We start from the raw sequence: 72,089 nt of genomic DNA, 5'->3' as shown, positions 1-72,089 counted from the left end.
GATGTTTATTTTTCCGGCAGTAATAAGTCAAACTGTTTTTAGCTCATCGTTTCGAAGTTTATATGACCAAAATTGTCAACTGATCCCTTAAAGAGTTATTGCCCTTTAAGGACAATTTAACAGATATATTTTAATCATGTTCACAGACAGAAAGCCCTAGTCGTATTAAGCACAACCTTTTTGAAACTTTGATCTTCGGTGCTGTTCAACTAAGTACTTGTTTTGACTTTCGAACTTTTATATCTAGGCGTCACTGGTAAGTCTTGTGTGGACGAGGCGCGCTTTTGGCGTATTGAATTTTAAACCTGCTGTCTTTTGTTAGCTATTATTCATGTGTTTCTTTGTCTAATAGGTTCTCCTATTTATTTGTATTGTAGTCCTGTAATGTTATGTTGTCATTTTAATGTTATATTTAATGCCATTAAAGCGAGAGGTTTGGCATGCCACAAAACCAGGTTCAACACACCATTTTTTTCTTTTTTAAAAAATGTCCTGTACCAATTCGGGAATATGGCCATTGTTATATTATAGTTCGTTTCTGTGTGTGTTACATTTAAACGTTTTGTCGTTTGATTTCTCTTATATTTGAGTCTAAATTCACAATTCTATAAGACATGTCACGGTACTTTTCTATCCCAAATTTTGATGTTATATTTATTATTCTAACCTGCAAATCTGACAAGGCGTAAAAGTGTTCAGGTAAAGTTCTATCAGCCCTTAAATTTTCAGATGAATCTTATAACCCATTGTTGGGTTGCTGTCACCAAATTGGTAATTTTAAGGAAATTTTGGTTATTATCTTGAATAGTATTAATGATAACGATAAGCTGTAAACAGCAAATATGTTCAGCAAAGTAAGATCTACAAATAAGTTCATATGACCTTAATTTTTAATTGACCCCTTAGAAGAGTTATTGCTCTTTAGGGACAATTTTACACAATTTGTTTATCATGTTTTCTAACTTTACAAAATCTTCTCCTCTTAAACTTCTGAACCAATTCCAACCAAATGTAAGCTGAATGATCCTTAGGGTATCTAGAATAAAGTTACTATTTGAACCAAACATAGAAAAGAGCATATCTTTCATGATAATCAATGAGACAGTTATTTGCAACACATTAATCAATGTTGATGTTAGAATTTTCATGTCAACTGCAGTTAATCACCTTTTAAAAACCTAACAAACTTCAAAATATCACACCAAACAACCTTTTCCATTGCTTTTGAAGAAAGTATGACAAAAACATGCATTTTCAAACACTTATTTATTCATATTAAAAAAAAAAAAAAAAAACTATGATGAAATTGGACACTTAAACTCTTAAACGAAAGGTAAATGCCAAAAAGTCAAGGTGAACAATTCAAGCTCGTGGGAGCCTTTTGTTGAATATTGTTGTTTAAGTATATGTATGTACAAGATCTATAAAATAGATACTATAAATCAGAATAGAATTAGTTTTAGGAACATTTAATCTTGAAATATTACTAAGCTTTGAAACTCCGTTTCGAGATATTTGATGTTTACAAAATGGATAGAAAAGCTTTCTTGGACTTTTACGTTATATTTAGCATTTCATTATTTGGGGATTCAAATCGAAAGAAAACAAATCTAGAATCTTCTCTAACTTTGTCAAATGACTTTTATTTTTGAAGTGTTCCTTGATAAAAAAAAAAGTGGGTGATATGGTGGCAAAATATTGTATCATAGGAAAACTTCATAAACCTGACCGAAGTACATCCTTAGGTAGCTATATAGTCTTAAAATCTAGCTTGCATCGAAATGCTACGTTCTCTTGTTGTGGTCTGAATTATTTTCTCTAATTCAGATCATGATGTGATGCATTTCAGCATGTTCAGTGATAATATATATTAAAGATGATGATTTCAATCAAAAAATAAACAGCCGATATGTCATTGTTGAACAATTATCGAATATGTCAATCAAATGATAACGATAAAAAATATCATTTCAGAGTGTTTTCTACAAATGTATTATAAAGCACATCGATAAGTGTTGCACGGTCCCTGAATGATGTAAAGCAGTGGGTATATCTTATACAGCCGTCAGTAACATTATATTCAAACACATGCCAGGGGCGGATCCAGCAATTTTAAAAAGGGGGTTTCCAACCAATGATAACTTGGTGGTTCCAGACATATGTCCTTATTTAAATACATTGATCGTTCGAAAAGGATGTTCCAACCCCTGCAACACGTCACTGAATCCGGATCCGTGTTATGAAAAGGGAACACCTGGCAAATCAACTAAGTATGCATTTATTTGGGGAGGGTCCAGAACGGACCGGATTCCCCCCGCCCTAAGTCCGCCTCTGGTACTGGAGTTCTACCACTGAATCAAACATAATTATTGTTTATTATCAAATTGGAAATTAATACTCGTACGCTTACCTTTCATTATCTGTTATGTCAACACATATTCCTATAAATAGATCAAAGCAAACAAACAAATAAGCTACAGATATTATACAATACAATGATATATTTTGAAAGGAGGTCGTGTGTAGTATTTATCTTTTGATAGTAACTTCCCGATACATCTGTACCGATGTTTTTAGAAATTATGTCGATCTTGTACACGGATGATATTTTTTAAATAAGATAAGATACAATTTCATGTATTTAAATGTCCTACTTATCATGCTAGTTTGAGGTCAGTCAAAAACAAAAAAATAACATCAATCAATAGCGTGTCAATTAAAAATACAGATTTAGACCTGGAAAAAAACCAGGGCGGATATAGAAGACATTGAATCAGTAGGGAAATTCTACAGAGAAATAAAAGAAGAAAAGCGATAAAAGAATAAGGAATAAGAATATTACGTGAGCAGGAGAGAGAGAGAGAGAGAGAGAGAGAGAGAGAGAGAGAGAGAGAGAGAGAGAGAGAGAAAGGAGAGCTTTTGATTACAAAGTTACCTTTTCCTCGGAGTTCAGTATTTTGGATTGTTTTACTTTTCTCATTGAAGTCATAACTTATCTTCTAATTAGATTTCAAGATAATCAATCCAACATGTATTATAAAGATGCACTGCACAAGAGACTACAGGAGGGTGATGAAAACATGCAACTTTTTGTCACCGTCGGACCTTTAACAAAGAATAAAACCTACACCTTACAGTGAGCTATTAAAAGCTCCAGCATTCAAAAATCTGAAATTCACATATTCAAATAAATGGCCTACACATTTGTAACTACACTAACAGGAAATTGTTTTTGGAGCCACCAAATATTTATAATGCACGGTCTTTAAACAAAAGTGTAATATGATCCTTTTTAAGTAAATGTTCATGGGTTGATATCCACCAATATGTTAAATAATTATAAAAGAGATCCGCGTTTCATAAAGTAGTTTCTTGGGTCAATACTTTTACATTCCTAGTTGATTACAAAGTAAAGCCTTCAATTTCTAAAAGGGGGTAGAATGTATTAAGAAATATATTACTCTGAAAGGAGACGAACCCAGAAATTACATTAACGGTACTATTTACCTGCACCAAATGCATTAATAAATATATATTCAGTGGTTATCGAGGCCTAAATGTTTGAAAATCTAACGCTCATCAAAGTAATTTGATATGACATATGAAATTACTTGTTAGGTTATGTTCCTTATTTCCTCTGTTTATGGTGTTTGTATTTTAAATCTCTTTTTTTTGTTTTTAGATAGCAAAACATAAACAACATAATCGTTCGAATTCATAACCAGTGCCTTTGACAAACAATGTAAATGAAATGGAATTTGAAATTTACAACGACATGTTTTACTTTGTACAAAAAAACGATACTTTTTTGGTAGATATACAAATCATATAACAAGCCTAGATGATATGGTGGTATATCAAACCCTGTTTCGCTACGGTAGTTTTCGGTTCAGGTGGATGTTAGGCTTCGTCACCACCAACCTTACCTAGAATGTGGTACAAGTGAACTGTAATCCTTCACATACACTTACATCGGAAATATGCGTACTGTGAAATAAAAAAAAACAAAATTGAGAAAACAAAATCCCGTCCATTAACAGTATGTACCTGTATAGGTCAAAGAACATATTTATTATTGCGGGCATTTCTTTTGAACGAATAAAAAAAGCAAGACTAAAGATTCCAACGACGTATTTTCAAAATAATATTTACAATCGAGTGTACCACTCTTGGGAAAAAACTAAAACATTAATTGAAAATTCATTAGCTCTAACTTAATATTTAGGCAGTAAAATATCATAGGGTTTTGAATGAATTCAGTTTGACAGCATCACGCAAACTATTTTTTTCCTTTTTCAACTGAATCAATTCACTCCTATACCTTAATTTCAGGACCTACATGTTTTACAGTTCTACAGTGTAATTTCATTCCCAATTCTTTCAATTTGATGGATAAACCTGAAAAAAATAATGCAACTTTTGTTCACGGTTATGTTATATTAGCATAGAAAATACTAAATGTGTAGGCTATGAAAATCACCAAGTATCGATTGTATGTCCTGAACGGATACCCTATATCCTTTGTTGTTCTATAATGGTAGCATTTATATTTATGATATCAATAAATTTCCTTATTATACTTAAGCTTATTCGTTCAAATGTAGTATATCACGTTGTAATGAATGTTATAATTTGCTGACAATATTCGATACTACTTAAAGTTCGGAAATCACTGTTTAAAGAGAGAAACCCAATTTTGATTTGTTTGCAACAGTAAAAAATTAGTGAATCATATATTTATATTTCAATATCTTTTTCAACAATTAGTGAAACTTGTGCAGTAAGCTCACTTATTTAAATATGATGAAGATTTTATCAGCTGCGTACTTAGTTCCGTTTCCTCCAACAAAACCAGAATGACTATATTTATGTTCTTTTATCAATAAAGATGTTAATATACTTGAAGCACATTCTATTGAAACATATGACAAGGTTACAAAGAATCAATAAATAAACAACAAAACTAAATTGTTTATTGAATAGAAAACCACATCAGTCAGATATACCATGGTTTCATTTCATGACATTCGTCTACAAACATACGGTAAAAAAAACAATAGTACTAGTAGTGGTTCTTGATAAGAACGAGATTATATTTCTAATTTACGTTATTTTGCAATGAGATAATAGTAACTGAGTAATTAGTTAATCTTAAAATAAAAGGACATAAAAATTACAACTCAAAAACAAAAACGAGGAACCCCCAATACAATGATATGTGGAAGACAATTTATGTTTGGGATTATGTCCCTTTATTCACCTTGATAATATTATTTGTGTTTTAGCCTCCTTTTTGGTTTTTGAATATGAAATTAATATATAGTCGATAAGTTTAAGTTAAGGTGCACTTCCTTCTTTTTCCAAAATCAATGAATACATTGTAAATATTATGGAAATTGAAATGTACAATGACATATTTTACTTTGTATCCATAAGCGATACAGTACGGTAGATATTTAAACCAAGTAGTCAATATGTATTTTGCCAAGTCTATCTTATAATAGAAACAAGGTGATTATATATCAACACTCTAATTCACCATCGGTAGTTACCGGTGCAAGTGGATGTAAGGCATCGTCGCCATCAACCTTACATCACATGTACAAAGGGTGAACTGTACTCCTTCACATACGCTTATATAGGAAATATCCGATTAATGAAATGACAACAGTTTTTTTCTCCCTTAATTACGATTACCCTCCATGTTTATATGTATTCATGCTATGCATGTTAATATTATATAAGATTAACACATTTAGAATAAATTAAAACTGAAATTTAAGGGTGCTTTGTGCCGATCCGATTAGACACGTTCTCTTCAAGTAAAATTGACTATTTGTTCTAATGTGTTTTTAAACCATTGTCCACGGTAAAGGGGGAGTAAGCGCACTCACAAATCGTCGCATTCCAAAGTTATTTTCAAAATTTTGTTTGAACTTCAAAGTTTATTACGCAAGTATATGACTAAGAGTACATTTGTTTCTAACACAAACTTTGCAAACAGTTCAGCGAGCACACGCTTATTTCATTTGTTTCTAACATACGTTTGCAAAGTTTACCTAAACTTTGACAAACTATCCACTCGCTAAAAATGCGTCTACAGTTTGTCGGCCATCGTTTGTTAGTACAAACGCTACATTTGTTTCTAACTTAAGACAGATTAAACGATGTATTTGTTTCAATTTTTGTAATAAGTCTCTTTACATTAACATGTGCATGCATTAGGGAAAGTTCAAGCCGGGTCAGTAAAGATTTATTAAACGAGTTATTTGTTTCTACTTTAGTAGCGTTTAACAAACGATAGCAAACGCCACACAACGTTTACAAAATTTTGGTTAGAAAGAAAGATTAGAATAAAACGATTTAGAATGATAACCAATTTGAATACTATCAGCACAAGACCAATCAAGCTAAATTTAAGCATTTATATGTTACTGTACGGCATTTGACAATGATTAAAAACCCTTTTAATATAGAGAGAATTTCTTTCTAACCCAATTTTTGAAAACTTGGTGTGCGCCATTTGTGATATACTGACTGACTTTAAAAACGCAACACTCATTTTGCAGATTTTTTTTACCAAATCATGTTTGATCCTTATACAACTACTATTCATGCTTATCATACTTCTTTCTCTTTCGAAAAAATCAACATCTGACTTACCTATGGTTATTAAACCTACCGAATTATTGTGATCGCAAGAATTTCAGAAAGCGAAATTTAGAACCAATAAAAGATTTTTTCATTTTTTTTTTCTTTGTGAAACAGTTCTTTCAATCCTTCACACTTTAATCATATAAAAAAAATGTTGCATCTCCATATTGCTAAGACTGAGGAATAAAAAAACTGAATTAACCCATTACTGCAAACAGAAAAATGTGAACGTGCTGCAACCAGACAATTTGCCATCGGTTACTCGTCTTACTGTCCTGTCGACAATGATACCGGTAGAGGTGATTTGTTGAAGACCATCAATGACCAGATCAACATTTAGTGACAATGCAACGTCAATAGAATTTGATTACGCAACGTCATTTGCGAGACAGACCTACGACCGCAACGTCAACTGCTTATCAAATTACCGAATGCCATTTTGCACAGATTTATGCCAAAAATGTTTCCCATTAACTGAACTGCCAAAGAATCGACCGCAGAAAAACATTTAAAGACTTAAAGTCTCAACCGCATAATTGCCAAAACCCATTGTAATGGGTGGAACAACTGTAAAATCAGAAGGTAAAAACCAGAACCCAAAACGTGCCGAACAGAATTGGTTGACCTTTCTGATAATCAGTTTGTTACAGGCAGTCATTGCTTTTGACGGTTACAGGCTCATTGGTGAGTGGTTTCAGTTTACACAAACTTTGACAAACTATGCACTCGCCAAAGATGCGTCTACAGTTTGTCGTTCATCGTTTGTTGGAACAAACGCTACATTTGTTTCTTACTTCAACCTGATTTAAGGATGTATTTTTTTCTACGTTTGTAAAAAGTCTGTTTACCAACAACATGTGCATGCATTATTGAAAGTTCAAACAGGGTCAGTTAAGACTAATTAAACGATGCATTTGTTTCAACTTTTGTAGCGTTTAGAAAACAACAACCCACAAAGTTTACAAAATTTTGTTTAGAAAGAAATGTAAGTGCATATTTTGTCAAAGTTTATGTTTATGTGCGCGCTTAGTCGTTTGCATCGTTTTTGTTCGACAGAAATCCACTAAAAATTCTAAAAAAAAATTTTTTTAAAATAGCGATGAAGTCCATAATTTGTTACTTTTCAAAATGCAATAAAATGCTGTTGAATGGTAAAAATACATTCCGTTCCTTATTTGATTGTGGTTTGAACTTGTGGTCACCACTTTTCTGAAAATCCAACAAATACTTTGACGATCAGAAAACTTAATTGATGGACAACACCTACAGTTTTACCTTGAATATTTCTGTAACTACAACGCTTTAATACCTGGTCAGAACCGTCGATAGTCAGCTTTATCGATTATTTTTCGTTGTAAATCACCAATTCAAAATTAAACGGAGCTATTCATGATTAAGGATAGACATTCGGTATCCTTTTTAAATTAAATTTCTGCCTAGTTTACCGATGTAAATACAAATCAAGCAAAACTTGAAGGGAATCTTATGAACTCAATATAGATTTTGTCCGGGTATCAACAGAGTAAGCGTCTACGTTGTACTGCTTTAAATGCATCAACTAGTATGAGCTCAAAAATAGTGCTACCTTTTATGTATTTAGTTTTTTTTATAAAAAAAAATGTGACTTATTTAGTTTGTAGAAACATAATTATTGACGGGAAGTATCCATAAAATACTTGGATTCGCAGTTATTATGGTGGAATATATTTTGAACAGCAGTATCCAGCCAATAAATCAGTATCATACTTTTTATGTTCGCATTTTAAATTCGACTCCAACCAAACTTTAAGACGGATACTGCAACCCATAGTCACCTTCCGGGTTAAAACTGCTGGAAGTTTAAAGTGAAAAATAACCTAGTAATTTGTTTGTTTTTTTTTTTTCTTACGACTAAAATCAACATTTAATCTGTTCTATTGTATACATCACGAACTAAATGGAAATGTCTTAATGTCTCGATTTGAAACAACCAGCATGGACGTGATCATGAATCTAATATTTTGTCAAGATCATTCCTTTAAAACGAATCTTAGGATATGATATAGAATTGTATGATCACTAATGAATGCATAGCATAATACAATATTTTGTAGTCTTTTTTGGACCAACTTTTGGATTAATTAATGTATCTGCATGTATTTTAATCAACAAAGCATTACATAAATACATAAATATATGTTTAATGGTTTTACAGCATTCTCCCATTATGTTTGTGTATTTGAATCTTGACTGATACAACAACTTATATGGGTATGCTTCTTCCATATTAAATCATATAAACACTGTTTGCATACAAATAAGACGACAAGTTATTATCAAAATATGTGTTAATTGTTAATATAATGTTCAATATTGTTTTTTTACAATTGCCAAAATCTAGACAAATAAATTTAAGTATAATAAATGATCATTCAGGCAAAAGGGCTCTTTTAAGTTTCATAATTTCAAAAATATAGTCATCATCATTAGTAAAATCAGCGTATGTTATATGTCTAAGTTTATCAGGAATATCACACGCCTCCAGATAAAGTGGAATGATGCAGTCTTTTCTTGATTCCATTGACTCAATTAATGCTTGATTGGTTTCAAACTGACACCAATAGCTGCTAACAAAATTATTGGTTATAACCAATAAGATCTTTGAACTTTTCCTGAAAGAGTTTTCAATATTTTCGAAAATGAATTTACCAGGTTCAAAATCTCGATCTGCTATACATCCTAAAAGAAAAAAATATATATGTAGTTTAATCTTATAGTGGGAGAATCAGAGTAATTATGAATATAGTCCAACATGCAATAAACAATTACATTTTCATAAGTATGACTTGTAAGCGCTTGTTATAGCTATGGTCTATTTTAGAACCTAGAATTTGTATTAAACCATGTTTTATTCTTTGTCTCAAATTTTAACCCACCATTTTCAGAAAACGACTATAGGAAGTACACCACTAATCCATGGTCCCAATGCTTTCTATGCTAAATTCCTCCGTTTCAAGCAGGCACACCTCTTTTGTTTTAAGTTCAAATAAAGTGGCAATCATTGCATTGCAAAGCAACACTTTATGGTGTCTTGTACTGAAAAAATCAACATACCTTTAATTGCATATAAGAAAGAACTGGTTCCCGGAACTTCGGATGTACCCAAACAGGTACTTCAGATCTGACAAACAGACAAAATGTACCCTCTTTTTAAAATTTGGTGCAGTTTTTTTAATTTTCAAAATTAAAGTCCAAAAGTGTTCTAAAATGATCACCAGTCCTTCAGCGTTCATTTGATACCAAAAATACCAAAATATTCTACATATTTTGAAAGTTACACTCATGCGTAGGAACTATTTTGTGTTAAATATGTACTACTTTCTGGTATGTGCTTTCTGGCCGGGCCCGAATTAGTGGTGTTACATCTATACCATTTCAGAAATATAGCAGTTGTTTTCACTTATTAGTTTGATTCAGAACGTTTGGTTTTGTCAGTTTTCATGTACATTTTACTTCCTTCTTTTTGAATTTGCCTTAGAGTTCGGTATTTTTTCAAATTCATTTTTGATTTTCTATAAAAGAGGAACGAAAGATACCAAAGGGACAGTCAAACTCTTAAATCTAAAACAAACTGACAACGCCATGGCTAAAAATGAAAAAGACAAACAGAAAAACAATAGTACACACGACACAACATAGAAAACTAAAGAATAAACAACACGAACCCCACCAAATATAAAAGAGTCGACTGTGGATCCTTAGCTCATTGGTCATTATTTCTAACAGACCTTTCATACATTATCCGCTCATAAACTATTAAGGACTTAAGGTTTTAAATCCCTCTAGTACATTTTACCTTATGTAGGTTTTGGTCCTATTCCCTGTATGGCCGTTTTAAGCAAACATATACTTACGTATTCAAGTCTTTTGTTTAAATTATTGGATTATAAAGCGTTTCTGATGCAGGTCAATTTCAAATAACAATGGAAATGCATCCCGTTTATAAAGTGTTTTGTTATCAACAATTAATCCACATGCTCAAATGAAAGGATTATGACCCGATATCTATTGAACTAATTTCTTTCTACACATTTTATGTTAACTGTATCTCTTTTAAACATGTCTTACCCCGAAGAACCACATCGTCATCTGTGAATGAAGATTCTAAATCAGCTACAAGACGACTCAAGACCCAGTCAGCATCTTTATGACTATGAGATACGAAAAAATCGTAGACAAATCCTTCAGTTGAATTATTGTTTTCTGGTCCAATAGGTACTAAATTCGATTGAGACCTTTCTTTCAACTGTGGCCCAATGTCATCCATGAGTTTCACTTCTGGTACTGCTCTAATGTATGCATGGAAAATTTGTGAATTCCCTACGTCATTCGTCAACAGTGGAGTACATGTTTGGATGCACTCTGTGACCAACTTTACCCTGGGGCCGTCTAATATGTATGGTACCCTGAAAATGTCAGCAATTACTCTCATAAAAGCCCTTTTCTCTCGTTTGAAAATAAATGTATAAACATCTTTGATCTTTCCATATTTTTCTTTCCCTTTTATCATTGTAAACACGAACTCTTTCAAGAGATAAACTATATTGGGTTTTTCATCCACCTCGTTTATATATCTTTTTATCATATATTGACATGCAAGTTTTAGCTCCATATTCGATTTTGTATTAGATAAAGACACAGCACGCTTCATCCAGTCAACGGCAGACTTTATCTCATCTAAGTCAAATAATATAATTCCCATATGATATGCGAGAAAGTAGTCAGTTGGGCCGCCTTGTTGGAGTCTAAAGTTTAGGTAATCTAAAGCATCGAGTAAGTAGCTTTTTTCGTTTTCTTTAACATATTTGAATCCGTACTTCCAAATGTCTGGAAATTTTCCTAAGAACTGACAAATTTCGACAAGTTGACATATTGCTTTGTGCGTTCCTTTGGAAATGAAGCACTGATAACCATCTTCGACTGCAAGTTTCAAATAAGATTTTGCTCTTGGTTTATTGTTTCCATAATAAAACAGTCCAATGTCTTTTCTGACCAACATTCTAGTAGTATAACCAAACCAGTTAAGAGAACTCTCTCTAATGGAATGTGATAATAAATTTTCAGCCTGGTTAAGAAAATCTATCTTATCTTTTCGGCCACGACATTGTTCTGATAAATTCCATAATGCCCTTCCATAACGATTTAGAATAAGCGTGTCACTTTGTATCAGTGCATGTGCTCTCTCAAACGGCACAATTGGGTTATTAATAAAAACATGAAATAGTTTATCGCTGGTGAAAGTATAAGTTTCCTTATATGTTTGAATATAGTGTTTACGTCGAATGAGAATATGTCCAATTAGGGCTAATGACCTTGCTTGATATACAACAAGACTTTGGTCAGTTGTACATTTATTTGTAATTATTTTCCAAAATATATCAATTGCCTTTAAAGTGACATCTTTCATTTCTTCCGATCTACCTTTCCCATCTTCGTGACTTAAACTTTCAATGGAATCATACTTTCTATTGAGTGCTACGCCTATGTAAAAAGACCAAATCATATTCTCATTTATCAAATCAAATAGGCTTTTTGCTTCCTCAAATTTCTCTAGAGCTGTTATTTTTCTAGTGAGCATTTCATTTTGGCCTTTACATTCGATTGACAACTGCAAATTGCTCAGTGCCTGTTTATTGTGATAAACACACCGTTGTAGATAATCTTTCCTTCGGCCTGTTCCCTTTTTATGCTCAGACAATAACATTCTATAGCTTTCGGAAAGTCTGTTTCTGGAAATTTGTTCAATGTTTGCAGATTCTTCATACAGGATTGCATATCCTTGTTCCATTACACATATTGATTTTGTTCGAACATCATTTATAGTTTGACCTTGCAAAACCTTTTCGAGTCTTGTCTTATACTGATCGGCTTCTGAAGTTCGGTGTTGAGTACGACTAAGATATTCTAAATCAGCTAATGCATTCAAGTTTCTAGGATCGCGACTCAGTATATTTTCAAGGCATTTTCTTGATTCGATCTTTCCACGAGATGACTTGCTTTTCAAGATGGCGATCATATTTTCCAGAACATTATGAACAATTATGTTTTCGTCGGTTATACGTTTCATTAATCCTTCTACGGCATCAGCAGTTAACTTTATATCATTTTCAAATAAAATATTCAAGTTCAGTTTCCACAGACCTGGTAGAACGACAACACGGTCCGACATCTTCACTTTGTCATGTTGTAAAATATTAAGTATTTAATAATCAGTGTTTTCTGTGTAAAAAAATCAGTAACTGTGACAGTGAATGAAATATGAATATGTAGATATACTAGGCGTCCGGTTGGTCGAAACAATGCTTGTCCCGGCGTAGAATATTGTTAAAATTACAGGGGTTTTTGCATGATTTCTAATGCAACAGTTATCTATAAAAGACAAAATAACAATGATCGCACGTATTATTTTACCTGCTTCTGTTATATATCATCAAAACAATATAATGCATACAATTAGGTTACAGATAACTCATATTTGAAGGTTTTTCTTGTCATTCAATAGACCACTTTCGAGTTCATCCGTCACCGGAAAAAAAACTCGTCAATTAGGCGCGCCTTTGTGACGTCTTTACCAGATAGAAGAGGTCGCCTGAATCCCTGCACTATTAACGACCATCAAGCGTCTTAGCGATCGTCATTGTGCAGGATAAACTAAAAATATTTTTTTGTTTTGTAAGTACTTATACCCTAATAAAAACAGTGCTGATTGTCAATTATGAGAATTTAGTTTGCCGAATAAATCGTGCAGTATAGTATTATAATTTTCCATCCACTCGCTCTACATTGGAACGGAAGTGACGATGCACCTAATCGCACGAATGATGTTCACTAAAACCAGAGTGTATGACGGAAATGCATCGAACTCGAAAGTTGTCTATACACCGAGGGTTAGCATCAAACGAATGACCAGTCGTTGGGAGGTCTGTCTATGAGTAGTTTTGGCATGTCAAGGTTGTAATATACAACAAGACAATACTTAAAAGTTTAAATATGCATTTTTTTGTTAATATTTACATAACATGATCATGCATGTTTCATTATAGTACGTTAGTTTGATTGGATAACAGCAAGCTTGGGTCATTCTGAAATCAACCTTCATTTCCAAAATGACACGAGCTTCCGCAATAAAGTCCACGGGTAAATAAAATAGAAACTTGATAGAAATCGTGTTTTTATGACCCTATCTAAAAAAAAATGTGATTATAAATATTGAATTGCTTTTTAGTAGTTTGAAAATAAATTACCCGACTTGCAATGTATTGAAAATAAATAACTCAGCAGGTCTAATCGAAAGTATGAGATGGCACCAGATTCTACATAAATTCATCTTTTCCCCAAAAAGAAATCGGGAAACACTTCCTAATTTTTTTAATAATTAAAGTATAGAAATTATTTAAATATACTTGAACTGTCTGAAAATTGGTTTCATTTAACTTGAGGTATATTGTCTCAGGAAACCTCACCTCACTTTTATTTTTAACAGGGCCATAACTACATTGAGGCAAATGCCTAATGTAGGAAAAGACCAAACGCTTGTCTCCATATCAATTTGTGTTCACAGCGAGTGCCGGCAAATGTAGGAAAAGAGCAAACGCTCGAAACTAGAAACTTTTAAAGTTAAAATTATTAAAACAAAACTTGCTTTTTCAAATTAAGAAAAAGTCTTGGAAACACCTATTAAAAGAGCATGATTTTGCATCATTTGTTCAATAGCTTCTTGGGCCTTCAGTGGCTCTTAAACCCTTCAAAATATTTTTGCCTCGCTCCGCTCGTCGAAATATGTTTGCCAATACCTTTAAAGAAGCTAGTTACAACCAAACTTTAATAGTAAATAGGTATGCAATACATGTACATGCAGTTTGGAATATAAAAGATAAATTTCTGCAGAGGATGATGATTAATTCTGATTAAATGGTACACAATGACTTGACTATACATGTATTATTTATAATAAACAAATCATTTAAAAAAAGTTATGTTTTCGAATATCATAAATATAGTTTGAAAATGAATAATCAGATCCTTGCTTTAATGAAAATGATAAATCTTGCTTCAATAGTGCAGAAAATGTAAAATCTGTCCTCTTAGTTTACAAAAATAAATAACCGATCAAAAGCAAATTATTTTAAAAAAGGAATACATTTTGCATGCAAACTGCAATGGTTGGATATAGATTTTAATGATTTGTGTTATCACTACAGCTTTCAAGTTCAATTCAAATCGTCAAGCTATGTCATGTATGTGCGAGTCAAATTATTGTTGATTACATAAAATAAAATGCATAATGATGACGTAGGATTAGAGTGAAAAGGGGAGATTTCTTAAAGTGGCAATTGACCAAAAGACTAGTGTAGTAGTTTAGAAGTAAGTTAATGTCCTCTGTGGTAGCCATTTTATAATTTCAATAATAAAAAAAAATCCACAAAAATGTGCTCGGGGGGAAATTTTATCCCCTCAGTCTTGTAAGTGTTTGGAGCGGGTACGTTTTCTCGACTCCCATTCCCCTGTATGTATATTCCCCTCCACAAGTGCAACAAAATATGTCCCCCCGCCCCTCATTTTGAAAGTGAGACAGTTTCCCCCTACCCCGACTATTACACCCCTCCGCTAATGCGAAAATGCATTTTTTACTCACGAGCGTTTTCGCATGGGCTGTCAACAAATTACTGATTGTTCCTATGCAACTTTTTTTCACCGATATTTTTATTAGCAAAGTGAATACTAAATTTGTATGCTTTTAAAATCACCATGTACTGCTTTTTGTTATGGATAATACCCCATATTCTTTGTGGTTTATTAATGTAGCGTTAATATTGATTATATCAATACATTTCCTTATTATTCTTATTCGTTCAAATGTATCATACCACGTTGTTATGCATGGTGCAATTTGCTGACACTATTCGACACTATTTAAAATTCGGAAATCACTGTATAAAGAGAGATAACCAATTTTCACTTGTCTGCAACAGTAAAAACTCCGTTGAACTCATATATTTATATTTTGATAACCTTTTCAGCAATTAGTGAAAATTATGAAGTGACCTCAATCATTTCAAAAATGATAAAGATTTGTAAGATGCGTACTTAGTTCCGTTTCCTCCAACAAAAACCAAATAACTAGATTTAATGTTTTTATCAAGCAATGAATTGAAACTGTAGACATATTTTCAGCATATTCTATTAGAAAATATGAGCTGGTTACAAAGAATCAATAAATAAACAACAAAACTAAAAAAAAAATTTATTAAAAAAAAAAAAAAAATACCATGTTTTTTTTTCGTGCGATTCGCCAACAAACATTCGGAGAAAAAAACAAACTTCACTTTACAAAAGTAGTAGTAATGTTTTTTGATAAAAACGAGATTATATTTTACATAATTCTACAATGAATTCGAAATGATTCAATGTACTAAGGAATTAATAAATCTTACAAATAAAAACTACAACTAGTAAAAACGAAAACGAAAAAAAAAAAAAAACCAATACAATGACATATGAAAAACAATATATATTTTGATTATGTCCCTTTATTGACCATGAGAATATTTTTTGTGTTTTGAGCTTCCTTTTTTGTTTAAGAATAGGAAATGAATAAATAGTCGATAAGTTTAGGTTAATATACATTGCCTTCCTTTTCTAAAATCAAAGAATACATAGTAAATATTATGGAATTTGAAATGTACAATGACATATTTTACTTTGTATCCATATACGATACGTTTTGGTTGATATTTAAACCAAATAGTCATTACATATTGTGTCCACAAAGACAAAACTATTATCTTACGATAAAAACAAACATGATTATATATCAAAACACTATTTCACTATCGGTAGTTTCCGGTGCAAGTGGGTGTAAGGCCTCGTCACCATCAACCTTACCTTGTATGTACTATGGGTGAACTATAATCCTTCACATACGCTAACATCGGAAATATCCGCATAGTGAAATGAAAATATTTTTCATAACAGTGATGAGTATATGTATAAATGCAGTGAATGCTTATTTTGTATAATATTTAGAAAAAAAAACTGATAAAAAACTTGTTTCTAAACTGTTTTTGTTTTGTCTTCCTGTCGGTCCAATGACTCAAGTTCCTTACAAATGTACTGGTGTACATGTTATGCGAATGTTGTGCTATAAAACCACTGTCCCAGGTAAGGGGAGGTAGAGCGATCATAAAAATGTTAAACTCGTCCCATTTCAAAGTCATGTGAGAGCCTGTTATTGAGAGGTTGTTGGTTGGTAGCTGTCTGTCTTATTTGTTTTTCGTTTATAGATTTAGAATATATTATTCTTAATTTGTTCAAAGTTTGACAGGCCAAGCTTTCCTATAGCTTACTACATGGAAAGGATTTCAATCATTTTAAACTCCGTACAGTGACATATAACTGCTTATCCACGTCCTTTGATCTTTGGTGGATAGTTGTCATATTGGTCATCACACTACTTCGCATTATTGTAACCTCAAACCAGATGCTCCGCAGGGCGCAGCTTTATACGACCGCAGAGGTTGAACCCTGAACGGTTGGGACAAGTATGGACACAACATACAAGCTGGATTCAGCTCTAAATTTGGATTGTGATTAAATAGTTGACACAGCATAGGTTCCTGACACAGAATGAATGTGGTCCAATGAACTTAAAATTTATTTTGCCTTTGAGCAATTCACTATGCTGTTGAATATTAATCCTCTCAAAAAAATGTTCGAAGAAATTTTCTTTTTATTTATGAAATCTGAAATGAGTCAAATTGACCACCCCCCCCCCCCAATTTTTTTTCACATCCCCCTTTCTCTTATTCCAAAACTGATCTCAATTCAAATTTCTAATGGAGTTTGCAACAATAACTATTCATTTAAATACATCATAAAATATCAAAATGTAAAAAAGTGCTTGTTATCACTGAATCAGTGAATGGTAAAGATTGTTTTAATTTATCAGTTGGTAGTAAAAGTGAATTTACATTGTATATTGATTCAATTGAGACAATTAATAATTGTATAAAACAATGATTTAAGTTGATTCAACTACTATTCTGGACAAAGAAAGATAACTCCAATTTTTGGAAATTTCCTGCTTATTGCGCAATATTGTGCAATTAGATATTTCTTGCTATTGCGCAATACTGTGCAATTGAATATACTTGCTATTGCACAATACTGTGCAATTGAAGATTTTTTGCTATTGTGCAATACTGTGCAATTGAAAATTTCTTGCTATTACACAATACTGTGCAATTAAAGATTTCTTGCTATTACTGAATACTGTGCAATTAAAATTTCTTGCTATTGCACAATACTTGATATAATAATTTTGGATCCTGATTAGGACCAACTTTAGAACTGGGCTCATAAACAAAAATCTAAGTACATGTTTAGATTCAGCATATCAAAGAACCCCAAGAATTCATTTTTTGTTAAAATCAAACTTAGTTTAATTTTGGACCCTTTGGACTTTAATTTAGACCAATTTGAAAACAGGACCAAAACTAGAGAATCTACATACACAGTTAGATTTCGCATATAACAGAACCCCAATTAATCAATTTTTGATGAAATCAAACAAAGTTTAATTGGACCCCGATTTGAACCAACTTGAAAACTTGGCCAATAATCAAAAATATAAGTACATTTTGAGATTCAGCATATCAAAGAACCCCAAGGATTCAATTTTTGTTAAAATCAAACTAAGTTTAATTTTGGACCCTTTGGACCTTAATGTAAACCAATTTGAAAACGGGACCAAAATTTAGGAATCTTCATACACAGTTAGATTCAGCATATCAAAGAACCCAAATGATTCAATTTTTGATGAAATCAAACAAAGTTTAATTTGGACCCTTTGGGCCCCTTATTCTTAAACTGTTGGGCCCAAAACTCCCAAAATCAATCCCAACCTTCCTTTAATGGTCATAAACCTTATGTTTAAATTTTATAGATTTCTATTTAATTATACTAAAGTTATGGTGCGAAAACCAAGAAAAATGCTTATTTGGGCCCCTTTTTGGCCCCTTATTCCTAAACTGTTGGGACTTCAACTCCCAAAATCAATCCCAACCTTCCTTTTGTGGTCATAAACCTTGTGTTTAAATTTTATTGGTTTCTATTAACTTATACTAAAGTTATGGTGCGAAAACCAAGAATAATGCTGATTTTGGCCCTTTTTTGGCCCCTAATTCCTAAACTGTTGGAACCAAAACTCCCAAAATCAATCTCAACCTTCCTTTTGTGGTCATAAACCTTGTGTCAAAATATTATAGATTTCTATTTACTAAAACTAAAGTTATAGTGCGAAAACCAAGAAAATGCTTATTTGTGCCCATTTTGGTCCCTAATTCCTAAAATTTTGGGACCAAAACTTCCAAAATCAATCCCAACCTTCCTTTTGTGGTCATTAACCTTGTGTTAAAATTTCATAGATTTCTATTCACTTTTACTAAAGATAGAGTGCGAAAACTAAAAGTATTCGGACGACGACGTCAACGTCGAATTTTGCTGAGGAATGAGCTACACGAACCCCACCAAATACTACGATTGTTCTCATGTGCTCTTGAAGAGTGAGCAGATCCTGCTCCATATGTGACACCCGTCATGTTGCTCATGTAAGAATACAACCGGTGATGAGTCTAATTCGGTAGGTCGCATTCGGGGAAAAGGGGGCGGGATTGTAGTTATGACAATTGTCTTTATGTTTCTTTCTAAATATTTCTGTAACTATTTCTTTATTTCTTGATTTGGAACATTACATGACATGAATACAGCTTATGATTTGCAAACACATTGGTATACTTCTTTTATTGCGTAAACAATGTGTGCACACAAATTAGCTGACAAATTATTTATAAACATAATTATGTTCAACATTTGCTTTTTACAATTGCTTAGATCTGAGAAAAACAATTAATTAAAGTATAACCTAATGATCATTCAGGCAGAAGGGCTCTTTTCAGTTTCATAATTTCAAAAATATAGTCATCATCATTAGTAAAATCAGCGTATGTTATATGTTTTAGTTTATCAGGAATATCACACTCCTCCAGATAAAGTGGAATGATGCAATCTTTTCTAGATTCCATTGACTCAAGTAATGCTTGATTCGTTTCAAACTGACACCAATAGCTGCTAACAAAATTATTGGTTATAACCAATAAGATCTTTGAACTTTTCCTAAAAGAGTTTTCAATATTTTCGAAAATGAATTTACCAGGTTCAAAATCTCGATCTGCTATACATCCTAAAAGAAAAAAATATATATGTATTTTCATCTTATAGTGGGAGAATCAGAGTAATTATGAATATAGTCCAACATGCAATAAACAATTACATTTTCATAAGTGTGACTTGTAAGCGCTTGTTATAGCTATCGTATATTATAGAACCTAGAATTTGTATTAAACCATGTTTTATTCTTTGTCTCAAATTTTAACCCATCCTTTTCAGAAAACGCCTGTACCATGTCAGAAATATGGCAGTTGTTTCAACCTGTTAGTTTGATTCATAACGTTTGGTTTTGTTGGTTTTCATGTACATTTTACTTCCTTCTTTTTGAATTTGCCTTGGAGTTCGGTATTTTTTTTAATTCTTTTTTTATTTTCTATAAAAGAGTCGACTGTGGACCCTTAGCTCATTGGTCATTATTTCTAACAGACCTTTCATACATTATCTGCTCATAAACTATTAAGGACTTAAGGTTTTAAATCCCTCTAGTTCATTTTATCTTATGTGGGTTTTGGTCCTATTCCCTGTATGGCCGTTTTCAGCAAACATATACTTACGTATTCAAGTCTTTTGTTTAAATTATTGGATTATAAAGCGCTTCTGCTGCAGATCAATTTCAAATAACAATGGGAATGCATCCCGTTTATAAAGTGTTTTGTTAACAACAATTAATCAACATGCTCAAGTGAAAGGATTATGACCCCATATCTATTGAACTAATTTCTTTCTACACATTTTATGTTAACTGTACCTCTTTTGAACATGTCTTACCCCGAAGAACCACATCGTCATCTGTGAATGCAGATTCTAAATCAGCTACAAGACGACTCAAGACCCAGTCAGCATCTTTATGACTATGAGATACGAAAAAATCGTAGACAAATCCTTCTGTTGAATTATTGTTTTCTGGTCCAATAGGTACTGAATTCGATTGAGTCCTTTCTTTCAACTGTGGCTCAATGTCATCCATGAGTTTCAATTCTGGTACTGCTCTAATGTATGCATGGAATATTTGTGAATTCCTTACGTCATTCGTCAACAGAGTTTGGATGCACTCTGTGACCAACTTTACCCTGGGGCCGTCTAATATGTATGGTACCCTGAAAATGTCAGCAATTACTCTCATAAAAGCCTTTTTCTCTCGTTTGAAAAGAAATGTATAAACATCTTCGATCTTTCCATATTTTTCTTTCCCTTTCATCATTGTAAACACGAACTCTTTCAAGAGATAAACTACATTGGGTTTTTCATCCACCTCGTTTATATATCTTTTTATCATATACTGACATGCAAGCTGTAGCGCCATATTCGATTGTGTATTAGATAAAGACACAGCACGCTTCATCCAGTCAACGGCAGACCTTATCTCATCTAAGTCAAATAATATAATTCCCATATGATATGCGAGAAAGTAGTCAGTTGGGCCGCCTTGTTGGAGACCAAAGTTTAGGTAATCTAAAGCATCGAGTAAGTAGCTTTTTTCGTTTTCTTTAACATATTTGAATCCGTACTTCCTAATGTCTGGAAATTTTCCTAAGAACTGACAAATTTCGACAAGTTGACATATTGCTTTGGGGGATCCTTTAGAAATGAAGCACTGATAACCATCTTCGACTGCAAGTTTAAAATAAGATTTTGCTCTTGGTTTATCGTTTCCATCATAATAAAACTTTCCAATGTCTTTTCTGACTAACATTCTAGTAGTATAACCAAACCAGTTAAGAGAACTCTCTCTAATGGAATTTGATAATAAACGTTCAGCCTGATAAAGAAAATCTATCTTATCGTTTCCGATTCGATGTTCTGATAAATTCCATAATGCCCTTCCATAACGATTTAGAATTAGCGTGTCATTTTGTATCATTTTATGTGCTCTCTCAAACGGCTCAATTGGGTTATTGATAAAAACTTGAAAAAGTTTATCGCTGGTGAAAGTATATTTTTCCTCAGATGTTTGAACATAATGTTTACGACGAATGAGAATATGTCCAATTAGGGCTAATGACCTTGCTTGATATACAACAAGACTTTGGTCAGTTGTACATTTATTTGTAATTATTTTCCAAAATATATCAATTGCCTTTAAAGTGACATCTTTTATTTCTTCCGATCTATCTTTCCCATCTTCGCGACTTAAACTTTCAATGGAGTCGTATTTTCTATTGAGTGCTACGCCTTTGTAAAACGACCAAATGATATTCTCATTAATCAAATCAAATATATTTTTTGCTTCCTCAAATTTCTCTAGGGCTGTAATTTTTCTAGCGAGCATTTCATTTTGGCCTTTACATTCGATTGCCAACTGCAAATTGCTCAGTGCCTGTTTATTGTGATAAACACACCGTTGTAGATAATCTTTCCTTCGGCCTGTTCCCTTTTTATGCTCAGACAATAACATTCTATAGCTTTCGGAAAGTCTGTTTTTGGAAATGTGTTCAATGTTTGCAGATTCTTCATACAGGATTGCATATCCTTGTTCCATTACACATATTGATTTTGTTCGAACATCATTAATAGTGTGACCTTGCAAAACTTTTTCCAGTCTTGTCTTATACTGATCGGCTTCTGAAGTACGGTGTTGAGTACGACTAAGATATTCTATATCAGCTAATGCATTCAAGTTTCTAGGATCGCGACTCAGTATATTTTCAAGGCATTTTCTTGATTCGATCTTTCCACGAGATGACTTGCTTTTCAAGATGGCGATCATATTTTCCAGAACATTATGAACTATTATGTTTTCGTATGTTATACGTTTCTGTAATCCTTCTACGGCATCAGCAGTTAACTTTATATCATTTTCAAATGTAATATTCAGGTTCAGTTTCCACAGACCTGGTAGAACGGCAACATGGTCCGACATCTTCACTTTGTCATGTTGTAAAATATTAAGTATTTAATAATCTGTGTTTTATCTGCAAAAAATATCAGTAACTGTGACAGTGAATGAAATATGAATATGTAGATATACTATGCTTCCGGTTATCAAAACAATGCTTGTCCCGGCATAGACTATTGTTTAAATTACAGGGTTTTTTTGCGTGATTTCTAATGCAACAGTTATCTATAAAAGACAAAATAACAATGATGGCACGTATTATTTTACCTGCTTCTGTTATAAATCATCAAAACAATATAATGCATACAATTACGTTACAGAAAACTCATATTTGAAGGGGTTTCTTGTCATACAATACGGTCGGCACTACAATACACCGAGGGATAGCATCAAACAAATTACCAGTCGTAGGAAGGTCTGTCTATGAGTAATTTTGGCATGTCAAGGCTGTAATATACAACACGACAATACTTAAAGTTTAAATATGCATTTTTTATTAATATTTACATAACATGATCATGCATGTTTCATTATAATACGTTATTTTGATTGGATAACAGCAAGCTTGTGCCATTCTGAAATCAACCTTCATTTCCAAAATGACACGATCTTCCGCAATAAAGTCCACGGGTAAATAAAATAGAAACTTGATAGAAATCGTGTTTTTATGATCCTATCTAAAAAAAATGTGATAAAAAATATTGAATGGCTTTTTAGTAATTTGATAGGGTTGTAAAAGAGTTGACCGTGTGTACCATAATTAATATACAATTTATAGGAAGGTATTTTTTTACTCTTGTTTCGTTACCTTTTTAACGCGGAAATCAGATTTAAAAAACAGACAATGAGTGTGATTCCTTTTGTATTACACGACCATGACGACTGACTATATAAATCGACAAAAAAAGGGGTGGTTGGGTTTTGGCAATTTCTGAGTAAACTGAGTGGAAGGATGCGCCTCTGGTATGGGTCACTATACTTCGAGCTTATCATTACAATATGATAGGGGACAGCAATTTTGATTATATATAAAACGGTTGTTGATTATATTTTACTATTCGAAACTTCTAAATAAACTGATAAGAAGATTTCTTAAAGATCGTAAATGTCATTCTTTGCAAAACAGTGTTTACTAAGGGAGCTACCATTTGATTTTTATGGGGGTTGGGGGGGGGGGCTATCTTTTTTTAGCTGTAATCTGTGTCCTGCCTTTTTAGTTTTCACTCTTTTTTTCAAATTTCTTCCTAGCCACCCCCCCCCTTAAAAATCAAATGGTAGCTCCCTGATTGCTATATCATTTGAAGAGTTGTCTAATTTGGAATCATACCTCATCGTCTTATTTTTATCATAAATAAGTATATATGCAGAGGACATATTATTACAACAAAAGAAAAAGGCGTGTACCTTAATGTATCAGCTTATTTCTTCCAAAAAGATTCAAGTGCCCTCTTATTCCTCCCCTTGGAGAGGGTACATAGAAGAATAAACATATTCCGTACGTATCGTATGTATGAATTGTTTACATGGAACTGTTATTCTGTAAATTAATAGTTTAAAATGTGCATGTACTCTTACCTTTACGCTTACAATTTTCATATCCACATTTAAACTATGATTACTACAAATGCGTAATGCATGTAGATAAATCAATAAAGAGATCGATTACAATGTTATCACGGTTATGTATGATCAATGTAATACACATAAAATGTAGGTCAAAGCAATTTTCTGAAAACGTTTTAAAAAAACACCACAACTGTCATGTTTACGTGGATATTTTATCCCCCCAGTTTTATTATGATACAAAGAATGATTATTTCTTATAATATTGTCGAGTTTTCATTATGTTTCATTATGTTTGTTTGTCAATGTATTTGCCACAACCAAAATTGGTTTTTGTATGTTTTGCAAATAAAGATATTATTATTAATACATACAACCACTGCCGTATATAGTTTTTCTACACGAGTGGTCAGGTTCATTTTTATATTTGACTTGTAATATTTTTTAATTAAAAAGGAATACATTTTGCATGTAGACTGCAATGGTTGGATATAGATTTGAATGATTTGCGTTAACACTACAGCTTTCAAGATCAATTCAAATCGTCAAGCTATGTCATGTATGTGCGAGTCAAATTATTGTATTAGATAACATAAAATAAAATGCATAATGATGACGTAGGATTAGAGTGAAAAGGGGGAGATTTCTTAAAGTGGCAATAATGAATTGACAAAAAGACTAGTGTAGTAGTTTAGAAGTAAGTTAGTGTCCTCTGTGGTAGCCATTTAATAATTTCAATAATAAAAAAAATCCACAAAAATGTGCTCGGGGAAAATCTTATCCTCTCAGTCTTGTAAGTGTTTGGAAGTTCGAACGGGTACGTTTTCTCGACTCCTATTCCCCTCCAAAAGTGCAACAAAATATGTTTGCCCCCCGCTCCTCATTTTGAAAGTGAGACAGTTTCCCCCTCCCTCGTCTATTACACCCCTCCGCTTAAAAAAATAAAAAAACATGCGTACGTACAAATAAATAAAATAAACAGAAAAAATATGTATAACAAATTTTAGACATTTATTTAAAATTAAGGACGTAGGTAAATCAAACAAGAAAGAGAAATTCGACAAACATGAAAAATAAACACAACATGTACAAAGTCAATAAAATGCTTTCGGGTCGATCCGGCCCCACGTCGATCCGGCCCAAGTCGATCCGTCCCACGTCGATCCGGCCCATATGTAAAGTCGATCCGGCCCCAATAAAAAATATATTTATAAGGAATAGAAATAAAGATATATATTAATTGTAATTCATAAATGTTTATGATTTTTATTATAATGTAAAAGGTGTACGTTAAAAAAAATTAAAAAAGGCCTTTGAAAATTTTTTTTTTTAGATGAGTATAAAACAACTAGCTTGATTATGTTTTTATTACAAGTCTTCAAGATTATTGTATAATTATATTAAAACGTATATAACAAATAGTTACATACACATATTGGGCGTACCTTTTTTATATCCACAACTTCCTTCAGACACTTGTCATAACTTAAATTTTACTTAATGAATCTTTTTCAGATTCCTAATCATTTAATTCAATTCTGAACCTCTTATTTTGATTTTTCGAAAATTCAGCAGTTTTCTATTTCCATTTTTTCCACTACCTAATCGGGTGGTACCCATTTACTATACGCAACTTTCAAAAACTTACCATATATTAATAAAACTTCCTCATATTCTTTATTAAATGATGCCCCTGTGCACCTATAATTTAGTTTTTTTTGTGGTTTGTTTTTTCCAAAACATGGACTATAGAAGTGGCGGGGTATTATTTCGTTAATTCTTTCCTCAATACCTAAAGTTTTTAAACAAAGCTTTCTCAATCTATTTTTTGTAACTTTAAAAGAGACAAGCTTGATGTATGTTATCACCAATTGGTCAACGGCAGACAGTGTAAATAGTCTTTAAAAATGTAATAGCTAAACAGATAACTGCAACGACACACTATTACAAAGTCAACAAGCGAATCATGTATTGCTTTTTAGGCATGTGATTTTAAATAAGACTGACGGAACAAAAATATAATTATTTTCCCGTCTACAAAAATCATCAGAAATATATTTGTATTGTCTGATGAAAGAAATTACACGTTATAGTTCCATGGACAGTTCATAATATCACATAGACACGTATATACCTTCAAATTGCCGTTGTTTTTTTTTTCTTCAAAATCACGACTGGTCGTACAGACAAAAAATCTGAAATCGCTTCTAGAATACAGTCAGTTCTAGACTGATCGTACAGTAATTTATTTTGGGATCCTCAAGAAAAACATATTTTTTATTTGAAATACGAACATTCTACTTAAATACGGTAAGAATATTGAAACAGTGTATATTTAACTGTTACAGTAAACTGGTGCAAATATTTGCAATAAAAGATTATTTGCTTTGTACTACGAGAGCAAAATTGTCTATCGATTTCACTTTTTTCTATGAAGTTGGTGTGATGCACACTTATATTTTATATTCTAATGCACGTTTTTGTTACAGTTACTCATATTTATGATGATATACATTCATTGAAGATGTGCAAAGCACTTTATAGACATAGGAGTAAACAAATGATGAGAAAAAGCACCGAAACAAAACCGTTTTGTTAGCCAGTTGGAAATCCTCGCTTCGAAAATCGAGACTTCCGGATAGCGTACAGAATAGTATCTACACTGTGTATAGTGAATATAGTTTATTCATATTTTATTATGGGGCCGGATCGACGTGGGCCGGATCGACTTGGGCCGGATCGACTTTGGGCCGGATTGACTTGGGGCTGGATCGGTTTGGGGCCGGAACGACCGGATACCAATAAAATAAAGCTTTTTCTCCTTTTTATGAGTCTTGAGATAAATGGGAGGCTTGAGAACTCAAATACAGTTTTACCCCGCCGCATTTTTGTGCCTGTTTAAAATCAGGAGCCGCTGGCCTTTGGTAGTCCAGTATGTTTTTTTTTTTCTATTCTAATTCATTTATACGTTTTGGAGTCTAGTTTGACATCCATTTTTACTGTACATATGTACTAGTGCACAATTGTCCATAGTGGTTAGCTGAAGTCCGCTGCTGGCTGCGTGTTTTTCTCGCTGTGTTGAAGACCCATTGGTGCCCTTGGGCTGTTTTCGGCTCTTTTGTCGGGTTGTTGTTTCATTGACATGTTCCCCATTTGCATTCTCTGTTTTATAGAATAGAACTTGCATTGCCATGGGCCCACAAGAGACAACATCAACAAAAATAAAAAAACAAAACAAATGAAAATGTACAAATGAACAGTTTAAAAATTATACGAGGGAAAGAATAACATGAATAACTTGACTGATAGAATGTTAACGAAAAAAGAAAATTGAATTTCATAAAGGTACATTTATTATCAAATAATTTAATTTTGGATATAACGCGTCTTCTGAGTGGCTGACGTTATTTTGTTATGAACCGATAGACATAATTTAGTCATGTGACCGTGACATCATCAACGTTTTTTCATGGTTTTCTACGGTTTAAAATGGAATTTAGAATTAAATTATAAGAAATGACTGTAATATTTTTTCTTTCTATTCGAAATAACATAAAAAAATGTGGTGCACACTTAAATAACCCGCTACGCGCGTTATTCAGTGTGCACCAAATTTTTTATGTTATTTCTTCATAGACAGAAAAAATATTACAGTCATTCCTTAATTAATTACCCTACATATGACGTACAAAAGGAAAAAAAAAATCCATTTGTTACATTTTGTATTTGGATAATTTGAATCAAACGTTTCAGTTCATTAAACAGATAAGGGGGTGCTTCCGTTCATTAAACAGACGAAAAAGGGGGGGAGGGGGCAATCGCACAAATGTGTCTGATGTAGAAAATGTGATTTTTATACTCAATCCATCAACACCATTACAAGTAACTACATAGGGGTCCGACGTTTGTGTATTAAACAGTCATTAGAACTGAGGACAGTTCAGGTTCCTCTTCACTATTTACTATAATAATATTAAATGATAGTGTATATGATTTTATGTCAATTTCAGTATTCTATGAACGGCCATTTTTATATAATTAAAAAAATTGAACTAGCTAAGGGTAAGCTTATCATGTAAATATGTGTTTGACCACCTGAATGTATACTGACTGACTTATCTTTGAGAAGGCACGGCATATAATTTTAAATTATACAAAAACGTCACAATTATAGAGAAAAATGAAACATTTTCAGATTGCAGGAAGATTGTTATTCAGGCACGTATGGCACCTCAACTAGATTAAACGATTACTGCCATGAAATTATTTAATTTAAAACATTTTCAAGAATTATGCTTTTTTAATAAAATCAAGAATCAGTATGTAACATTTAGCTACAAAGGAATGTCATGCATATCTTTATCGTCAATACAGGATTTTTGGGATTCCACAAGGTCAACTGCATCGTCTTCTGACGCTGACGCTGATAATTGATCATCGTTTATTTCATAATCTTGATTTCCTGAGGCTTTCACGATTGTTTTGTCCATCTTGAGATCATGAAATCGCGTAGAATTGTCTTTATTAGAGATTTGTTCATGATCAATTTCTGACTTTTTAAGCAGAATATTGTTCGACTCTGTAACCGTGTGTTCAATGTTAGTAGTTTTCTCGGTGGCTTCATTGGTAGTAGTCTGATCTAACTTAGCTTGTTGAACAGACACGTCGTTGTCGTTAAAAATTTGTTTAGAATCAACTTGTTTAGCAGACACTTCATCGTTAACAGTTTGTTTAGAATTAAACTGTTGACCAGATACTTCATCGTTAACAGGTTGTTTAGAATTAACTTGTTGACCAGATACTTCATCTTTAACAGCTACTTTACCATTAACTTGTTGACCAGACGTAGCATCTTTAACGGTTTGTTTAGAATCAACTTGTTGACCAGACGTAGCATCTTTAACGGTTTGTTTAGAATCAACTTGTTGACCAGACGTAGCATCTTTAACGGTTTGTTTAGAATCAACTTGTTGACTAGACATATCATCGTTAACAGGTTGTTTAGAATTACCTTCTTGACCAGACATATCAGTGTTAACAGTTATTGTGGCATTAACTTGTTGGCCAGACGTATCATCGTTAACAGGTTGTTTAGAATTAACTTGTTTACCAGATACATCATCGTTAACAGGTGTTTCAGTATTTACGTTTTCGCAAGACACTAAGTCTTCATCGCTTACACTTATTTTAACATTATCTTGTTCATCACAGATGTCATCGTTAACAGTTTTTTTAGCATCAACTTGTTGACAAGACACTTCGTCGTCAACAGTGTGCTGCTTAGAAGTAGATTCTTGGTCTTTCTTTTCATCGGAAATAGGTTTTTCATCTTTGATTACTTCCGCGGTCAATAGTTTGCCGCAAGATTTATCGGCAATTAATTCTTGTCCGACTGTTCTATCGTTTACGTTTATGTCAACATTTTCACTTGCGTTAACAGTTTTTCCACAATGTTCCTCTTGGTTATTAGTTATGGAGTCGTAAACAACACGTTCAATATGAATCCCCGCTGATTGGGTTTTTGGTTGGATGTTGCATGTAAAAGAGGTCTCGTTTTCATCATCCTCCATGCTTGAGGTTACGTACCCGTCATTATGGTTGCCTAACTCAACATCGACTATCGCAGAATTTCTTGGTGTATCAGGTAGTTTTCCAGTCATTACCTATAGTAAATAAAATGGAAATTCATCATTTAATCTAGATATTCTGAATAAAGATGTGTGTTAAACATTTGCAAAAGTGTTGCAAGTTTTATTTGTATAAAATAAAAATGTATTCCGTGTCCAATTCTACTAATGAGTTTTGGGTACTAGTATTGAAATATAGTCATAACTGGATGTCTCCCATCCGGCATTAATGAATGACATGCAATCACATGCCTTTTGTGACGGTTTCCGTTATATCTAGACTTGCTAATTTCCAAAGCTTCGTTGAAGAAGCTAAATAGAAAACTTGTCAGCTGTTGACTATAGGATATTTATAGCTTCAACTAGTTGTTACTGCAGAAATTCCCATATTGTTGACACCCCCTCCCCCGTTGTGGTTGGATTTCGTGGTGCTCATTTTAAAATTTTATTTTGTGTCAGTCATTTTTATGATTAAGTTTAATTTCTACATTGTAGATGCAGTTGTCTTTCTTTCGCTATGCATGTACATTTATATGGTGTGTACAAATTGTAATGTTGTACAGATGATAATTGTCCAGAGTTTTGTAAAAGTTTTGAGCATTGTCTGAACTATTTATCATAATAGAATAAAACAAGCACACTGTTTTGGTTATAGTTATCTCTATAACATTCTAATGACTACATGCTAAAACTTCACTAAAAATAAGTTTTGTGAACATAGAATCTGGTATGATCTGAAATTGGTGAAAAAAATGAAAAAAAAATCTAACCACCCTGGTGACGTCCATTACATTTTTTTTCTGACAAAGAAAACAGTGTTTAATGTTAGATGAAAATATAATTAAACATTTCTTGATTTTGTATTGTATTTCTTAAACTACTTTTTAATTTCATTATAACATTTCAAAATTAACGGCGTAATTTGTACTGATAATATAACTGTTATATTTGCCACTGGACATACCTAAATGTATCCGTAAACACACCAATCTGGTCAATGATAGAAGATAATCTTCAAGTTGTTTTACCAGGTTTATATTGATTGATTAGTTAATGTAGAAATGATGTCCAGTGGCAAATATTTCATGCATATTTTAGTCTACCAGGTGATTGAAAGAGTGAGTAAAACGTATGATAATTAATTTTTAGTTAGTTCAAAACCTGTTCATTTAATTGTTGCAATATAAAAACTATTGCACAACATGGATATCATGTATCAACAATCATCGGTACATATACGTGTCGTTCATCAATCTGATTATTTTAACTTAATTTTAAAGGAAATGTATAATCAAAAAAGTTATACCCCGCCACATTCTATATTTACATATCCCAAATTAGGAGCCTGTAATTCAGTGGTCGTCGTTAAAGAGCGTCTGGCGTACAAAATTATAATCATGGTACTTTTGATAACTATTTGCTATATATTTTCTCCGTTTATTATTTTGTACACAAATCCGGCCGTTAGTTTCTCGTTTGAATAGTAATACATTTGTCATTTTGGGGCATTTAATAGCTTGCTTCACAGTATGGCGTTTTGGGTCATCGATGAAGGCCATACGGTGATTTTGAGTTTCAAGTGTCTTTGTCATTTTTTTCCTGGTGGAGGGTTGTCTTAGTTGAAACCATATCACACATTTTTATTTTTCTACGAATTCTTTATTTAACAACAATCATAACGGTAGCCAAACGTAAAGTCAGATTGATTTGGCAAATTGAGGAGGCATTTGTTTTGCCATGCAAGGTAAACTTGAGAATGGAAATGGGGAATGTGCCAAAGAGACAACAACCCGACCATAGAAAAAAACAACAGCAGAAGGTCACCAACAGGTCTTCAATGTAGCGAGAAATTCCCGCACCCGGAGGCGTCCTTCAGCTGGCCCCTAAACAAATATATACTAGTTCAGTGATAATAAACGCCATACTAATTTCCAAATTGTACACAAGAAACTAAAATTAAAATAATACAAGACTAACAAAGGCCAGAGGCTCCTGACTTGGGACATATATATACATCAAACCACTTACTATGGACTTGAATATAAGCATCAACGTAGAAAAGCACCATCATGATATATGTTAAAGAAGCCACTGGACGATTGAATTATGCTATACAGAAATGGAAAGTTTACAATCATGCGAAAAGAAAATTGTTTTAATCCTTGCAATCAATAACTCTTTTAAATAAGGTTCATGCATTGTGATTTGGTGTCGTACGAACATTGAATTTGTTTTTCACGAGAGCTAAGTTCTTTGACCTTCCACGCACTAACCAGTCATCTTCTGATTTCATTGTTTCATTTAAAATTTGTATTTACAAAATTTAATGTAACTAACAAAAGCATTCAGCAACACATAACGTTTAAAACTTAGATTAAATGTAGCTGCTAGTTTGAACCCATTTACATGATGAATAGTTAATTTGAAAAAGCGAATTCTATCTTCACAAAATATACCATGTTCACACTTGAGAGACTCGGTGTCCGTCTTACATAATCAGATTTTGGAAATCTTTATATGAAATAATTTCTTTTCATTTTCTTAATCAGATATCATATACTATCAATAACATAATCTTACCGGATTATCTCTAAAACTAACTTCCTGGAAATTCTTTTTCTTCCGAAACCTTTTTAAAGTAAAACATTATATTGAACACAAACAAGTTTACAAAGTAACTATTCGGTAGTACTGTATATTGGAGATACAATAGATAAGCATTGGTTTGTTAAAAAGATACAATGAACACAATGGTTGAAAGTGCATTGTAATTGCACATTCTCTGAGGTTTTCTATCTCAGTCTTACGTTGCCCTATATAGATTCCGACAAACTGATTTTTTTATTTCCATGCAGTCGCTTAAGAACACGTTCCAGTGGCGGATCTAGAAATTTTCACAAGTGGGGGCTTTGTACATATCAATGTCTTATATCTTGATATCAAATACACATGCTACAAATGTATTGCCCTGAATATGAATGTAATATTTGTCACTTGAGACTGAGAAAACGCCGATTAATCGCTCAATCAAACAGCCCACTGGCTGCCTAAGAGGGGGCCCGATCTCGTCACGCTTCAGTGATTTCCTATATAAGCAACCAAATTTTTTTCTCAAAAAGGAGGGGGGGGGGCTCGGGCCCCCTGCCCCCCTGCCCCCCTAAATCTCCCTCTGCGTTCCGTCTTTATACTATTGATTATTTTTTTTTCAATTTTGAGTATCATATTTAAAAAAGACAAATACCTGTTCCATTTCTTTTCTGTAGCATGTTAGCAAGATGTTTATGCAGCATTTGTTAACTATTTTTCATATTAGGTTTGTACAATTTTAATTCACTCAATCATCCTCTTTTTATATTAACTTCTGAATGGATAAATCTTTAGTTCTAACGTTAACAAGATTTATTTAAACTAGTCAGGGATCTGATTTTAAGGAGATCGTATAAAATTTCATCTTATTTTCAATTTGAAGTAATGTCACAAAATATAATCCAATGCGATTACGTAATAAAAATCAGTTAATATGGGGATAATATGGGGATAACTGTTTAAAATAGATAGGACTATACCATAAGAATTATAAACAATTCCTGACTACTACATTGTTTGATTGAGCGATTAATCGGCGTTTTCTCAGTCTCAAGTGACAAATATTACATTCATATTCAGGGCGATACATTTGTAGCATGTGTATTTGATATCAAGATATAAGGCATTGATATGTACAAAGCTTATATTCTTCTTTTGATTTATAATGTGCTAGCTCTCGACGAAATAATCCACAGAAAATACAAATCATATGTTCTTCATTCAATACGTTATTCCCATTGGAGAAAAAATACAATATTTTCAAACTTTGGGTTTACACAGCCGAAGATGCATCACACTCAACAGAAAGGGAAGAAAAACAAATCATTGGTTCTACTCTCAATACTTTATTCCTATAGCAGAAAATACAATATTTTAAATTTCGAAGATAGAACGCATCACCCTCAAACTAATAGAGTTGGGGTTTCAGATACTGATGTAAAACTACATCGCCAGGTAACGTCATGTTGGTTTATGATAAGTATTTTTACTTCGGATTTCTTGCCCTTTTCAGTTCGAGTTATCTGAAAAGATATTGTTGTTTTGTTCTGTCAAGATCATTTCTGTTTTAGTTTTCCTTGTTTTGATTCGCCGTAAGTGGTTATCAACAGCGACTCTCTTCTTGTCGATTGTGATTTTTTTTATATAAAATCAAAACATATACAAAATTTAATTAAATGTGCTTTTGAAAAAAAAAAAAATACGCTTCTTAAAAAAACGTTGCTAATGCTCGGATCATACAAAACAATAAATACGTGTACTCACCTATAGAATTTAATGTATTTTCTGGACAGATACACTATGATGACGACAACAACAATAACAACAAATGGAATCACAACAGCAAGGGTGATAGTTGTTGCTTTGTCCACCATCTTTGATACTTATTTTTATCTGAGTTACAAAAAAAAAAAACCATATTTCAATTTATATATTAAGAAAATCACAGGCACTTATCTCAGAATTTTTTTTCCAATATTATATCTGAATATAACACAAGGTACTTACTTATATAACTCGCATTTTTGAAAAATGTCACCCGGTCTCGAACTTCTGTTATTTCGATAGCACGGTTGTCAACCCCACTTAAACTTAGTAAGACCCCTTTTTGGCCTCAAAATATAGCAGTTTTACATAATTGTTAAAATGTAAACTTTTAGTTATTTACTGGAAAGTAAAGGCTTCTGCTGCATAAATATGGGCTGTTTTTGACAATACAATGCACATATATCGGGTTCTAGTATCACTGAGTTATGCTAAATTACTGAAATCTACACAATTTAATTTAGCATTTTAGTTTAATTTTAGACGGTCAAATGAAAGTGGCCGCATTTGTGTTCATTCGTAATATTGAAAAGTAAGTTGTATTTGATGATAATACATAACATATATAAAGGTTGAGGATGAAAACGGATGCGGCCACTTTCATTTTTGACGAAAATCATCTGAAAAGTGACATTTTTTGGCATATTTGATAGATTTTCCATATTTAAGCTTGAATTGGCGCGTTTTTAATGACTAAATCAGTTAAAATCTTTCACATTAACTAATTGAATCAACTGAAATAGACACTTAAGTGTTTAAAAAGTGTCCAAAATGTTTCGTTAGATGAACTGTAAATTTGAGGCAATAATCGGCCCTAACCGATGTAGGTCCTACTCCTTTCGTATACCAAAACCGATTGGAAACATATGACTCGCAGTAAATGATTAGCTTGTTTTAGACTGACAGTTCTCATGTGTTTCAAATATCTGTATTGGATATAGACAATGCACAGCGTAGTTTTGTTCGGCATTCATTATTCTTGATTTTGTTTTATGAAATACAACACAGCGACCGATATAACAGTTTAACTAGACTAAGTCATGATATTTATATCAGCGGAAGATTCACTTAAGAATTGAATGCTTCTTTTTGTAAATTTATTGGGGTGTAAAAGCGTTGACCGAAGTACATTTTGTATGAAGCGCTTCCGCGCTTCATTCTAAAAATGTACGCACGGTCAACGCTTTTACAACCCTATAAAGTTACAAAAAGAAGCATTCAATACTTATAATTACATTTTTTAGTTAAGATCATGAAAACACGAATTTTATATATTTTATTATTTACATTAATTCACCTGTGCACTTTATTGTTGGAGCACGTGTTATCATGAGTGAAAAGTTGTATTGAGCAATGCAACTGCTTACGGAATAACACCCGATGTGCAGTTAGCCAATCAGAATAAAATATTATAATGAAACATACATCTAATGTAATTATTTTGATATAAAAAATATATATATATATATGGCATGATTACCAATGAGACTACTATCAACTAAAGTTCAAATACGTGGATGTAAGCATTTACAGACAGCAACACGTCCTTCAACAATGAGGGAAAAACAAACTGAATAGTCGGTTATAAAAGCCCCGAGTCTTGAGCCGATTAAAACCGATAATATTGAATAAGAAAAATATATAGGACAGTTCCATAATATTGTTTTTTCGAAAAGTTTTTATTTTCTTTTTTTTAAAGGTTAAGTAAAATAAATTCCATATTAAAGGTACACTTTTCAATATATACGCAGCATTCTAACATATCATATACGCCTTACCTTCTTTTGAAATCTTTCGAGTATTTTATGTAATTGCATATCTTAGAGTTCGGAACTGTCTATGTCATTTTCATAACGAGGTTGTTCCAAAACAATGCCAATCACCGAAAACAGGATAAGAGCTAAAAAAAAATGTACGAATAAAATAATCACAATGAGCGTATTCTGACCTGATAAAAACACGAGTATTTTATTAAGATGTCAAAAGATAGATAAAGATTTTTATTTCATCGTCAATTTCCTGGTCACAAAATTTAACAAAATTTTAAGATAGTGATACTAGTAAATTAATCCATATCTGAAAAATGTGTTAAAATCTATTTTGATTATTATCTTTAAAACGGAATTTACACTCTTATATTAAAAAGCCTATAGGGAAATATGGATGTTTGTAAAGGTATATGAGATAGAAACACATGTCCCCTCCCGATTCACTGTTAAACAGAGTTTACTTTTATATACATGAACGAAAAGCCGAAATAAAATCTCATCTATACGTACTGAATTTCCTTATTCCTTAAGAATGTGAATTCAGAAAAGCGATTCGGACGCATCAAATATATTGGTTTTATATATTTTTTTATTTTAGGATTAGGATTTTATATATGAATTTTCGAGTCAAAATGAAAAACATTCAGTTATTAACAGATAATGCATATTTTAAGGTTTTTCTTCTCGTTTAACACACCAAGTGTTGTCAGGACTTTTCAGATGAAAGACCGACTGTAGGGAGAGAAAATAACTCCAGATAGGTATATAACACAGTTTAAGGTCAGTTTCAGTTTCAGTCGAAGAGTAGATATTCCATGTTTTGCTATATATTTCCTTTATTGAAAATATATGGTCACCATAAAATTTAAATATATACATATGGTGAATGTTATATTGACTGCTGCACATCAGAAAACCAGAAAGCAACCAATCAATCAAATAACGAAGTCCAAACCTTTAAATAGATATAGGAAGATGTGGTATGCGTGCCAATGAGACAACTCTCCATCCAAGTCTCAATTTATAAAAGTAAACCATTATAGGTCAATGTACGGTCTTCAACGCGGAGTAGGGCTCACACCGACCAGCAAGCTATAAAGGACCCCAAATAAAGGGCCTTTATCTCTTTTACCAATAATGTTATTTGCCTGTACATTATACCTTTTGAGAAAACTTCAAGAATAAAGTATAAATAATAATAATTTTGGTAATGAAAAAAGACAAATCTTTACCTTAATCGCTCGTTTTGACCATTTGAAAGATGAAATTGCAATATTTTGTTATTATTAACATCAGAGAAAAGGATGTATTAACGTCGATTTATAATAAACCCACGCGTATGTAAAAATAAGATAGGATTATGAATCTTATATCTTTATCCAGATTTAAACGGATTATTTACATATAGATGGAATAGGAGTAAAGATTATAATAATTTATTATTTTTGTTAGATTGTTAAATATATGGTGACCAATTGTTTCAGATCCTGATGTTGGTGAGCAAAACAATGGCAAAACCAGTGTACAGTGGGTTTAGACTGTCAAATGGTGTTGCTATCTTAAGCGATTGAACTATTTTAAATCGTATGTCATATAAAAATGATACGGCGAATACCTGCATTAATATTATTTGTGTTTCGTAAAGATATTTCTGCAATCAAGAAATTAGGTCAACACGGTTTCAGTGTCAAGTTTAAAGACAAATTAAACAATGTGTGACTGTCACATTACATTTATCCCCCCTTTTTCTTCTGAAGTACATTAAAGTCCAACCACTTGTCAATATGTTAATAGAAATCTAAAGAATACTCACCAATGATATATTTGTTTACATTTAACTTTGTATGAATCCGCTTTATCGCATAGAGGAAGTATAGAAGATTTGATATACTTGACCTGTTTCTACAAAGAATTTTAAGGTGAAAATTTTAAACAAGAATCATATTTCTTACTTGTTTATTAATAGCATAGAAACCTTTCACAATTTATTCATTTCCTTGTTAAATTTAATTATATCCTGGCGATTATTTATTTATTTCCGATATTAACAAGAAAATTAAGATTAATATATGATCATGATGATAACGTGTAAATATTTGAAGTTTTTCAGTACTGTAAATGATAGGCCAATGACTTCAAAACTTGACATTTCAAACGTTTTGTTCAATCGCAAAAATCTTCCATGCCATTTCAACTATGTCTAATACGTTGAGTACCACGAATATACCGCTATAGGACATGTTAAGAAAATAAACCTAAAAAATAACTATATTTGAAATTCTTAAAAAGTATTATTTGAAGAAATAAAATGTAAGGGGCAACCATAGCATACATGAATTACTGCTTTAGAGTGATGGTTAACATATCAGTTTGTGTATTACGTATGTTCGTCATGGTTAACTGAGTAGGTCAAAGGTATATTAAATGCAGAATTTTAAAGAGGTACATTTGAAACAATTTCAGTGGCATGTATCGCGTTAAGCGTTTATACATCTTTTGTTCTCAAATATTTGAGTATAAATTTAAAATACGCTTCAAATCCATCTAATGACTTCACTTTCATAAAATTTACGAACACATATTTAGTTTTTGGTGAATATTGCAACGTTTAACACGACCGAATTTACTGTCAAAAGATTTTCATTTTCATTTATTTTCGACCCTTATATTGCCACATGTATCCTACTCTAACTGTACACCTTTCGTTTTGATGTTACAAAACGGTAAAAAGTTAGTTATCATTAAATCTAATTTTATTGAAACCCCTATGAATATTACAGAAGTTAAAAGCCATCATTCGTTTTTATTTGTAAACCTTTAAATGTTAACGGTCCGGGACATTTGTATTAACAAATCTTATTGAAATCAAATCTGATTTATAATATATGTCAGACCACAATAGTATACACCTATTGACTGGGTGTGAGGGTAGTAGCAAGTTTGTTGTCCCTGAGGTACCAACTATTGCTCGAGGCAAAGCCGAGAGCAATAGTTGGTATGCGAAGGGACAACAAACTTGCTATTACCCGCACACCCAGTCATTAGGTGTTTTATTATACTGAACAACACAGCCATTAAGTATTTTATATATATACCAAATAAATAATTTTCTAAAAGTGTATATATATATCATCTGAAAGAAAACAAAAATGTCACATAACTTTATATGCACATGATGAACTATACTTTTTTTTATAATTCGTTTTGTATTAATAAATATTTCATTAATTTCAATCAAGACAAGAAATACTTATGTTAAACTTTCTGTGCCTAAAAAAAATTCTAGCTAAAATACACCAAACGCAAATTCACTTTTTATATACGGAGAGCGAACCCACATTAAGAATAAGGTACTATATTTTAGATCTTTAAAAAATTCCCAGTGAAGATTTTTTTTTCTTTTTTATAATTGCTTCTTATAAGTGAAATTACAATCAACACAAACAGATTCCACCGTTTACAATATTAGCGGGAGTTTGACGTTGCAAAGCATACGTAACCAAGCAGAGTAGTCAATGACATCATTATCGTCCAATGAAAAATAAGCATGAAAAGTACGGGAAAGATGATTATGAAACTATTAACCGGTGTAATATTGACTGGCAAATGGTTCTGTGAAATGAAATAGCACAACTATTTCATTACTTTTTATATAGAAAAAACACACTGAAGTATAATAATACGGTTTAGTCAATAATGATGACTAATAGTATATTATAAGCAAATAAACTCCTATCTCATTTATCTGTACGTTCATATTCCGAAATTAAAATATTTAATTGAAATTGGATGCGAAAAAAGTCAAATTTAATATGCTTGAAGAATATGAAACCGTTTAACTAACTTCATATAAATAATAAAAAATGTTGTAATGAATAATAAACTCATCATAGATATCAGAATTAAATTGTGTATGCCAGACTCGCGTTTCGTTTAAAGACTCACCAGTGACCCTCACTCAAAAAGTTGAAAAGGTCAAATAAATTACGAAGTTGACGATCACTTAGGAATAAAAGTATAAGAGGTTCTGCTGTAATACTGATTGATCGGTTGTCTTTTGTCAGCAGTATCAGTATTTATGCTATCTTCCTTCGGCCGTAACAAACCATCTGCTAAGATGTAAGGATCAGAATCCGACGAAAAGTTATTTTTGGTATCGTAAGGGTAATGAATAAATGAATGGAGAAAAAAAAAAATCTTTCATATCAAAATACAGAATTTATATACAAGGGCCTGTTTATCGAAACGGTCCTAAGAATTTCTTAGGACTTGAATTAGGATAACGTTATGACCGACTTACGACATGTCTCAGCATGCACATCCAAGCTATCTTAGGATTATCTTAGCTAGGTTGTCCTAACCGCTGTCCTAATTATTGGCGTTAAAGAAAATAGAAAATTACAAATGAAAAAAATGAAAATTTTGAATTAAATTTAGCTAATAATTATAATTTAAAAAGATTTAATATTTAAAAATTTTAAATTACAGGAAGAAAATATTTAAACTCTTTGAAACAAAACATAAGACATAAGTTTAACTACGTCTTTAAAATAATTTATCACACTAATTGTAAATAGTTAAAACTAAATATATAATCGGTAGAAGTTATTATATAATATGTTATGGATGAGTTGAATTCGAAGCGTCACTGTTCCATACTTTAAAAAGTTCAAAGGCAAATCTCTTGCATCTTTCATATAATTTGGGATACTTCAACTATAACTGAAATAAAATATGTATTTTTTTTCTGCGTTTCGTAGTATAGTAGAAAAATAATGTATTGCACGGTTCATCAAGACTAAGTGTAGTCACGTGTTCAGAATGACCAATGGTCAAGGTTTTTATGGTTTGGCGCCAAATGTATTGTCCGTGTTAAGGTCTTCATTCTAGCCGTGGACGTTCGATAGTAAACAACACAATGGACGAGTCGACGATTTTATTAAACAGTTAATAGCAAACGAGGTGAATAACGCTGTACAGAGTTCTTAGAATTCCATGTTTTCCAGAATTGACAATCTGATGAGTAACAAGCTAGGTTCTTTTGAAAGTTCCATTAAAGAAGCCCAGAGGCAGCTGTCCGATAGTCAAATTGCAAAGATAGAAGAATTGACAACAGTCAATTACGAGTTCAAACGGAAGGGTAATAAAGAACAGCACAAGATCAACACCAAAATCATCAAGAAGATGAAAGAAGCCTAATTTAACCTTCAAGACAGTCCATTGCGGAACGATCAGATAGATTCAGCAACCCAAAGAATTGGTGAAGGTATTGATATGCTAACACATAGGCAAAAACTTGTAAAGATGGCTGATCAATCAGAAAGCGGGTGGAAGACAGTAGAGGAATACCAGACGAACAGTCTAGCAGATAACTCTGAAGACGAAAAAAGAATACGCAGAGTTGATGTTAGAGCTGCACAGAAAATGAAGGCAGAGAGAAAGACAAAGAAGAGTAGATTTACCCCCATTTCGCACCCCACATCAACCAGATCGAGTGCACCCATACCTGTTCAGACATCATTACCTGTACACAGACCAGGGAAATGCTACGAATGTGGAAAATTAGGTCATTGAGGTAAAGATCATGCTGCAATGAAGCAGAACTTTGATAAGATAAGTATTGACTTTGAATATTTATCAGATTGTCAAGATTTTGAAGAATTCGGTATTTCCGATTCCGAAAATATAACGGATGATTGTTTAAACAAGTCTAGTTTTCTTTATAACGAAAACAACATGTCGAAAAGTAAACAAGTAGAGATTAAAATTTAGTAAAGTGCTCTCGACCAATGACATTGAATGATTTGGTGTCTCTTAATTGTGACGAATGAATGTAAATCATGTTCTTAGTAATGGATTACCCTATTATTTGAATATATTTACATTCAAAACAAATAGTTTCTATAAATGAGTTACAACTGCCCCGAAGCAAATTTATCAGTTTGAAAGGATTTATCTCAGTGATTGAACCTTACAAAAAGTTGTATTGTAAAACAAACCAAAAAATCTAAATAAGTTGAAGTTTTCTGGTGCAGTAAAATTTGTACCTCGAATATCATTATTAATTTTTTATATTCAAATTACTAAAAAAAATAGACAATACCAAAGCGATGCCAGAAAAACAAAAAAGTTTTAAAATACATAATCACATAAATCTTTAGCTTTCCAAAACTCTGATTACTGAATGGTTGGCAAGAATTTCCTAAATTAAAAAAAAACAGTCCTTACATCACTAAAACTAACTGATAAATGAAATGATAAAAAAAAATGAAGTCATGCATCAATAACAAACATTTAATTTACATTGTCCATGCTGACAATGAAACTAATTCCTGAATAAAACCAATCAAATGAGCATTCGAGCCTTGAGCACTTTACAATATTCAAGTATTTGTACAAGTTTGTAAGAGAATGATAATCGCTTTCTTCATGATAAGTACTCGCTAACGCTCGTACTGAATCATGAAGAAAGGGATTATCATTCTTACATATACCTAGATCGCCAATATGTATGCTTAAAAAGGCTTTTGATCATTGGACAAAATCAGGTGCTAATGATCAAGTATTAGACATGATCAAGAACGGGTATAAACTACCTTTTTACACTGTACCAAGCATTTGGTCATTAAAAAAACAACAGATCGGCATTAGATAATCCTGAATTTGCAAAGAGCGAGATAGAAAAATTAATTAGTTTAGGTTGTGTGTCAAAAGTAGATCTCATACCAAATAGTTATCAAAGGTACCAGGATTATAATTTAGTACGCCAGACGCGCTTTTCGTCTACTTAAGACTCATCATTGACGCTCATATCAAAATATTTATTAAGCCAAACAAGTAAAAAGTTGAAAAGCATTGAGGATCCAAAATTCCAAAAAGTTGTGCCAAATACGGCTAAGGTAAAGTAGTAGATCCTTTGAGTATGAAGATGCAAGTGATGCAGCAAATTTGTTTAATAAGCAAGATTATCTGTTTTCATATGATTTAAAATCTGCATACAATCATATTGAAATATTTTCTGAACATAAAACATATCTTGGATTTGCGTGGGAAATTTCAGGAAAGATTTTCTATCATGTTTTTAATGTATTGCCATTTGGTATTTCAACAGCCGGTTACATTTTCACTAAAGTTACTAGACCGGTAGTACAGTATTTAAGACAAAAAGGTATAAAAATCATCATGTATTTAGATGCTGGCATAGGTGGAGCGAAAAATTATGAGAAAGCATTAGAGATAAGTAATCAAGTGCACACAGAATTGCAAATGTTTGGGTTTCTTATAGCAGAACAAAATACAACTGGCAACCTTCTCAAACAGTTACATGGTTAGGTGTAATATGGGACATGTGTGTTGGTAAGATTTATGCGTCACCTGAACGATTAGATAAACTGAGACATTTTTTAAAACACTTTCTCGAGAAAATATCTTCAGGAAACTGTAGGTCAGATAATTTCTATGCAAGCAGCTATGGGAAGTGTGGTTTGATTGAGAACTAGGAGTCTTTATGAATGCATAATGCAAAAATCTAGTTGGGATTCGCCAGTTTTCATTAAAGAAATGGCATTTGATGAAGTCGTTTTCTGGAAGGAAAACGTAGAGTTCCTCAATGGTAAGGAACTGTTAGACGAGAAAGTTTGCACCAGTGTGGTGTACACCGATGCCTCTGGTACAGGCTTCGTTTGGTATATAGTAGATTATGAAGAAAGCGAAGTAATAGGTTCATGGAAACCTGAGGAACAAGTAAAAAGTTCAACTTGGCGTGAACTTGAGGCAGTTTATAGAATGCATATATCGAAATTGACCTATTTGAAGGGTCAGAAAGTTCTATGGAGAACTGACAATCAGAACGTTATACACATATTATATAAGGATAGTGTCAAGTCATATCTACAAAAAATCGCAATAAATATTGCAGACATATGTACTAGGGAAGAAATTCATTTAAGCCCACAATGGATACCCAGAACTGAAAATGTAAAAGCTGATATATTCAGTAAGACATCAGATTGTAATGACTGGAAAATCAAAGAATATATTTTTAATCATTTTGATAAAAAGTGAGGAAGATATTCAATTGACAGATTCGCGTCAGATAACAATAAAAAATGCATACGTTTTAATTCAAAACATTGGTGCACAGGTACCGAAGGTATTGATGCGTTTAATTATGCATGGGCAGGAGAAAACAATTGGATTGTTCCATCTCCTAGTTTGATTACAAAATGTATTTTAAAGATACAACAAGAACACGTGACATGTACATTAGTAATTCCCAAATGGACCTCAGCAGCCTTTTGGCCAATGTTAGTGACTGAGGGGGGGGGACTGAAAACTTTTATTGTAAGGTCAGAAAGTTTCTCCTCAAATCATATTTTACGAGGAAGGGGAAGAAACGGTATTTTTGGTATGTACAAATCTGTATTTGACATGATGGCATTAAAAATTTGTTTTTTAATTCGTTAAAACACATGTGTATAGAACATAACAGCGTATACAAATTGGAACAATTATTTATGCAACGAAATAGATATTTATTGTTTAATTTATTTTGACAGGGATTCAACTAGGACAAACAATAGAATCATTTCTGAAGGCGGAGTGGCAATTCCAGCAGAACATATTCACGTGTCATTGTATTTAACCAAACTTTTAGACAGTGGTTCTTCGCACAGTGTTTTACAAACTGATTTTACGCTATTAAGTGGGCGCATAATATAAACAAATAAATGATCCGACAGATAATAATTTCGCAAAAAATTTGTTAGAATCCTCAAAAAGACAAGAGCATAGTCCAAAAGTTAAGAAAGATATTATTGACTCAGCTTATATAGTTTAGCTTTGTGAAAAGTATACTTATAGTGAGGACATAGTTGTAATTAGAGATTTAGTTATGCTAGTGCTTGGTTCCTCTGTTTTTTTACGATTTAGTGAAATCAGTAATATAAAATACAAAGACGTTAAATTTTGTGAATCACATATTGATATTACTATAGAAAAGAGTAAAACCGACCAATACAGATTAGGTGACTCGATAGTTATTGCTAAAGGTCAATCCGCAACATGTCCTTTTATTTTACTCAAAAAGTATTTAAATTTAGCTAAGATTAGTTCGTCAGATGAATTCATATTCAGACCTATTTTTAGATCAGGCAGATTTTATAGTTTGATATATAAAAACAAACCACTAAGTGACACAAGGGCTAGATAATGTATTGTCAATCGTTTGAAAGAAGTATGTAAAAAATTGAGTATTGGTTTGCATTCGCTGAGAGCTAGTGGTGCTACAAAAGCAGCGAATTCCAATGTAAGCGACAGGTGTTGGAAACGTCATGGTCGTTGGAAAAGCGACTCGGCCAAAGACGGATATGTCGCTGATTGATTAGAACATAGATTAGAAGTGACCAAACATTTAGGTATTTGATTTTTTAGGAGAAAATGTTTTTTTCTAGTTTTTGTTCTAACTATTCTGCGCCCGTTCTTTGTGGATTTCTATAGTTCGTCCGTACGGCAAATGCAATATATATTTGTTGAGTTATTATTTAGATGTATCATGTTTATAAAGTTTGAAGTATAGTCCAATTTGTATTTGGTATACTGGTCAGTCAACATTGAGTATGTTTGGTATATCTAGTATGGTATAGTAAATACGTATATTTTTCTGCGTTTCGTAGTATAATAGAAAAATAATGTATTGCACGGTTAATCAAGACGAAGTGTAGTCACGTGTTCAGAATGACCAATGGTCAAGGTTTTTATGGTTTGGCGCCATATGTATTGTCCGTGTTTTAAAAGGTCTTCATTCTAGCCGTGGACGTTCGATAGTAAAACCACAAATAGTCCGGCCGATTGGTGCAGGTATAGAGCAGAATTGCTCACTTGATGAGGAAAGCATGAAACTTTGCATAGTAGTTCTTGGTTATATACACTTTGATTTCAGCTATGGACCTTCTCTGTAAAATTCTATATGGCTGCCATTTTCAAGATGGCGGAAAAACGGATTGTCCTAAAGGTATTCTATATAATTTCGGAAATTAAAATATTGATTCTTTAAAAATGGACTTTATGTTTTGAATTTGTTATCATTTAATTTCAAAATATAAAAAAAATAATTTGGTTACATACATTTGCAAATATGGCTACAAAAACAAATAGTGAAATTCAAAATGTTTATCATTCTTTATAAAGCACAAAGGTGTCAGTATTCACCTCAGAAACTTACAAAACCTTTGAATAGACTTATTAAGAAGGGATATAATTACGATAATGTTGTCAAGTCATTAAAGATTGCATATTTTGGCGTTAATATTGAGTCACTGATAAGGTCTTTGCATGGGAACTAAACACATTTATTCTAAAAACAGTTGTTGGCATGACACGGGTTATGTTCTTCTCATATATGTTATGATGGTATGATACTAAACCCCTAACGGGAAGGATTTTGCCTGATGTTCATATGATGAAATCATAATCTTTCAGTCAGTTTAATTGAAGTCTGGAGCTGACATGTCAGTTAACTGCTAGTAGTCTGTTGTTATTTATGTATTATTGTCATTTTGTTTATTTTCTTTGGTTACATCTTCTGACATCAGACTCGGACTTCTCTTGAACTGAATTTTAATGTGCGTATTGTTATACGTTTACTTTTCTACATTGGTTAGAGGTATAGGGGGAGGGTTGAGATCTCACAAACATGTTTAACCCCGCCGCATTTTGGCGCCTGTCCCAAGTCAGGAGCCTCTGGCCTTTGTTAGTCTTGTATTATTTTAATTTTAGTTTCTTGTGTACAATTTGGAAATTAGTATGGCGTTCATTATCACTGGACTAGTATATATTTGTTTAGTGGCCAGCTGAAGGACGCCTCCGGGTGCGGGAATTTCTCGCTACATTGAAGACCTGTTGGTGACCCTCTGCTGTTGTTTTTTATTTGGTCGGGTTGTTGTCTCTTTGACACATTCCCCATTTCCATTCTCAATTTTATCAATATGTTACATGTAATTGTAATTGTTCTTTAAACGCTTTCAGTTTTACTGGTTGCAATAAAATAGGTTGAAACGAGTCGATTGAACGTTGATATAGGTCAGTTAAATGTGGTGGAATATTAGGTAACTAATGTGAACTTTGAGGCAGTGCCGAGGGCACCTTGTCTCGTGCCTCTTCGATGCCACGTCTTACGCCACGTCTTACGCCACGTATCATCTGCCGTACCCACTACATCGTTAAATCATTCTATGTAATCAATAGGTGTACCTTTCTTCAGGCGGATTTGACGATTGTCATCATTTAAAATGGTTAAGGGGCAACTATTTCCTATTCCAACTATTCAGAGAACATGATCCTGAATCGATCCTGGTCAACACTTTTATTAGTTTTAATGGTAACAGTCATTTTTGAGTTTGGCGGAACTGTGATGGTGCCGTTTCTGCAAACTTGCTGAGTTGAAATCTCGTTTCCACCGTTAACAAATGCCGCATTTATCACTATTGTTGATGGTAATTGTGGGAGTACTCAGGTTTATCACTGCGCTCAGTGTGTCCAAAATATCTAGCCTAAGTATAACATCGTCTGTTAATGGCTCTTTGCACACATCCCATTGTACGTTTACTCTATTAATGTCAATAGTCGTTCTTTATAATCTTCCCAATAACAAGTTGTTTACCCAAACCACGAAGCGGTACGTTCTCTAAGTCTCCTTTTTCTGCCGGAATTAATTTCTCATTTACAAAGTTATCATTGCAGCTGTGTCCACAATCATGCTCACATTCTGGTCATGTATAGTACCTCGTACTGCTAAGCTCTTTCAAACGGTTCGTCTGATGACAATATCCGACGAGGCCGTGGGCCTCTGTTCGATTTTGTGATGAGGTGATGTTTCATGGCCAATAGACTTTGGAATCGTGCGTTGGCCTACTGGCCCGACCCTTTGCTGTTTAAAGACTCGATTGTTGGGGTTGCACTTTGATTTGCTCCGTATCCTTGTGAAGGTGACCGTCGTCTGAAATAACCGGGATTTCTGGAGTTTGTCCGTGGAGACACTAACCGTTGTCTTTAGGGACTATTTGATATCTAGCTTATTGGGGGTGTTGCTGGTCGATAGGCATTAAGCTTGGGTATATTTATATCTGGCGATCTACCGCGATTGTATTGCTCAGGAGATCTTCCACGTGTATATTGCTCAGGTGACCTTCCATCGAACTGGTGATCTTCCATGATTATTTGGTCAGAAGAACCGAGGTTATTGATCGGCCAATCCACGGTTATACTGATTAGTTGAAAGCATGACATCAGCTAACTTTGTGACAATTTGTGTGAGGTTATGCACCTCATTATCCAAAGGACTGCCTATATTTCCTTTATCGGTCGTTGATTCTGCGGCATCAGCAAAGTAGACTTGTCGATGGTCATAATTGGCACTTTTTGATCCATATATCGCCATCAGGTTTGCTATTGAGGTGTTCAATTGTTTTAACGCCTTTTTGAATATATCTTGGTCACTCTCTATTACATGCCTTGAAGACTCTTTGTCTTTACATACTTGACGGAATGCTTCGGTTCCAATCTGGTTTGATCGTCTTTTTTGCTGAAGCGCTGCTCCAAATGCATGCTTTTTTAAGGCATTGGAATCATCATCTCTGTTTACCTTACAAGCGTACTCAAAGCCAACATCGGCTTGGCAATCTGGGGCCTTCACACATTTTTCCGTCATCTACCGGCAGTTCGTTCAAATTGGTAAATGAACGCCTCCCAAGTCAATGGATCCTCTTCAATTGAGTTTCTGCATTTTTGGGAGCTGTGGGCTTCGGCTCCGGTCCCTTGCACCAAAATTTTCTTGGCATCAGGTATATTCTCTCTCCAATGAGGAGTCTGAAAAGAGTTGTTGCCACACTCTTTTGGTTTCCTCTGCCCTTTCCTGTATCGGTCAGTGGAGTCAGCTTTCTGTAATGGGAAGCCTTTAAGAGCTCCAGGAGCTGACGAGATTGTCATAATTGGAGTGATAAATATGGGATTTGCCATTGACTCGACGGGGATGATACCGTAAGAAGGCACTGCATTCAGCCAATTGTTTCTTTAGTGGTGTGCTGCTCTGAACCAAATATTATTGACTCATAGTAGATGGTAAGTGTGCGAAAGAAGATACATAAGCCTTTTGCTGGTATCCTTGATTAGTACTAAAGGTTTATAGTATATTCTTAAATGGAGATTGTTGTTGAATAATTTGAACTGTCTCATGCAGTGCCACGGGCCCTGACATAGGACTTTTGACTTAAGGTGAAGACACCTTCAACAGAGTTGGCGCGGTTGATGGTTCATGCGAACTACAATTGGGGAAAGACCCAAGGCATGGATGTTGCTGTGTATTTTGGGTAAACTTGCGTTGTACTGGCTCAGGTCACGTTTTGGCTTAGATTATGTGTCCATTGCAGGAATTTTAACTTCTTTATTTCGATTGTCCACTAATTCATTTACAACAGATGCCAGTTGTTGGAAGGTACCTTGCTGTTCAAATGCACTTTTAAATTGAACTGTGTCTCCTTCCCAAGTTGTTATAAGCTTGTCCATTCGACTCACCACAACATTGAATATCTTATTGGTCTGACCATCAATTCAGCCAAGCAATTATAACTAGCCTTGTGGTCTATCCTGTCTCCAGACTGCTGAAGTTGCTGAGATATTGCTCCCATCTGTTTGTTATTAATATTCATTGTCTCTTTCTGTTCAGCTTAAAACGTAACGAAACCAACACATATTTTATCAACTCGTGCTTCGCTGTGTTTTATATTGCGGTAAATCTGAGCTGTTCTTTGAACATTAGATTTTCTATCTGCTAAAAATGCTTGGTACAATTGTTTAATAGTCATTTCTGAGCTGTCCTCTGTTAAAGCGTCTTCATATGTGGGTTTCTCCATATCCCCAAGTGATTCAGTTTCTGCCATTTCAATGTTCTTGTCCTTGATGTCCTCAATTCCTGCCATTTGTGATATGTGTTTGAATGGTTCTCAATTCACAGTTTAATATCTCAAATGGCAAAATTTTGCGACCCAAGAAATAAGATAGGCACTGAATAATATTGTAACGTGTTTGCAAACCGATGAGAACCTTCATAACCAACCAAACCAACCAAACCAACCACCAGACCAGACAGACACCAACAACGAACCAAAAGAATTTAACAGGAAATATGAAGGCTCAGAATACATGAAATAGTTACTAATACTGCTACTGAATACTGCATATCACACAAATATAGTTTCTAGGTCAGCGCAGTCTCCTTTTTATGTGTGTGTGTGTGTGAGACGGATTGTATTTTTATATGTAATGTAATAAGGTATCAGATCCGCCTTTACGTTGATGCTCTGAATGCAAACACAAAATCGTTTCAAGTGTATAATAACTTTATTCACCAGACATAATATTAAAAACAACTGGAACATGGATTAACATACATATATCTCTTAAAACAACAATCAAAAATTAACAATATTTCGTACAGATTAGACGAACAGATAATGATACTCTAAAACAGCTACACCAAAAATCAACATTCAAGTAACACAGATTCTTTCAGCAACTCTCCATATATAATCATATTCAAACAGTGTAGCTGTGGCCATTGATTGACGACCTTAAATTATCCCATTGACTGGGGCGGATTATGTGAACGTTTGTCTGTAACGACCGCTGCTCACTATGTACTTGTTAAAGACACGTAAACTGCGGGGTCACAAAAGGTTCTCAACACCTAAATAAAGAAATTAGAAAAACTAATCAGGAATAACACGATGTTTTGATTTATATCAATAATATAAATCAAAACATAAAGTTATTCCTGATTAATTTTTCGAATTATTTTAATATTAAAGGCGTTAAGAACCTTTGATGACCTTACAGTTTAAATTCTATAATAAGTAAGTAGTGAGCAGTTGTCGTTACAGACACACGTTCACCTAATCTGTCCCAGTCAATGGGATAATTTAAGGTCGTCAATCAAGGGCCACAGCTACACTGTTTTGAATATGATTCTAAATACATGGAAAATACTACACAAATAAATAAGTCACAATTTTCGTCACCCTCTTTCTATATCATAAAAATATATTAACATCAACCCTGACTATTTAAAACAAACGGACACTTTTGCCGACTTGACGCACCTTTTTCCTACTCAAAGTTAAAATTCTTTATCAAACATTATTCTCAAAACTTATATGTTACTGTAAGAAAACATTAAAACGATTAAATTTCTGCCTCCGTTCAACACTGGAAACTGGAACAATAAAATGCTCTGCATAAATGATTATATTGCATATATATTGCAATATTCTGGAACTTAAAAGAGCTTACAACTTCTGCTTTAGACAGACTGTACCTTGAAATTTATGAGACATACAAATTAAGCTGCTAGCCGACGGTAGGGACAAGCTGGAACTAACGTAAAATACTATAAATCTTACGCTAGTGCTGTTATTTTGAAATTCCGAATATGGGTAAAATATGTGTTCAAATAAGTAAACTTCCTCATAAGGAAAATATCTTTGCACTTAACGTCTGATCAGATGACGTCATTACAGCCCTACTACTGTGAAAAGGTGCGCAACGTCGGTGCATTAATATTTCATAAGAATTTATTAATATAATCAGAATAAAACTCTTTTCTACATAAACCTTACATAAAATACTCTAACATTTATCTCTATTTTGAAAAACATACAAAAATATAACTACAACATGTTCAAGACAGTCTATAAATTATACGATTTCTCAGTATTGTCACTATATTTATAACAATACGTGACTTCCGGTTAAAGAAAAAGTGAAAGTAACGTACATTTTATTAACAGCTTCCGGTCAGAAAACACACGTTTTCTGCCATTCTGGAACATAGAATATTAAAACAATTATACAATATATAGGTAATAATGAAAACAAATACAAACATTTACTGCTATAATATGGGGACGAAGTCCCCAATTACTGTAGAAAAATCAATAAAAAAAAATAAAAAAATTTCGGGAAAATTTCCCGAATTTTTCATTCTACTAATGAACTCAAAATCGTTAACTTTTTTTTCAGATCTACTTCCGTTTCCGGTCTTCCTCCGTTTCCGGTCTTGATTGCATGAGACAAAATATCAATAAATATAGGAAGGAATTCACCACCCAATCATTTTTGATAATTATTTGATATGAAAAAAACGTAACCTGGATAACAGCGTTTCTTTGTTTACATTGAATATGACGTCATAACTTAAATAAGGTCACAACTAAATCCTTAAGAACAGAACCAATATCGGAAACGTTACGGTATTTCCGTTTCTTTTATCAACATGTTTGAATTAAAAAAAAAAATACAGACTTCGTCCCCATTCACAGGTAATGCCTGCCTCATATTACAATAAAACAAAGTACAGTTGGCAGAAATATAGACAAAACAATGTAAACTTATTAATAGAATTTCAGAAACTGCTGTCTGTCAAAATCGTCACAATATCTTAAGGCAGATAAATCCCAAATCACAGCTTTAATGTGTGACCCAAGACAACAAATAGTGCAACTTTTAATGAGAGCTACTACTGCAGCTTTTTTACGAAAGCTACTACTTTGTGTATGAAATGACAAGCAAGGCAAAATAAAAAAAGGACATACCTCGGACAGATACTAAATGACACTATTCATCAATAAAATGCTTATATTCAGGTCAATTCTCAATAGTGAATATTTGCTTATTTATCAAGGCGGCCATTTTGAAAATAGCCTCCATTTTTATTTCAAAGATAGATCAAAACAAAATCTTGCTGAGTACACCAAGTCATTCAAATATATTGATTTTTGTGCTTCCAGCATCAAATCCACTGTGGTTTGTGCAATACTGGAAAATATTTTAGAACGTACGGCAGCCATCTTGAAATAAGCCGCCATATTGAATTTTGAGGATGGGTCCATAGCTAATATTGCTCAGTACACAAAAATCATGCATAAATTGGTGCTTTCCTCATTATTTGAGCAATTTTTCCACATGTATCAGCTTATTAATAATGAGAAAAATTAAAATTATCTCGCATTATATTAACTGTATTTATTTTCTATATAATATAGCATTACAAGCCTTTTTTTTATATAAAAAAGACATTTTACTCATTTTAAAACACTTTTACATCTTTTTGACCATATACTGAAGCCAGTTTTATCATATGGCTCATAAATTTATTCTACGGGTACCTTGCAGATCAACTAACCTAGCAGTGATGGGGAAGGTTAGGGAGCTTATCCCTACCTCTTGAGATTATTCTTAATATGACTTTTTTTGAGTCAGACTTTCAGAACAAAATAACTCCCTCGTTAATGAAGCATTTGAAGAGTCCAAAATTTTATCAAATATGTGAAACCAAAATTGGTTTGGAATAGATATAGGAAGATGTGGTATGAGTGCCAATGAGACAACTCTCCATCTAAATAACAATTTATAAAGGTAAACCATTATAGGTCAAAGTACGGCCTTCAACACGGAGTCGTGGCTCACACCGAACAACAAGCTATAAAGGGCCCCAAAATTACTAGTGTAAAACAATTCAAACGGGAAAACCAACGGTCTAATCTATATAAAAAACCGAGAATCGAGAAACACGTATAAATTATATATATAACGTATAATTGGAAGCATTTATTCATTATTTAAATATCTTATAAAAAGCTGTGCAAATTTAACAGGGTTAATAACTTTTCAAGTAAGTCTTTCTGGTTAATCACCACTCTTCTCTTCTACTGTTTATTGTATTTTATTTCATATTATCATCTCATCTCGTCATGTGTGTTTATGTTATGTTATATAACTTTTGATGAACTTCTTTGTACCATTGTTACTTTATGGTATTTAAGAAATAACGAATCTTGAAAATCTTTGTTTAACCCCGGAATATCCGGAACTACAAATCCAATATATAAACTATAAAAATCGAAAAATCAAAAAATACTTCGGCACGTTCGCATCTATTTGACATTGTCCATTGATTTTTACATGATTAAGATTTTTCGATTTTTATAGTTAACAAATCATGCAGTACATCTAAACTTTCGTCGTAATGATAAATATATATTTAAAATATAGTATTATATGATCCTTTATTATTTTCATAAAGAAAATCAATCAAACGCATTTAAACTTCTTTCAAATTACAAATCAATTAAAAAAAACGTTTCTAAATCATGTAAAACTCAATGGACAATGTCAAATAGGTGCGAACGTACCGAAGTATGGTAAAAAATGAAAGTTCTCCTTTTCTTTACTTAATTGAAGCAGTTTATAGGTTTTAAATAATAGGTTTTAACAAAATTGATGATGTAACATAAAAGAAAAATATGAATACAGGTTTTTTTTTCACTTTACTAAGTTCAATCATAAAAAGAATTCACAGTGTTGATTAGGTTTATCGATATATTTGTTCGGTTTTGATTGTGTAACGGCAGTTATTAACAAACAAACAAACGAACAAAAGTTCCGGTAAAACGTAGAAAAAATAAGACTTTTGTTATCTTTTTTTCAATGTTAAACAAATGAAATATTGAGTATGAAAAATGACTTATTTGACTGTAATAACAGAGAAAAGGATGTTTCGGTTTTATTAAAATTATTTGGCATACCGTTACTGCATTATTACAAGTCAAAACCACATTTCGTTGGTACTTTGAATGATTTGTGCGTATATATAATCAACATAAAAAATCGAACGCTTTTTTATTATTCAATCGAATGTTTCTTGGTCATGAGCTGTGTGTGATGACAAAATATATCTATGTCGAACGCTGATGCAAAAAGTGAATTGAGGACCACAATGCTTATCAAATATTTATATGACCATACACTTATTAAATGTTATAGTTCGCTTCTCAGTTTCAAAGTAGTTAACTTTTCAAAACACAAGTTTATATTGATAGGGCATTAATAAAGGAATCCAAAAAGCCAAAAAAATATATAGGTCATCGTGCTTGTTTTCGAAATATAAGTCATAGAAATGTTGGCGGGAAAATATTCTCTCTTGACTTTTCATAGCTTTATCATTGACAAGTTTAAGTTCTCAAAAACTATTAAAAAGTAATAAAAATTTTATAAGACTTTTACAGATGGCTTATCATTATACATGTAAAAGATTTACAAAAAGAAAAATGGAGGTCACCGGGCAAATTTTTTCAAGGCATTCAAATGGATAAAACCAGCGGATTCCGAAAATCTGACAAAAAATCCTATACATGACAAGCCAGCTTCCTTAACAGGGGGTCTCGCTGACCGAGAGGTGTAGGTAGTCGGACTACTATATCACTAGCTTGTTAACACTGAAGTTATGAACTCGAATCCCGAACGTAGCAGTTGCGCTTGACTCCAATCTCAATAAACTAGTATTGTCAGTATTTCAATGAAGGTTGTTGGTTCTATCTGGGCATTCCGTCATCTTCCAGAATAGAATAACAAAATAAAACAATTATGCTGAATGAGCCATTACACACCAATCAGTAAATCAACCAAACTATTTTATTACACAATGAGTAGTTACAATTACCACTATTTTCATGTAGACACCAATTTGGTTAGGTATACATGACATGAATCAGTAGTAATTGACCTTTTTAAACAGTAAGTTTCATGAGTTTGTTCAATCTCCGACGAAGAATTTATATCCAATCCTTACATGCTCCACTATACTCAACTTTATATTTTTGTTTAGAGAATGGTAAAAAAAAGTATGCAAACTAATTTCTTGTAATGAATTATTCATCGGGTGCCTTTTGTCCGCAATATCGGTATGGAATTGTATTTTTTTTAACGCGAAACCAGGTTCACACAAGAAAATGTAATCTGTATTTTCCATAGATCTGATACCTAGTAGTTGAATGGTTCAAGCTATTTCTTTTTGATGTATCCATGGCAACAACTAGCTTGTTTTGAGTAATAATATTGCAAAAAGGGGTTAAAGATGTCACATATTTTCCCAAAATTTTACCAAAAAATAGAATGTCAATCGCCTGGAGGAAACTGAAACTGAAACTGTTTAAATATATCTATCACGAATTCAAATACAGATCATTTCTCTTCCGTTTCATTTTTTTTTTATATAAAACTGCGTCAAAAGCGTATGAAAAAAAGTGTTTGTAAACATTTGACCGTATGATGACATATAGTTGTTAATTTTTGTGTCATTTTGTGTCCTGTAGAGAGTTGTCTCATTGGCAATTATACCACATCCTCTTATTTTTATACAACAAAAATTTCTGGACATTCAGAAATAAGGACAGTCAAACAAAGATAGCAATAAACAGGTAAAATATAATATTGATGTTCTTAAAAACTAACTTCAAAAACTAAATTAGTCATCAACTGTCTAATAATGAATTTTAATGCACAATTACTTTCATATTTGAAAAATCCTCTAGGGCCAACATGTAAGATCTACTTTCCTTCCGAAACACCTGTGATCATTTCAGGTTTTATTGAGTTTCGTGTTGCTAAGTTTTTATTTTTCTATGTTGTGTTATGTAGACTGCTGTTTGTCTTCTTTTCGGTTTTCGTTTTTCGCTACGGCTGTGTCGGTTTGTTTTCGACTTTGAGTTTGATTGTTCCTTTAGTATCTTTTGTCTCTCTCTAAAAAAATTAACACCTACTTGCAAAAGTACAGACGCGTACTGTTCATGGAGTAATGTGTGTACCGTAGAATAATGAATAGTGACAATATAATTTTGCAGAAGCGAAGTTATGAGAATTAATCAGAGCTGCAATCGTTTTTAGAGAATCGTATAGCAGTCATGTATACTCGTGCATGGCCGAGTAAAGACCGAAGAGTGGTCGAATATGGTCGGGTAGCGATCGGGTATTGGTCGAGTTAGTCTGGGATGAAAAATATATATGCCTTTGAATTACTTCATTACTATTTTTATGGCAAATTCTCCCCTTTGAGATTTAAAATTTGTCAAGGAACAAATTCAATATTGATAAAAAAAAAATTGATTATTAATTTTGAAGGTTTTCATTTGTAGAATATTATAATATATTTAATCTTAAACGTATATTCTTCTTAAGTCTAGAATATAGATGTACTGGATGAGATGGTTGATTACAAAAGCCGAACAATCATTATATTCATATAAAATCAATGGATGGTAATTACATAAAGGTGCACGAGTACGAAAAAACAAAAACAGAGTTAATGAAATTACTCTCAATGATTTGTTGTCTTCCTCTTCTTTAAAATATTTTCATTTACATTGTACCAAGATACATGTAGATCAGAAGTGTTTAAAGCGACATTGTAATCGAATGTTTCTTGGGTCATATGCTAAATGTAATGTAGTCTAATCTTGTTTTCTAATACAACCGTTAAGACAAAATTGTTGATAATGCACACAAATGCGTATGAGAAGTAAAGGCAACAGTAGTTTACTGTTGTTCAAAAGTCACAAATCGCTCCAAGGAAAACAAATCCGGGTTACAAACTAAAACCAAGGGAAACACATCAATTGTATCATATCGGATATGTTCCTTACGTCGTAACTACAATCCCCTTCCCTTTCATGAATGTGACCTACCGAATTAGACTATTTACCGGATTTGTAATCACATAAGCAACACGACGGGTGCCACATGTGGAGCAGGATCTGCTTACCTTTCCGGAGCACCTGAGATCACCCCTAGTTTTTGGTGGGGTTCGTGTTGTTTATTCTTTAGTTTTCTATGTTGTGTCATGTGTACTATTGTTTTTCTGTTTGTCTTTGTCATTTTTAGCCATGGCGTTGTCAGTTTGTTTTAGATTTATGAGTTTGACTGTCCCTTTGGTATCTTTCGTCCCTCTTTTGTAAATGGAAAACAAAGGAACAACAAGAAAACTGAAGCACAATAAAAACAATTTCGAACAAACATAGAAACTAACTGTTTGATAACAACTGCAATTGTTTTTGACTTGGTACAGGACATTGTAAAAAAAAATGGCGACAATTCAAAAACAATTAACGCCAAAACAACAAGTTAGACACAGACATATCGCATGGAACAACCAATTCGTGATGATAAAATTAACGGAATGTCATTTTTTATCTTTCCTCCTTATAACTCTGTTGGAGCAGTTTCCTCGTAAGGTGCACACTCCTGTATATGAAGTTATTATAGTGTGAACATGCACGGTGATAACGTATTCATTGAGATATGTAAAAGCTATACGACGGAGCATAGAGTATATGTTACTGTTGAGAAATGGGAAGTTGAAATTATCCCGTTTGTCATAGATTTTAGTGTGCAGAAAAAGTTTGTTATCTCCTGGATTTGTCAGCTGGACCAAGTTCTGGTATGCAACAATACGTCCAAAAGTACCATGACTGGAAACTTTTATTTTACATGTTTATTTTAGCCGATACAAAAAATAAAAGAAACATGTAGGATCAAAGTCCAGAAATCTTGTATCCCATCTTCGCTATAGCTATGTTCCATACTATTCAGGTCCCGTTTTTGCCCATTAATTACCCTTTTTCCTGACTTTACCCCAATTTTGGTGAGAGGAACTGTTTTCTCTGATTCTTGGTTTCATTGTAGTATTTTGTAGATTTAGAATGATTTCTCTTTTGCTGTAGCCTTTTAAGATTTTTAATAGCTTCACAACGAAGATTTTTCTCGATGAATTAAATGTCTGTCACGATTCAGTTACGGTTAATGGAAATGAGGTTATCAGAGTTACGAAAGAACTTTTAATCATAAGTATTTAACTTTAAACCAAGGAACATTAACGAATTTAGAAGACAAAAACCGGACCATGATAATTTTTACATTTATCGTTCCACTGTATTTATTTATTTATATACACACAACCAATGGTGAGTAAAGATATAATTTTGTTACTATGGCATCTAGAATTTTTGTTTGCTCTACCATAAATTCATGTGATCAGGAATTTAGGACGACAAATACTAACAATTTTTGATATAATAGTAATAACTTCACAATGTATATCATTTAAAGAAGAATAATAATGATATATTAATTAGTTATATAAAAGAAAAGCCTATAATCGAGATTTCTTTGAATATTTTTATAATTATGTTGCAGAATTTAATTCCTATCATATAAATTAATATCTAGCTATATATAGTATGTTTTCTTTTTTAAAGGGTAAACAATTTAAGCATTCATTTATTTGTCACAGTAGCTAAGTCATTGTCTTAAGTTAATTGTATGAATTTAAAGAAAAATTAAATATGATGTTCTATGATCATTTTAACAAGGGTAGACATTACATATGTCAATATCGTTATGCCGAGCGTACTAAGTGAGATGTAATATAAACATGTTTTGACAAAAGCCATCTACAATAAACAAGTGTTTCATAATTTCATAATTATTTGTTAAAAACATATACATTTGTGTTTGTAACTTTGAATGAATGACTATGCTAGTAACTCCCGAAGAAATGGCCAATTTTATATCAGGCTCCGTGTATATATATATATATATATATATATATATATATATATATATATATATATATATATATATATATATCTGACGTTGCAAGTAAAATTGTGACATAACGCACTGGGACCGAAAGAAGACTGTCATACTATAACTTAATATCATGGATATTTATGTAACATGCATTGTATATGCATTTATGAAAATTTTAATATCATTTTAACATTTTACTCAGTCATACACTAAAAGGATTTACTACACTATCCCTTGAAATGTTTTTGTTATAATAAATTAATTTTACATCATCTTTTTATGTTTGGACAGTCTTGAGATAACCAAGAATATGTAATTTATGAATTTGTTTTTATGTACTAGTATATATATAATAAGTTTTCATTTTATTCAATAAACTTTATTGGCAGAAAATTCTGATAATGAGTTGTAAAATAATGTTTCTGATCTCAATAAAGCATTATGTAAATGAATGTACATGCTCTCTATATGGACAACTATTCGAAAAAATATGAAAAAAATATGCAAAAAAAAATTATTTATCTATCTTGTAATTGAAACGTTTACCAAATAAAAAAAAATACCACACTATCAGCTGGAAGTGTATGGGTATTTAAGAAGAGTGAGGCACTTTTCATAATTATGAAAATGGCGGATCATTTCCGTAAAAATCTACAAAAGGATAACAGACTAAAAACGAAAACTGCATTGACTAAAGTCGATTCTCGTTGAGGACATAATGTCTGTCTGAAGAAGAAAAAAATGGCAGTAAATAAACTCATTATTGCAAACGCCAGACGCGTATTTCGTCTACAAAAGATTCATCAGTGCAGGTAGATGTACTTTGAAAAACAATATCTTCAAACGCGATAATTTGAAATACAGTTCCCATTATAACATAAATGATATGATATTGATCAGATTTTTGAAAAACAAATCAAACTTATTTTGAAAGATTGGTATTCTAATTAGGAAGGAATTTCAGTCCATGTTAAGTTTAAAATATTTACTGAAAGAATCTATTTTACATCAATGAACGAGCTTATACTATAACCGTACGATAGGGTATATATTATAGATGTACAGAAAAAGTAAATTCCGGAAAAAATACTAAACTCCGAGGAAAATTCAAAACGAAAAGTACCTATTCAAATGGCAAAATCAAAGGCTCGAAGACACCAAACGAATTGACAACAACTGTCATATTCCTGACTTGGTACAGGCTGTTCTTAAAATACACAGACACACAAAAAACACTGTAAAATCGAAATTTGTTAACTTGTTAACTTTCTATATTTGGTTAGGCAGCAACCATTTGATTTTCTGGGGGGGGGAGGGGGGCTATGTTTTTTTTTCTGGACAAATTTTATTTTTCGCCTGTGGCGAAAAACAATCTATTTTTTTCGCGACAAGTCGAAAACAATTTTTTTCTTTCAATTTTAGCATTACATATAGTGGCAGGTGAGGGGGAAACAAACAAACAATTTTTTTTTCTCAGAATCAAAAACAAATTATTTTTTTCTCCAAAAACTGGAAACAAACTTTTTTTTCCAAAAAAAACCATAGCCCCCCCAGAAAATCAAATGGTTGCAGCCTTAAGAAATATTTTATAATACCTGGGATTTTTTTGTGCCGCGATCTATAGTCTAATAGTTCGAGGTCATCATTCAGTCTGACTGGATGCGCGAGAACTTTGTGAACGTTGAGTTTTACATGTATGTGAAGTTAGCAGCCGGTTCGTTATTCGTTATTCGATATTCAATATCCAACCGGCTGCTAGCAGCCAGTTTGATATTCAAAATTTAGTGAAAAATCATAAGAAAATTAAATACTGGAAATCATTAAAAACACGATTTTCAGTCAAAAGGATAAGATACGTAGGAATCATTAAATGACCTTTTCAAGCTGTCGCAATTTCTCGTTGTCCTCGAATATAAACCCTTTTCCGTGCGACTTATTTGTCTGTATGTCATATAGAGTTTTGTCATAAAAACGACTTCAAATATGTACTTTTGTGTATAATGTTTCTTACGAAAAAAAGAAAAACCAATAACTCTCGAAATATTTTTAACTATAAATAGAAATATATATGGAAAGCCAAAAAAAAAAAATTTCAGTCAAAAAATGTCCAAATTTTAGGACAAAGGGCACAGGGTGATGGTGGGAGCCCCCTGATCTCTCAATCTTTCTAATATTTAACAGACATTTAGTCAATAGGTAGATACAAACGTGACGAAAAGGACTTTGGGTACACTTCCTTTCTTCTATGTTTACGGAGCGCCCAAAGTGCCAGTTGGATATTCAAAATATATAGCGAAAACCTACCCGAGACCGCTTAAATGAGGTTGAGACCCCCCTGGTCTTTCAATGTCCATAAAATTCAACCAAATCATTGACTCTGTATATATAAAGATTGTATTAGATGGATTTTCCAGAAAAACGTCATCTTCAATATCTACGGAGGGCTAAGATTGTCACTTTTCAGTCAAAAAATGTCCAAATTTTAGGACAAAGGGCACAGGGTGATGGTGAGAGCCCCCTGATCTCTCAATCTTTCTAATATTTAACAGACATTTAGTCAATAGGTAGATACAAACGTGACGAAAAGGACTTTGGGTACACTTCCTGTCTTCTATGTTTACGGAGCGCCCAAAGTGCCAGTTGGATATTCAAAATATATAGCGAAAACCTACCCGAGACCGCTTTAATAAGGGTAAGACCCCCTGGTCTTTCAATGTCCATAAAATTCAACCAAATCATTGACTCTGTATATATAAAGGTTGTATTGGAAGGATTTCCCAGAATATTGTCATATTCGATATATATGGAGTGCTTATATTGTCACTTTTCAGCTAAAAATTATCAGAATTTTAGGACAAAGGGCACAGGGTAATGGTGATAGCCATCTAATCTCTCAATCTTTGTATTACTAAGCAGACATTTAGTTAATAGGTAGGCAGAAATTATAACCTAATGTTGGAAGGGGGCAACTATCCCCACTTGGGGTTGTGAGAGATTAAACAAGCAGCTGACCACCGTCTTGACAAAGGGAGAGACCGATTGATCTCGGCAAATTGTGAGCTATGGGATGAAAAAAAACAGGCGCACCGGGTATGAATACCACAAATTTTATATATTTTGATATGGACGATAGGATCGAAAGATCAAAAGCTGGGTCTAAAAACCATTTAATCGTGGATATTAGTTTTGGGTGAAACAAATTGATTTTATTTTGGATTGTTATAAAGATTAAGACATCGATCCAATAGCTATTAATAGCTGGAATTAGTTGTTGAAAACGTCAAAGCCCTGAGTGGTATTGCCAAAATGAACCACCGCCGATGGTACTCCCGGATGAGGAAGGATCAGTTGGATCAGTTGATCGGAACGAAAACCAACATTTGTTTAGCGTTGTCTCAACCCTATACCAGGAAGGATATTATCACCCAAGCCAAACAGCATGAGTTGATAGAGGTTAGCAGGATGTCGAAAGATCGACTACTGGAGAAGTTACAGGAACAGATCAGAGAAGATAGGAAATCATTGGGGATAAAATTGAGGTACATCCACTGAAGAAAGCCTTTAAAGATGTATTTACTACCTGAAAGATGACCACTATTATTGACATGGATGTGGAGACCTTCCTTGAGGTCTCTCAAATGTCAAGGGTGGAACTTATAGACGATTGGGCATTGAAAGGATAACAAGTCAATGTGATGCTGCACTGTGAAGATTAACCCAACAGGTAAGATGGATGATGAGAACGTGGGATACTTTCACTCGGGAAACCAGATTTTCCCCTCAACCACGGACTTGCTTGAAACCCTTGAGAAGATGGATGAAAAGATCGGAGAGAAGATTGCACAGTGGACCTCTAAAAAAAGTGACTGGACATCGAAAGCAATTGTAGAATTTCAAGTCAATATTACCAACGACCGCTGGGTAGGTCACAGTACATTGATTAGCCGGCGTGGATCAAATCCAAGAAGGCTGTAATCAATGTGAAAAATAAAAACGAGGAGTGTTTCAAGTGGGCCATACTTTCGGCTTTGCAGGTAGACCAAAAACAAACGGACAGGGTTACACAGAGCTCAATCTGGTAAGCCTTAAGGATATTAATTAATTTGAGAAGGGCAATTCCACCCTGGCGGTTAATGTATATAGAATAGATGATAGTGAATTATACCCGCTGCACATTTCAAACGTTGGTGAACAGCGGGAGAGAGAACTCAACTTACTGCTGATCAAAGGCAACATGTGCTTGAACCACGTTTATAGCAAGGAAGTTCTGAAAACCAACAAAGAGTGTTGCGTCAACCACAAGGCAGTAAAGATCAGAGCTGTCCAAAGAAGGGACATACCAGCTGACTTTTGTCAACAACACCCATTCCATGAGAGTCCCTTTCGTAGTGTACGCGGACTTTGAGTGCTTTGATTTACCGATAAGGTTGAAACAAAAAACGACAAGGTTCTGTAGCAATACACAGTTAGAAGTTTAGTGTCGCATTATGGCCATGGTGAATTTTTTAAATATCACAGTTTCTGTAAAATGAAATAGATTTTTAGATAACTGAAGAATAATATAGCCTCCTTAGTGGGGTTATATGAACATTTAGATTGATTTTAGCATGTTTTATATGGTATTTATCTGTTTGACAGTCCGTATTTTTCTATCCGTAACATCCATAAGTCCATAAATTATTGTAGTGTTTATCAACAAATATTTATCGCTCGACCTTTTCAATTCAATTGATGGAAAAACGAGCAAAAATGCATGTGTGTTTTTTTTAACCTTTCGATAGATATATGCCTATATTTTCAGGAAAGGTACAACTGTTCAAACCAACGCTTAGGGGCGTTTAAACAAACGCGTACAGGTATTCAAACCTTCACTCAGGAAGGTTCACGTCAACGCTTTAAATAATTGAACGTTTATAAAGATTACAGACCCTAAACAGTGTGAGGCGCTCGCCAGGGAGTTGCAAGAAATCAAGCGGAAGATTCAAGCCAGTAACATGCAGCATCGCCTCGAGAAGATTGGACTCAACCGGGACCTTTCCAAGGTGTTAAGCCTGTGGTTGAGGCTCAGCGAGATGCAGCTTCACCGATCACCTAAACGATCGTTCACCTTCCTGTAGCAGTGACAGCCCTCCATCCTCCACCGCCCAAGTTTGACTATCCACTACCCATTGCACCACCTATAGACACCATCCTCGGACTTCGAGCACAGCAGTATTTGCAGATCAGTAACGATCCTTCGCCGACTGCACCTTTGGATCTCGAACTGAAAACGATGGTATCTTCATCGGAAGCTCACCAGTTACTTCTGACGGCGATGATATTTTCGTGGATGGAGTGAGGTACAAAGGAACCCTTAACCTCTGCGAACTCATGGTGAAAAAGAAATCAGAATCTTTCGAGCCTGAAGTTTTTAAGACCTTGTCGACTATGTAGAGATCCTGAACAGTTCCGGTGCCATGTATCAAGGCAATTAACCCTATCGAGAACCCTAAGGCGATAAAGATCTAAAAGTGGACGAAGATTGTGTCTCACAACTAAAGTTAGATAAGCATTGTAGCGGACTTCAAACCGTGTTTCTACCCTCCGACTTTGACCAGCTCCTCTATCGCTTGGATCTGTGCAACACTGCATACCGTGCTGGAAACAATGGTGTGCGCAACGCGATTATGGCGATCCTCGATACCATAAAGAAAGGTGAACACATCAGCATCAAGGAATATATTAAGCAACTCCATCGTAATATCCTCAATTAAGAAAGGTTTTGCTCGAAAGTATGCATACGGTGGTAGAAGTTTTTTGACACTATCGCCAGTATCGCTGGTCGCATGTTCACCTCCTCTGCTGCCAAGACATTGAAAAGCAGGCCTATGAGCACTGCCAACAATGCAGCCATGATAGGAGTGGAAGGTGGTAGTCGTCAACTATGTCGTTGACAAAGTGACCCGCACTCGAAAACCCATTGACCAACGCAGCAAGCCCAATCAACAGCTCAGTGTTAAACGCAGAAAGCCCAACAACCAAACCCAGTAAAACAATCTCATCTCTGGTCGTGGCATCGGTACCATTCCAACTTCCTCCAACGCTATAAATAAATACATAATGTCTGACATCCCTACAATCACAGACGGTTTCGATGAAAGTCTTCAAAAATATCAATACTAGGTTCACGAATTCGAACCTTAAGCCGGCGCCCAACTTACCAACTCTGGAGCGTCACTCCTCCAGACGAAAACAAGATGCAACTGTACAAAACCATCAAGAAAAAATCCACGATCCTCTGTGACAGTGTGATTTCATAGCCGTTCCCCAAGCCTCACAGTTTAACTGCCGCCTAGCTGCCAATAGTGGTCACGAAAAACCAAGATATATTATCGTTGCCTTTCAAACCGACAGAGATAATGACAAAACCCATAATGCTTCCGTGTTCAATCGCTGTCGATTGCAAAATATCCATGTCACCCTCAAAGCTCAGGCCTTGCGGTCATAAAACTTTCGAGCACGATTTTTGTACTCAGTCTCAAGTATCAACCAATCAAAATGCTGGATTTTGTGTTTCGAGCATGATTTTTGTGCTCCGAGCACTGAGCAAAGTTTTATGACTTTAACCCCAGCCGTCGACTTTAATGCCGTTTTTCTCACAAAACAAGGTTGCCATATAGTGTTCAAGGAGGATATAGACTCCAGAATGAAATTCTACAACATTGACACCCTCCTCAGTAACGGTGGTGTCAACCCCTCTGATTTCATTGACATATAGCCGCTGTTTGTCATCGATGTAAGTCATCAGTCCGAGCGGACATCAAGATTCGAGCGGAATTCGAGCGTTATGTTCCCGTCAACACCGAAGCATTTGCACTTCCAATCTCCGTAGGAGTCCTAGGCCTCCAGTTCTAATCGGTCGGTCAGTAGTTGAAAGTCTTGTTTTAATAAATAAATGGACACCACACTGTTGCAGCAAATCGTCCACAACACAGACCAAAAACAAGGGTTTTCCATCCTTGTCTCTGGAAACGACAGTCGTATTTTTACTCGGTTCGACCCCCCTCCCCCAACTACAATTTAAGGAATCGAACACCACATTGGGATTTAAAAGACAGCTCTACACATTTGATCGGGCAACAAATGTTACAAAGAGGGTGAATACATTGTTAGCATCAGAAGCATCAACAGCATCCTGTTGAACAGTGGCATCATCAATAGCAGCTACATACACGGCACCCAACAGTCCACTATCTGAAGCTCCCCCCCCCCCCCGCAATCGATCCCGGGGTAAAGATCATTCAAACCCCCAAAAAATATGGTGTACTTACCCGTGATCTTGAGAACCATCAATCGCATGCAGACATACCTCACCGATCCAGACGGCGATCCTCCACAATCTCACTTACAGAGAACAGACAAAAAAGTTCCCGGTCACCATTCGTTTATCCCACACAAACCTGCAAGGTGAACACAAGATGTTGCTTACCCCGCGACAGATTGAAAAGATCAACAAGCTCCTACAAAATGGTTCTAGTGGAAAAAAGCACTAACCAATTGAATAAAAACATTCAAAAAGAAAGTGGATTCCTATCCATGTTAGCGGAAAGGGCAATGCGAGCCCTTCCTATGCGAACACAATTCATGTCAGCATGAGGTGTTGGAGCCCGAAGATGTCTGTGTGAAATAGCGATCAACAATGCATTTGGACCTGGATTTTACATCAAAAGGGGTGGTTGTGTGAGCTGTATGAAGGTGCGTGATAACGGTCTGTATATTTTCCCTTCAACCTATCGTGACGGTTTGTATTTGAAACTAGGTCATCGATTCTACTAGGCCTAGGGTTCTGGTCTGATCTGATCTGCAGCAAACAGTCCGTTCATGAACACTTTTGATACAATCATTTATATATCTGAAATCTATGATTTGGTTGAATTTAATGGAAATTGAAAGACCAGGGGGGTCACTAAATATTTTGAATATCCAACTGGCACTTTGGGCGCTCCGTAAACATAAAAGACAGGAAGTCACCCAAATTCCTTTTAGTCACATGTGTATCTGCCTATTGACTAAATGTCTGCATAATATAAGAAAGATTGAGCAGTTAGGGGGCTCTCACCATTGTCCTGTGCCCTTTGTCCTAAAATTTTGATAATTTTTAGCTGAAAAGTGACAATACAAGCCCTCCATAGATATCGAATATAACATTATTCTGGGCAATCCTTCTAATACAACCTTTATATATACAGAGTCTATGATTTACTTAAATTTTGTGGACATTGAAAGACCAGGGGGGTCTCACCCTCGTTTAAGCGGTCTCAGGTAGCTTTTCACTAAATATTTTGAATATCCAACTGACACTTTGGGCGCTCCGTAAACATAAAAATCAGGAATCTACCCAAATTCCTTTTAGTCACGTGTGTATCTACCTATTGATTAAATGTCTGCATAATATTAGAAAGATTGAGCAGTTAGGGGGCTCTCACCATTTCCCTGTGCCCTTTGTCCTAAAATTTTGATAAATTTAAGCTGAAAAGTGACAATACAAGCCCTCCATAGATATCGAATATAACATTATTCTGGGCAATCCTTCTGATACAACTTTTTTATATAGAGAGTCTATGATTTACTTAAATTTTGTGGACATTGAAAGACCAGGGGGTCTCACCCTCATTTAAGCGGTCTCAAGTAGCTTTTCACTAAATATTTTGAATATCCAACTGGCACTTTGGGCGCTCCGTAAACATAAAAGACAGAAAGTCTACCCCAATTCCTATTAGTTACGTGTGTATCTACCTATTGACTAAATGTCTGCATAATATTAGAAAGATTGAGCAATAAGGGGGCTCTCACCAATACCCTGCGCCCTTTGTCCTAAAATTTTGATAAATTTTAGCTGAAAAGTGACAATACAAGCCCTCCATAGATATCGAATATGACATTAATCTGGGCAGTCCTTCTGATACAACTTTTATATATACAGAGTCTATGATTTACTAAAATTTTGTGGACATTGAAAGACCAGGGGGTCTCACCCTCATTTAAGCGGTCTCAGGTAGCTTTTCACTATATATTTTGAATATCCAACTGGCACTTTTGGCGCTCCGTAAACATAAAAGACAGGAAGTCTACCCAAATTCCTTTTAGTCACGTGTGTATATACCTATTGACTAAATGTCTGCATAATATTAGAAAGATTGAGCAATAAGGGGGCTCTCACCATTGCCCTGTGCCCTTTGTCCTAAAATTTTGATAAATTTTAGCTGAAAAGTGACAATACAAGCCCTCCATAGATATCGAATATGACATTAATCTGGGCAGTCCTTCTGATACAACCTTTATATATACAGAGTCTATGATTTACTAAAATTTTGTGGACATTGAAAGACCAGGGGGGTCTCACCCTCATTTAAGCGGTCTCAGGTAGCTTTTCACTATATATTTTGAATATCCAACTGGCACTTTGGGCGCTCCGTAAACATAAAAATCAGGAATCTACCCAAATTCCTTTTAGTCACGTGTGTATATACCTATTGACTAAATGTCTGCATAATATTAGAAAGATTGAGCAATTAGGGGCTCTCACCATTGCCCTGTGCCCTTTGTCCTAAAATTTTGATAAATTTTAGCTGAAAAGTGACAATACAAGCCCTCCATAGATATCGAATATGACATTAATCTGGGCAGTCCTTCTGATACAACCTTTATATATACAGAGTCTATGATATACTTAAATTTTGTGAACATTGAAAGACCAGGGGGTCTCACCCTCGTTTAAGCGGTCTCAGGTAGCTTTTCACTATATATTTTGAATATCCAACTGGCACTTTGGGCGCTCCGTAAACATAAAAGACAGGAAGTCTACCCAAATTCCTTTTATTTACGAGTGTATCTACCTATTGACTAAATGTCTGCATAATATTAGAAAGATTGAGCAGTTAGGGGGCTTTCACCATTGTCCTGTGCCCTTTGTCCTAAAATTTTGATAATTTTTAGCTGAAAAGTGACAATACAAGCCCTCCATAGATATCGAATATGACATTATTCTGGGCAATCCTTCTGATACAAACTTTATATATACAGAGTCTATGATTTACTTGAATTTTGTGGACATTGAAAGACCAGGGGGTCTCACCTTCATTTTAGCGGTCTCAGGTAGCTTTTCAGTAAATATTTTGAATATCCAACTGGCACTTTGGGCGCTCCGTAAACATAAAAGACAGGAAGTCTACCCAAATTCCTTTAAGTCACGTGTGTATCTACCTATTGCCTAAATGTCTGCATAATATTAGAAAGATTGAGCAATTAGGGGGCTCTCACTATTGCCCTTTGCCCTTTGTCCTAAAATTTTGATAAATTTTAGCTGAAAAGTGACAATACAAGCCCTCCATAGATATCGAATATGACATTAATCTGGGCAGTCCTTCTGATACAACCTTTATATATACAGAGTCTATGATTTACTAAAATTTTGTGGACATTGAAAGACCAGGGGGTCTCACCCTCATTTAAGCGGTATCAGGTAGCTTTTCACTATATATTTTGAATATCCAACTGGCACTTTGGGCGCTCCGTAAACATAAAAGACAGGAAGTCTACCCAAATTCCTTTTAGTCACATGTGTATCTGCCTATTGACTAAATGTCTGCATAATATTAGAAAGATTGAGCAATTAGGGGGCTCTCACCATTGCCCTGTGCCCTTTGTCCTAAAATTTTAATAAATTTTAGTTGAAAAGTGACAATACAAGCCCTCCATAGATATCGAACATGACATTATTCTGGGCAATCCTTCTGATACAACCTTTTTATGTACAGAGTCTATGATTTAATTAAATTTTTTGAATATTGAAATGCCAGGGGGGTCTTTCCCTCATTTAAGCGGTCTCAGGTAGCTTTTCACTATATATTTTGAATATCCAACTGGCACTTTGGGCGCTCCGTAAACATAAAAGACAGGAAGTCTACCCAAATTCCTATTAGTCACGTGTGTATCTACCTATTGACTAAAAGTCTGCATAATATTAGAAAGATTGAGCAATAAGGGGGCTCTCACCATTACCCTGCGCCCTTTGTCCTAAAATTTTGATAATTTTTTGCTGAAACGTGACAATACAAGCCCTCCATAGATATCGAATATGACATTATTCTGGGCAATCCTCCTGATACAACCTTTATATATAGAGAGTCTATGATTTACTTAAATTTTGTGAACATTGAAAGACCAGGGGGGTCTCACCCTCATTAAAGTGGTCTCAGGTAGCTTTTCACTATATATTTTGAATATCCAACTGGCACTTTGGGCGCTCCGTAAACATAAAAGACAGGAAGTCTACCCAAATTCCTTTTAGTCACATGTGTATCTGCCTATTGACTAAATGTCTGCATAATATTAGAAAGATTGAGCAATGAGGGGGCTCTCACCATTGCCCTGTGCCCTTTGTCCTAAAATTTTGATAATTTTTAGCTGAAAAGTGACAATACAAGCCCTCCATAGATATCGAATATGACATTATTCTGGGCAATCCTTCTGATACATCCTTTATATATACAGAGTCTATGATTTACTTTAATTTAGTGGGCATTGAAAGACCAGGGGGGTCTCACCCTCATTTAAGCGGTCTCAGGTAGCTTTTCACTATATATTTCTTTTATGTGCTTTCCATAAATATTTCTATTTATATTCCTAATTGTTTTCTAGTGTAATCGGTTTTTGTTTTTGTTTTTAAGAAAAATCCTGTATAAAAGTACTGTACCTCAACAATCTATATTACATTTAGACAAATATGCAAATTAGAAATTTAGGGTTTATATTCGAGAACAACGAGAATTTGCGACAGCTTGAAGAGGTCATGAAACTATTTCCTACGTATCTTATCAGTTCTTTTAACTATAAAAATCATGCTTTTATTATTCTTTTTTTTATTTTCAACATAATTTTGAATATCCAACCGACTGCTAGCAGCCGGTTGGATATTGAATATCGAATATCGAATAACGAACCGGCTGCTAACTTCACACACATGAGTTTTACAAGTGTATTAAACAAATGACAATTTTAAATTTGCTCGGGATACATGCTAGATATTTATTATAGAATCTTATTTTTAAAAAAAATATATTCTTCGTATTACCATCATTACATTACTTTATTATTTTTTATTTTCCCTCTTTGCAATATTGAACATGTCTCACATTAGAGGTATTCGGAGTTCAGTATTTTTGTGATTTTACCTATTACCAAAAACAAAACAAAACAAATCTTATCCTCAAGTAACTGAAATTGAAGTCAATCTTAGATACGTTATACGATAATGCTTGGCATACTCATATCATCCGGCCCTAACAGCGCTTAACCGCGAAAAGTCTGTTTGGTTTATAGTCTTCATTCGTCTGCTAACCTTGAAATAATGGTTTCTGCTATCTCCGAAATCTCTGAAATCTAGTAATGCAAAAGTCTGTTTGGATTGTAGTCTTCATTCGTCTGCTAACCTTGAAATAATTGTTTCTGCTA

General features: G+C 33.7%; 1 protein-coding gene and 2 long non-coding RNA genes across 4 annotated transcripts; all 3 read right to left on the bottom strand.

Moving 5' to 3' along the window:
- Positions 1-8,901: 8,901 nt before the first annotated feature.
- Positions 8,902-13,221, bottom strand: LOC143082163 (uncharacterized). Its single transcript, XR_012980309.1, has 2 exons — positions 10,762-13,221; positions 8,902-9,372 (listed from the first exon to the last, which is right to left on the bottom strand). It is a non-coding gene; the product is annotated as an uncharacterized LOC143082163 (long non-coding RNA).
- A 6,183-nt stretch (positions 13,222-19,404) lies between these two features.
- On the bottom strand, positions 19,405-24,420 carry LOC143082156 (uncharacterized). The gene is made up of 3 exons (XR_012980303.1): positions 24,332-24,420; positions 20,689-22,832; positions 19,405-19,933 (listed from the first exon to the last, which is right to left on the bottom strand). It is a non-coding gene; the product is annotated as an uncharacterized LOC143082156 (long non-coding RNA).
- A 4,179-nt stretch (positions 24,421-28,599) lies between these two features.
- On the bottom strand, positions 28,600-38,029 carry LOC143082142 (uncharacterized). Of its 2 annotated transcripts, none has more exons than XM_076257705.1 (5): positions 37,939-38,029; positions 36,135-36,256; positions 34,297-34,425; positions 32,527-32,575; positions 28,600-29,982 (listed from the first exon to the last, which is right to left on the bottom strand). In XM_076257705.1, exons 3-5 carry the CDS (start codon positions 34,404-34,406, stop codon positions 28,654-28,656), a joined length of 1,488 nt encoding a protein of 495 aa, XP_076113820.1. In that variant the 5' UTR covers positions 34,407-34,425; positions 36,135-36,256; positions 37,939-38,029; the 3' UTR covers positions 28,600-28,653. The 2 variants fall into 2 exon arrangements, with proteins under 2 accessions (XP_076113820.1, XP_076113827.1); XM_076257712.1 differs by lacking the exon at positions 37,939-38,029 and adding an exon at positions 37,358-37,405.
- Positions 38,030-72,089: the final 34,060 nt, after the last annotated feature.

Source organism: Mytilus galloprovincialis, chromosome 1 (genome assembly GCF_965363235.1).
Source record: "Mytilus galloprovincialis chromosome 1, xbMytGall1.hap1.1, whole genome shotgun sequence".
NCBI classification, from domain to species: Eukaryota; Metazoa; Mollusca; class Bivalvia; order Mytilida; family Mytilidae; genus Mytilus; species Mytilus galloprovincialis.
Note: the sequence above shows the minus strand (reverse complement) of the source record. Positions and strands in the feature narration are given on the sequence as shown.

Bases quoted from the DNA above. Each gene is read 5' to 3' on its own strand.
- LOC143082142 (XM_076257705.1), bottom strand. From the start codon at position 34,406: ATGGTGGACAAAGCAACAACTATCACCCTTGCTGTTGTGATTCCATTT. The intron at 32,576-34,296 runs GTGAGTACACGT...TACTTTAAAAAG, and splicing joins AAATACATTAAATTCTATAG to GTTTCGGAAGAAAAAGAATT. The intron at 29,983-32,526 runs GTAAGATTATGT...TATTTACTATAG, and splicing joins TTAGTTTTAGAGATAATCCG to GTAATGACTGGAAAACTACC.